The sequence below is a fragment of the Vanessa atalanta genome, chromosome W, assembly GCF_905147765.1.
Source record: "Vanessa atalanta chromosome W, ilVanAtal1.2, whole genome shotgun sequence".
NCBI lineage: Eukaryota > Metazoa > Arthropoda > Insecta > Lepidoptera > Nymphalidae > Vanessa > Vanessa atalanta.
This window is the reverse complement of record NC_061901.1, coordinates 6,913,823-6,985,911: the sequence shown is the minus strand read 5'-3', so window position 1 is coordinate 6,985,911 and position 72,089 is coordinate 6,913,823. Positions and strand designations below refer to the sequence as shown.

Below are 72,089 nucleotides of genomic sequence, written 5' to 3'. Positions count from 1 at the left end.
GTCGGCCCAACGTCTAAGACTATACAAGGCGCAAATTCGGCCTCACATGGAATACTGCTCTCACCTCTGGGCGGGTGCTCCCCTGTACCAGTTCCTTCCATTTGACCGTATCCAACGTAGAGCGGCTCGAATTATCGACGATCAAGCCCTTTCCGATCTGCTTGATCCTTTGGCTTTGCGTAGAGATGTTGGATCGCTCTGCGTCTTCTACAGAATTCATCACGGGGAATGTTCCGAGGAATTGTTTGGATTAATCCCGGCTGCTGAATTTCACCTTCGGACATCTCGTCAAAATTCCAAATATCACCCGCATCACCTAGATGTCCGAAAATCCACAACAGCGCGATTTTGAAGACATTTTCTGCCTCGCACAACCACTCTGTGGAACCGGCTTTCGCCGGCGGGTTTTCCGAACCGATACGACTTGGGAACCTTTAAGAAAAGAGCGTATATATAGCGGCCGTGAGCGCCGAGCGTAACATATGTATACGGATTGTCTCCTAGTTTTTTTATTTAAAATAACTAGTTAAGTAATATATTACATTAAAAATTATGTTTAACTATTAGTTTGAGAAAAATAAAGCAAGAATTAAACCATAGTGAATAAAAACAGTGCAATTGGAAGTAATATAAACTATTAACAAAATTTAAAATCTAACGTGTGGTTAATGAGTGCAATCAGTTCAGGACGCGTGAGTGTGTCATCGCCGGCAAAGGTCATTGACCGCGCGCTGTGCTAAAGCGCAACGATTGAATGTTTGCTAAGACATTGTAATTATACCTACTGAGTCAATAATAACAAAAAAGATGCCTAAATGTGTTACGTGTGGAAAATTTATGGCTGTAGGAGATGGCGCTTCTTGCTGCAAATGCAGGGCTTTAAACCATCTTACCTGTATTGGGTTATCAGAGAAATCAAAAGTACCTATTAATTGGACATGTTTGGATTGTAAGTCAAAAACTTCAAGGAAAAATAGCGACGATACTCCCGCAAAATGTAATACATTACGAGACGTTAGGCAGCCAGCTTCGAACATGGACGTTTTTATGTCTCCCAGTAATACAATGTCAGAGCAATCAACTATTATAAGCGAATTGAAAAGTATTAGAGAAGAGTTGTATGCTACTCGTAATGAGCTGAAAGAATTTAGGAATGAAATGGCATGTATATCGTCTTCATAATAGTATGTAATGAAAGAATAGATGGGATCGAGAACAGATTAGAATGCTTAGAAAAACAACTCGAAACTCATAGTATAAACAACGATGAATCCCTGAAAGCAACAGTAGACCAGCTCAAAGCAGACCTTAATGAGAGGGAACAAGATTTATTACTTAATGACATCGATATCACCGGCATTCCGGAAAGCAAAGGTGAAAATCCTTATCATATTGTGATGCTCATAGCCGCAAAACTCAGCGTTAAAATCGATGAACAAGATATCACGCGGGCAGAGCGTATAGGACACGGTTCAAAAGAAGGAGAAAACGCAACGCGCCCAATTGTAGTGAGATTATCGAGGAAGACTCTACGAGATGACTTACTACGAGCGGCCCGTATTCGGCGTGGTGCAGACACAGCCGATATGGATATTCCAGGCAATCCTAGAAAATTTTACGCCAATGAACGCCTGTCAAAAACTAACAGGCAATTATTCAAAAAGACGCGAATTGCGGCTAAAACGTCTAAGTGGAAATTTACCTTGGACACGAGAAGGAAGAATATATACAAGACAAAACGAAGGTAAACCGAGTATCAGAATCAAATCCGAATCAGATATACTTCGTATTTTTAGGATTGATCAAGTTTGATCCGATGTTGCGTTTAAATTACATATTAACTTCGTTTTTATCGATAACTCTTTTCATACTTTTACTTTTCATATTTTTATTTGTCTTATGTTTACTTTTATTAATAAATGCACGTTCACTCTATGTATGTTTAAAACTGCACTATACTCGTATAATCATACTAACTATAACAATAGAAAAGACGACAAATATGCTTATTTATATTATTATATCCACAATCTAGACACGCGGTAGCGTGTCAGCCAAGTTCTAGTAATAGAACTGGCGAGCAGCACCGTGTGTAATCTAGACACGCGGTAGCGTGTCAGCCAAGTTCCAGTAATAGAACTGGCGAGCAGCACCGTGTGTAATATTACACGAACCATTTGGAGCCACTTTTGACCTCCTCATAACTCAAAAACTATTTGACATAAATGTGTCTCAAGTCAGACTTAGGCAACAATATATTATCCCAAGTTATAAGAAGAAATGATATTTTATGTAGTTATAAATAAATTTCAGAAAGGACTATTTAACTTGGCACAAATTTCGATCTCACTTCTTTTGTCGTTGAAGACAACAACCAAGGTATATATCATAATATTTGACTTGGCTCTCATTTTTACATTTATGTTTTTGATGGGATATATATATGACAGCGGAGGGCCATCACCACAGTTATAGTTCATGGTTTTCTTATGTGGGCGTCTATCGGTGGGTGACGTAGGATCAAGAAAACACACTTGTACAATCAACCACAGTATAATGACTCAGTAACACAGTTTAAGTAGGTGACTGGAATGCGCGATGGTTCTGTGACTGCACGCGCCGAACGCTCGGAGAGTAGTGATGTCCGACGTTCCCCTCTGGCGCATGCTTACACAAACTCCATCGAGTGCCGCTACGTGGCGCTGGCGTTCCGGAAACGATTCCATAACGTAGTCTCGAACGTATACCACTAGATGGCGTTGTCAGAAATAATTCACCCGGTTGCGACACGGCCATCCTGCTTGCACACGCCCACGTGTGATTGTTAACCTGCCGGCAAAACATACCACAAGAAAACCTTGTTCTGCTCGGCCACTTCTGACATTACATACACATCGGATAAATAAAGGAACTCTTAGATCACTACAGTTTAATTTCTATTAACAACTCAACTTCAACTCTACTTTAAAACAATATCGAACAATAGGAATTCAAAATAATCAAAATTACAATTACAGTCAAGATCACCGCGCCAGGCCAGATACCACAGTCATTTTATTCCACATTAACACTATACTGCAACATTATCTTTAAAGTTTACAAAACTCTACGAGTAAAAACCTCTAGCGCCACGGCTCTCTAGCCGACTGGCAATCACATTGCCCTGCCGCATCCACCGCGTGGATCGAAACCTTGCATGTGCCCATGTGTATCACCCCGTGACTACACACCATAGTGGTCTCTCTTAGACCCCGACCTCCGCCTGAGTTAAACGCGCACCGCGCACCCACGGTCTACTTGAGTTGCCTCAAGAGATACCGACTTCTACCGGGCTACGACTACGTAATAACTACAGGTACGGTCGAACGCAATACGGCCGCTAGCACCCCTTACTCGTCTACATACATTAAGCTTACTCGTCAATACCGTTACAGCTATCATCAACATCAACATCGACTGGTAAATGACCTGCTGGCATCTTTCTTAACCTATCGTGTGCATATTTGTACGTACGCTTTGAATTTAAAGCCTTTAACATGTAACGATCACCATCCAAAACCTCAATCACCTTAAACGGACCTTTATACTTCGAATCTAACTTTGTTTGGTTCCGTTCTTCGTTTTCTAACAATACAAAGTCACCTACTGCAAAATTCTTAATTTTAGCCTTTGTTTTATCAAATCGAGCCTTATCATATTCCGCACCTTTTGTTATATTCTCAGCCGCGCGATCGCGAATTTCGTTCAAATCAACATCGGTCTCTATTTCGCTACACATCAATGACAACTGTCTTGCAACTTTCCCGATTAAAAGTTCAAGTGGAGAAGCTTTTGTAACTCTATTCATCGTACAATTTATTGCTAGTTGAACCTCGCCTATAGTATCCTGCCACGATTTATCACCGCTTATTTCTACCGCAGTGAACATTGATTTAAGAACACTCATAACTCTCTCTACTTGCCCGTTGGCACGAGATGAACCGGTCGCTATCAGATGTAAGTCAATATTTTTACTAACACAAAAATCACGAAATTCCTTACTCGCAAAACAACGTCCTTGGTCGGCTATTATGCGACTTGGAGCACCAAATAGAGCTGTACTTTTAGTTACGGCGTGAATGCTACTTTTAGAGTCAATGTTTGTCGAATGAAAGAGCAATACGCATCTATTAACACGAAAATGTATTCTTTTTTATCGTTTTTGCCGCTAAGTTTACCCGTCGCGTCTATATGAACCGTATGCCATGGCGTCGTTACTTTAGGTATTGAATGCAATTCGGCTTGAATTTTACCAGAATGCGATTTCGCTACTTTACATGTAACGCAATTATCAATGAATTTTCCAACATACTGAGACATTCCCGGAAACCAATAATAATGAAATAGTTTTTCAGTAGTCTTTTCGGCACCAAGATGAACAATAGCGTCGTGAAAGTTATTAACTACGGACCATCTGAGAGCACGAGGTAAATATGGTAAGCTCTTAGTTCTACCGTTGCGCTGTATTTTTCGGTGTAAGATACCTGACCGTAACACATAAGTTTTCGCTAATTGTTCATCTAAGCGATTTTCTTCTAAGTCAGTAATTATTTTTGAAATCTCAGCGTCGCACTGTTGTTCCGCTTGGAGCCAGTTAGGGGAAAGCTCAGTTACGTCAACGCGTTTTGGACTAACACTATCTACTGCTTTTGAATCAAGTGACAAAGGATTTCGCGAGAAGAAGTCTACATGCGACATACGTTTTCCCTCTCTGTATACGACATCAAAATCGAATGACTGTAGAAAGGACCACCATCTATGCGCCCGAGGAGTGAGTTCCTTTTTCGTTTGAGAAGATTTTAACGAATTACAATCAGTAAAGACGGTAAACTTTTTGCCTAAAATGCTTGATCGAATTTACAACAGCGAGAGTTTCAAGATCGTACGAGTGATACTGGCTTTCTGCTGGAGATGTTCTTTTACTGTAATAAGCTACTACACTACGTTTATTATCTTTGACTTGAAATAAGATTGCTCCATAGCCTAAACTACTCGCGTCTGTATGCAACTCTACTGGAAGCTCGGGGTCATAGATCGATAATATAGGGTCACTCGTTAGAACAGAAATTACTTTTTGACGAATGACTTCATGTTCAGGTTTCCAATTTAATTCGCCTTTCAATGAAGTTAATCGGTGCAAGGGAGCCATTATTTTAGAGAAATCTTTAATAAACTGTCGAAAATAAGACGCTAGACCTATAAACTGTCGTAGTTGAGTCACCGTTTCAGGGGGCGGTAAAGCAGTTAAGGCCTCTACCTTTCTACGATTGGGTTTAATCTGACTGGACTCTACTTCGAATCCCAAGAACTCTACCTTCGTCTTGAGGAAGGAGCACTTCTTGAGGTTCAAAGAGAAACCAGCTTTAGTCAAAACTTCCAATACAGTGTAAAGTCTCTGTAAACCTAACTCTACGTCGGGAGAAACTATCAAAATGTCATCGACATAAACGATCACGTAATCATGAGCTAGATCACCTAGAGCATTCATAATAGCCCGTTGAAATACTGAGATAGCGTTCTTTAAGCCAAAAGGCATAGTTAAAAACTCGTATTGTCCGTCATTTGTTATAAAAGCAGTCATTTCTATGGAATCTTCACTAACCGGAATTAAATGAAAACCACTAGCGCAATCTAATTTAGAAAAATAATTGGCACCGTGAAGTCGCGCAATTTGGTCAGAAATAAGAGGGAGCGGGTAACGATCGGAGACGGTGTTACTATTAAGCTCGCGGTAATCTATACACATACGATCGGAGCCGTCATGTTTCTTTACTAGCAGTGCCGGACTCGCGAATGGAGAACAACTAAGCCTTATGATATTAGCTTCTGATAACTCTTTTACACGTTCGCGTACAATACTACGTTCTTCTGTTGACATTCTATACGGCCGCCGCTGCACCGTTCGATTCGAATCAATTAATTTAATCTTAAGCTCGCCTGTGTTTACACGCGTTGTAGGTAAACCGGTAATAAAATACTCAGAAAACTGATTAAGCACGTCCAATAGTTTAGATTTGTTTTCACCAGACACACCCGTCGTAATTAAATCTAATCGTAATGTATTATCACTATTTTGACTGATCGAATTTACACAACAAACCTTAGTGAACGAAAGCTCGGTAGCTGTCATATTTATCGCGAAACCACGATTTAAAATCTCACGGCCTAACATGACGTTACTTTGCAAATAGCTATCAGGCAAAACATGTAATAAGATTTCTAGAGGGTGACCGTTAATCGTTACACAACATAAAATCTGTTCTGTACTGAATGCTTGTGTTTTACCAATACCAGTCATAGCAACAACATTATAGTGGCGCTTGCCACTGAACTTTGATGAAAAACTTTCTTTTACTAACGAGCATTCAGCACCAGAATCATATGTAAACTGAATTAATTCACCTTTGTGTATTAATGTCCCGGACGGTGGCTGCATCGTGCAGACGTCAACGCGTCGCTCGCCGCCGTGTGCGCCGCCGTGGCTGCTGCTGTTGCACCGCGCGGCGATGTGACCCGGCTTGCCACATTTAAAGCAAACCAAGGTCTTGGCTGCCGGCTGCTGCGATGCTTGACTCGACGATGTTGTAGGTGTAGGCCGTCCTCTCGTTTCAATCGTTTTACTTCTACATTCAACTCGCTTATGACCCCTTTTGCCACAATTATAACACTGAACTTGGGTCATCCTCGCTCGCTTCACGTCAGTTGTATTTGACAGCTCACTGGTGGTGTTTATTTTGCGCTTGAGATGTGAAAAAGCACTCAGTTCTTGTTGTAATTTCTCTCTCGATGTAATGTTCGTAGTAAATGCCATGCGCTGAAGTCGCGGCTCGAACTGTGACAAGTGAGCGAGTACTGTTGCTACGGCGATTTCTTCTTTGTTTACGTCTTTCCATCGGTTGGTCAGCGACGAAATCAATCGACTTGCAAATGCGGGTAGTGTTTCTTTTTCACTTGGTTTCTCAGCACTCATCTTGATGAGGGTACCCGCCAATGTTTCGGTCGAAATAAATCGTGTTGCGAAGAGAGCTTTGAATTCAACCCACGTGATACCCTCATAGGCTATTTGAGATAACCAAGTTGATGCTTCACCTTTTAGCGCCTTGCTGACCGCCAAAACTAGTCGACCGCCGCTTGGAGGATTTTCGGCGAAACACAAGTCAGCCGTCGCGCACCAGGATCTTGCATCAGCATCCTTTTTCTCAGGATCGAATGCTGGTAGTTCTTCATGGTGGGCCGGCTTAGATGATTGCAGGGCCTCAATCAATGCTCGCATGTTCTGGTTTTGTTGCTCGAACATTGCATGCCAGATGTTCGTCTCATTGTTTTGATCCAACGCTGATCCCACTTCTGATGACGGCGGAGGGCCATCACCACAGTTATAGTTCATGGTTTTCTTATGTGGGCGTCTATCGGTGGGTGACGTAGGATCAAGAAAACACACTTGTACAATCAACCACAGTATAATGACTCAGTAACACAGTTTAAGTAGGTGACCGGAATGCGCGATGGTTCTGTGACTGCACGCGCCGAACGCTCGGAGAGTAGTGATATCCGACGTTCCCCTCTGGCGCATGCTTACACAAACTCCATTGAGTGCCGCTACGTGGCGCTGGCGTTCCGGAAACGACTCCATAACGTAGTCTCGAACGTATACCACTAGATGGCGTTGACAGAAATAATTCACCCGGTTGCGACATATATATTCGGATAAAAATAAATAAATAAAAATTAAATAAACATACAATAAAACGGCACTATTTACACTTTAAATCTAGACACGCGGTAGCGTGTCAGCCAAGTTCTAGTAACAGAACTGGCGAGCAGCACCGTGTGTAATATTACACGAACCATTTGGAGCCACTTTTGACCTCCTCATAACTCAAAAACTATTTGACATAAATGTGTCAAATTTGGCTCATATATTGAGACTTGCGAGATACATATGTGTTCTAAATTTCATAAACGCATCTCAAATGGTTATTTAGATATTAACGTCTAAAAATCGTCATTTTTATCACTGACTGACCTATAGATCAAAACTATAACCTACTTCCAGGTTACCTAGAAAGTTCAAATTTGGCATGCAGATAGATAATTAGGCCAATATAAAGGAAAAAAACTGAAACTGGTAATTTTTTATCATTTTATTATAATTTTTCATTTTATTGGGTCTATAGGAACACTTATATACTTAGTTCCTGTAATAAAAAAATGATGTATGAACCAGCAATCAAAACTTATGACAGCCGTTCTTAATGTGGATTTTAAGGTCTTCACGTGAATATATAACAAATTTTCATACCACAATTTGAATACCACCCTTAAGTTTTTTAAATCCAAATATTTCCGTTTTAGTACTTATGAGTATAGCCGACTTTCGTATTGATTACGTTATTCACTAGCATCTAGCGCACATCAATGGTGCAAAATAATTATACTTAAAAAAATAATAATAATAGGCATTTCGGCACACGGCGCGCGACGCGACGCCGTAGCAGCGGGATAGGAGCGTTGCGATTAAACCTTAACGCGGACGTGTCTGAGCGAGTAGCAACCGCGCTCATAAGAATTATTTCAATGCCTTCCGATGGAAGCTGCCTAGTCTATTCGACTGCATATTTTTTGTTTGAGTATACTAGTATACAACAATAAAATAGGTTTCGTGAGACTGTAGTAGAGTATGTATATCGTTACTGGAATGATTTAAGTTTGTACTCTAGCGCTACAAACGGGGATCCTTATTGCTTGGAAGAACAGTATCGAGCAAGCATGCTGATGTCAGCAAAGGACTGGTGAATGGGTCCAATGGAAAGATAGAGAAGATACATTGGGACGTCGACAACAGCAATAGCGCACGTAAAATAACAATTCAGTTTAAACATAATTTAATTTGCGAACTATAAGGCAAAACCAAGTTACAGATATTAAGTAATGTACATATATGTTCAAAGGAAACAATTCTCTATTTGCTTAGCATATTCTACTACTATACACAAATCACAAGGCCTTCGCCTTGACGGTGTTCTTTTCGACAAAGGTTCCTCTATATTAAGTAAAGAGCAGGCTTACGTTGGCCTCTCTAGAGTTAAAAACTTAGATGTAGTACATCTTATCAATTTAGGTCCAAGTCAAATCAGGAAACAAGAAAGCTCTATTGTAGAGTACAACCGTCTGCGCCGTTATACCACCCCTACTTGAGCAAATTAAGTATGAACAGAAAACGCGTCAAAAAAATCCGGACACTGAATGGGCAATTCACTATAACATTTCAGAGGTACCTACAAGAAAAATAAGAACGTATCAAAAAAAGACAATTATACCCCGTAAACATAAGAAAATAGAATAGTTTAACAAAAACCATATGGTATTAATTTTGTTATTAATAAGTACCTCCTAATAATTTATATACAAAAAGTAGTGATATCCCATCATTAGAACTTACGAAGGCTATCATATAATTCGTATATGAGAACTAGCCAAGTCAGACCTTAAGCAACAATATATTACCCCAAGTTATAAGAAAAATGATATTTTATGTAGTTATAAATAAATTTCAGAAAGGACTGTTTAACTTGGCACAAATTTAGATCTCACTTCTTTTGTCGTTGAAGACAACAACCAAGGTATATATCATAATATTTAGCTTGGCTCTCATTTTTACATTTATGTTTTTGATGGGATAATTAAGTACATACATATATCATGGCAACATATTTAGTTTTAAAATATTAACGCCCGAATGCTCACGGCTAATAGCTCGCTTCAATGAAACATTCTCGACCGTCCCCCCTACTCCCGCTACCCTCTCGGTGGCGGCTGCGCTCGCGCCGCCGCGCCGGCCGTCAGACACGATCAGCTTCGAAGGAAGGAGCACGTTTACGCTGTCCTGCCTCCCGCGACAACGTATCTTCGTACGAGCCCTTCCGCATACTCGAAGTATTGCACGCAACGTTTTTTTGTTGTAAAGAATATACGTTTGAACCCCGTTTTGGGTAAGTGTTGAACATATATTTTATACGTTTTCGTTGTAGGAAAATGTAAGGGTGTGTGTTGAAGCGGTTACTTTTTAAATATATCTTTGTTCTGCCAAATCCTATTGTACTTATGTTATTTTATTTCTTGTAGCTTGGCTTAATGCTAAATTGATTATTATTTTATTGCCTTCCTCTTTTCAAATTCATAACCGTTATTTTTTTTAATTCTTTTGACTTTTTTTTTTGATTGCGTATGAACAAAAAAATAATAATTAATCAGATTTAAATATAGCTTTCTTTTTTTATTGTGTAATATATAGCTCCGATCTGATTGTGACAATCACTCACAAAGATTAACGTATTGCACCGTGCTTGCTTGCCTTGCTTTCGCGGCTTGTTTGTAAGGGGTCACATTCAGAGGAGCGTATGGTGTGCAGTGATAAAAGTTCTGGGACGTAAATTCCAGGGTTCTACGTCATACTTGGGTTCTACGTCAAACTTGGGTTCAACGTCATACTTGAAATTTCGGCGTGACGCCAGTTCTCCACCATCCCCTCTGGAGGTCACGTCTGAAGCCCGTCATCTTGGGACCATCACAGAGTACCAGCGGGCTATAGCGGACATTGTCGCCACGCCCTGACGACGTGTCTCACCTGCGCGACTCCTGGATTCCTCCCGAACGACCAGCTGCGGGACAAGCAGGGCAGTACCAGCACGGCTGCCTTCACGGATTTTAAAATTGACAGGCCCTTCCGAACCACGCCCAATAAATTTTATGTTGACTGAGGGTGCTGTATTTTTTTTTAACGCCCCCCGGCACAAGGTTAATTTCACTTATTAAATAAAAATAGTAATTTAGGTTTTACTAAGATAATATACAGGTTAACTGGTGAATTACTATCAATATTTAAGGAAAATACTCGGTACATGATTCTCATTCGAATTATGGAAAAAAATAGGTACTTAATTTTTGACCAAATTTCCAAAAAAAATCCATTTAAATAAATGAAGTCGCACGTTTAATCCAATACCGTCCCTATCATAAAAAAGCAAATTTTACAGGACAGCTATTTAAAGATTTTAAGAAAACTGTATTTGATATAAAAATTTTAATATTTAATTTAGTTGAAAAAAAATATTTTTAATTTGTAACGACTTTTATTCTTAATGAAGGGGGGTACAAATATTTTTTGTATTTTTATTTAATCGTTAGTTATTCATTTTTTTAATTATAGTAACACTTAACTTTTATAAAATAAAAGCTATATTAATTAAAGTGTCATTTTATTCCCATAATTGTTTGGAAATACAAAAATAATAATAATTCATATTTTTCACCTAGCCGATCAATATTTTTTGCTTTGGTTGAATTGCGAAAATAAAGTAGCGAAAACGAAAATTAAACGAAAAAACAATACTTCTAGTGGAAAGTGGTCACCGATAATATCTGCTTGGTTTACTGCTTACCTACTTATAAAATACGTATAAATTATTCAGAATTCAAACATTACATTTATAAAAAAAATATATAAATTTTCTAAATTATAATAACATTGTTTTAGTGCACTTAAAAATCAATAAACATAATAATAACAAAACATATCATTTTGCTAGCAGATGAGTTCTATGGCATAAGTCTATAATATAAGCAATTAATTGCTATTTATCTTAACGTACCACTATTTAGTATTAATCTCGTTATACTAAAACTATGTTTTGTAATTATGAGATCTTTTGACTATCTTAATAATAAATCAGTCGTAATGATATTTTATTGAAATTAAGAAAACAATCAACATGATTGCTATTGTATGACATGAATGCTACTCATTCAAACAGTGCTGTTACAAAACTCGTTTCCATAAAACAATGAGATTAAATTAGATCGGCGAGGTCTTCAAGAATTTTTAAACTTATTTTATGACCGAGTTGTCATTATAGCTTTAATTTTGAGGATGCTCATTTATTAAAAACTAATGAGTTATACTCTCAATATGAATGCTACTGACTGCATGCATATACTCGTACATCAAAAACATGTTTTGATTTTTCTGCTGACCAAAACAGTTTTTAGAATAAACTACTATTTCTGGGTTTTGTATAGATTCCGATTTATTTTCCAAAAACAATTTAATATATGAGCCTATATCATTCGCTCCTCGAAGCCCGTCAATTTCACTCCAAACGAAACATTAACAATGATCTCTTACGCGATCACAAGCTGTAAAGTAGTACACATTCAACTTGAACTTGTAACAGAATATAACATCAGTTTTGCACATAGGAAGAGGCAAAACCAAAGTTAAAAGAAATCAAAGTTAATTTAATATTTCATAATTTGGGAAAAGTCATAACGTTATTAAACATAATGAAAAATTCATTGCAGATAATTTTATAACACAAAATTTTTTTTTTACATTTGCAGCCCGTAAATGTCCCACTGCCGGGATAAAGGCCTCCTCTCCCTTTGAGGAGAAGGTTTGGAGCATATTCCACCACGCTGCTCCAATGCGGGTTGGCGGAATACACGTATATGTGGCAGAATTTCGTTGAAATTAGACACATGCAGGTTTCCTCACGATGTTTTCCTTCACCGCCGAGCACGAGATGAATTATAAACACAAATTAAGCACATGAAATTTCAGTGGTGCCTGCCTGGGTTTGAACCCGAAATCATCGGTTAAGATGCACGCGTTCTAACCACTGGGCCATCTCGGCTCACTAACACAAAATGTTTGTAATAATTTGAAAAGCGTCATAAAAACACAAAATGTTTGTAATAATTTGAAAAGCGTCATAAAACAAACAGTGACACTTTTGGAATCGCAGTATACAAATTGTATATTTAATTGCATTAAAACAGCGAGGATGTAAAAGTCTTCAAAAGATTTTTCAGACCATTGCAACCTTGAGGTAACAATTTTATGTATCAAAATAGATTTACGTCTCCATAATTTCAAAGAAATAACAACTTTCGTCCGCAAAACCAAGGTTTTCAGAAACCTAATTACAATTTAAATCGATTTCAATAACCGCAGTCTTGGACTAGATTAAATTTAAAAACATTAATTTAAATAATAGTCCTCTTCCGAAACCTTAGCCTATGAGCGGATTATCTTATAATTCTGCAAATGTTCTATTAAGGCCTTTGCTTAGTAAAATTATCACAGTACGCAATCGCAATGCCTAGATTATCAGTACGGAGAAGCCCAGGCGCATAATTGTTGTTATGACTCCGTCGTAGGGATTGCAATCCGGCGTCATTTTCATTCCGGCCGGATCTAACCGGATTCGATCGGATCCGGCCGGATCGATGGGAATTTCGTGGGCCGGATTCATCAAGTCAGGATGATTTTTTTTTCTTTTTTATGTCAGAGGTGGCAAACGTGCAGGACGCTCACCTGATGGAAAGTGACTACCGTCGCCCATGGACATCTGCAACACCGGGGGGCTTGCAGGTGCGTTGCCGGCCTTTCAGGAAAGAGTAATAATAATAATAATAAAAATTTTATTGCTTCAGATAGGTCGTACATTACAAAGTAACTCTTAAGAGAAACATACATATTTTTATGAGATACAAATTATTCATACTGGACACATTTTTTCTAATTTACCACTCTTTTTCATTGACGACCGTATCGCAATTGGTTGCAAGCTCAGCTATGAGCTGTGCTATGCCCAGCGGTGATTTTCAGCTTGCTCCTTCTATATTATGTTGATTTAGTTAAAAGCGCCGCACCGTTCCGTAACATATTAAAGTATAATGAAAATGATAAAACAAAAAATAAAAAAAAAAACAAAAACTGATATAAAAGCAAGTAAAAGAGAAACCGGTGACATAATTATAGAACACAAAAAGAAGGAAATAAGTAATTTCTCCAGATCAATAACTACATTTTAAAGCTGAACATTAATAGAACGACAAAAATTTAATACACGCATGTACATCTTCGCATCATAACAACCATAACTCTATGTGTACGTCATGGCTAGGACAATTGAAACTATTATTAAATAAAAATAAAGAGAAGTCTAAGTTTTTAGGATTCTATTCTTTCATATTTTGCTTCATTCGCATTAATTTGTAAAGTTTTTGTTACGTAGCCACTTCTACTTGTAGACGAAGGTAATATTCTTTAAGGTATTTTTTTAAAGTTATAATTGAAAAATGACATTCACGTAAGGGAGGTGGTAGGTTATTCCAAATTTTTGCTGCAGCATATTTGAAAGAACCTTTAAATCCTACTGCCTTATGTTTAGGAATTAATAGTTTAAGCTTCTCAGTTTCTCGGACACTCCTATCTTTTCTATTCTCTAGCCAGTCAAGCTTTTGATATAAGTAATTTGGCTTTTTGCTCCGTACAATTTTATGTAAAGACACTGTTAGATGAAGCTTCCTACGTGATTTTATGTTTAAAATATTGTGTCAATTAATGAAAGGAGTTACATGTGATCTCTTAGGAACGTCAAAACAAAACCTAGTGCAAGCATTTTGAACACTTTTTTTATAGCTTTTTCGGTCTTTTTCAATAATCTGGGACCATACACTGTGTCACAGTAATTAAAAATCGATAAAATAAGTGACTCAACCAGGGTAACTCTCACTTTCTCAGACATGAAAGGTCTCAAGCTATATAGAACTTTTAATTTATAAAAAGCACTTTTTATTTTCAGATTTAGATGTTCTATAAATCTGAGATTTTCGTCAACGCATAGACCAAGATTTTTTGCAACTTTTACTTGTTCTAAAGATTCATTGCCTATTTTGATCTGTAAGTTATGTCCCTTAATACATTCACGTTGATGTTTGCTGCCCAGTACCATATATTTTGATTTATTCGCATTAAGAACTAAATTATTTTTTTCCGACCACTGAGATATATGTTCTAAATCATTATTTATAAAATTTACTGAAATGTTTGTATTTTTTGGATCAAAGTGTAGATAGACCTGAGTATCATCTGCGTACTGATGTATCTTACAGCTATTTAACGCGCGACTTAAATCCACTGTATATATGATAAAAAGGATTGGGCTTAGACTTGATCCTTGTGGGGTTCCACGTGTGTTAGATTTAATGTGCGAAATCAGCGGTTCCTTCTGTTCAGACCTTTCTATAGAAACATACTGTTTTCTTCCCTTTAAAAAAGACATGAACCATTTACAAGCATTGTGTGATATTCCATAGTAATATAATTTTGCCAACATAAGTTCAATATTTATACAATCAAAAGCTCTTGAAAAATCTAATAAAACGAGTATACTTCCGTTACCATTATCTGATGCCGAAAGAATATCATCTGTTACTTCTGATAACGCAGCGGCCGTTCGATGAGCTAAAGCCAGATTGATGTTCTGGAAGTATGTTATGTGTTTCTAAACAGCTTGTTAGTTGCATACATACGATTTTTTCTATAATTTTTGACATAACCGGAAGAATGCTAATGGGTCTTAGATCTTTATAGTTTTCTACTGATGTGACTTTTGGTAAAGGTATTACTTTTGCTATTTTCCATGAGTCTGGAAACGTGTGTATTTTGATAGATTGATTAATGATATAGGTAATAATATAAAGCGTAACAGGCAAAGTTAATTTTATCATAGTTATTGAAATGTTATCATGCCCAATTGCATTTGAAGAGATGTTGTTTATTATATTAAGTACTTGCTCTTTCGAGCATTCTTTTATGAAAAATTCGGTGTTCGAGTCTCGATTCGTTGTGAATTGGGCTAGTGTCTTTAAATTTGTGATTTCATTGCCTGGCAATATCATAAAAAAATCGTTAAGTCTGGTTCTTGCAAATGAGGTGGTATACAACCTGAATTGCCCTTGCCTAAGGGAAAAATTTTCTTAAAATGTGGCCACATTAGAATTGGTCTATTGGCATTTTTATTCACATAGAAATTTATATAAGCTCCTTTTTCTCTTTTTTTTCTTGCATTGGTAAAATTTTTGAACATTTTGTAATATGACCAACTTGCATCATTTTTACTATTATGGGCTTTTTTTAGCGCCTCATCCCTTTTTTCCATTATTATTTTAATAACCTCGGTAATCCATGGATAAGAATTGTTTTTTATTTTTATGACTTTGACCGGTGCGTGTTTATCAATTAAATTTAATATTTCACAATTGAACTTTGTTACCATATCATTAATGCTTTCAGATTCTTTGATTTTATTCCATGAAATATTTTTCAAATCTTCCCCAAATTCTTCCTCATCTATATCATTAAAACATCTTTTGGTAATTGATTTTCCCCCATCTTTTTGTTTTTTTTTTATGTCAAAGTTTGCTAGTATTAAGGCATGGTCACTTAAGCAAGGATTGTGAATTACTTCAATTTTTGTACACAGCTTTGGGGTGTCTGTTATTATTAAATCTAAAAGTGTTGCTGATGTCATAGTTATTCTCGTAGGCTCCTGAACTAACTGTGTGTAATTTTGTTGATCTAAGGACCTTAAAAATTCTTTTGTGTCGTTTGCACTACTATTTAAAAGGTCAATATTAAAATCAGTTAAGAGACATTGAAAACTGTACGCTGACAGGGAGCTCAAAGTTTCACTTAATTCTTCTATAGAGTTTCCAATATTTTGTGTTTCCGGCCTATGGACAGTCCCGATGGCTAAGCGAAGCCCTCTGTGTCGTAACTCAATCCACATTTGTTCTAGAGACGTTTTCGGATGTTGTTTGATGTGAGTCCTGAATTTTTTTTTAATATAAAAACCAACACCACCTCCTCTTTTCCCTGTAGAGGTCCCTGGGTATATGTTTAAAAATATACCCTGGTATTTGCAGCAGAGATATGTCATCTCCTTCTCTAATCCAGGTTTCGTTTATGGCCAATACATCAGGCGAATGCTTTTCTATAGAAACTAATTTAACTAGTTCATCTCGTCCCTTGTTAAGTGATCTAACATTGAGCAAACTAAGTCTTAAATATTCCGTCATGTGATTGCTGCTTTGCTACCTGTTCCCCAAACATAAACATATAAGAATTTAAATTTGTTTATAATTTGAGTACTCAACATGCCCTTGTTCATAAAATAATTCAATAACTTAGATCTTCTTGATATAATAATCCCATCAAAAACATAAATGTAAAAATGAGAGCCAAGTTAAATATTATGATATATACCTTAGTTGTTGACTTCAACGACAAAAGAAGTGAGATCTAAATTTGTGCCAAGTTTAATAGTCCCTTCTGAAATTTATTTATAACTACATAAAATATCATTTCTTCTTATAACTTGGGATAATATATTGTTGCCTAAGGTCTGACTTGGCTAGTTCTCATATCCAACAACCAAGGTATGTATCATAATATTTAACTTGGCTCTCATTTTTACATTTATGTTTTTGATGGGATATCACTACTTTTTGTATATAAATTATTAGTAGATAGTTATGCAACCAGTACCACGAAGAATATTCACGGTAAAAACCTAAAAATTGCATTGTTGCATTCTAGCGTTGGGTGGTCGTTGTACTGGGAAACATAACAATGTAAATGAATTCCTGGAATGTAAGATTTTAGTTAAGACAGTGGGAAACATGTATTTCAATAATTAATTAAACTGAGCATCCAAATCTGTTCAGACGTGTTTAATTCAATCCTCAATTATTTGAAATATATATTTTTTATTTAAAAAAAAAAACAATTTGCCTCTTCGTAAACTTGACTGGCGCTGCGGACAGGATCGTCGTAATTATAGCGCATTCGCGTAAATATTCCGGCGCGGACGGCGATCCGTCGAACAAATAAATTCGTCAAGTGGTTGGAGCGATGCTGATGGCGTTGGCTGGTTGGTGAGTAAGCCTTTTCACCTTCTTTACCTATTTCATGCCTATTCAAATTGTAGAGTTTTGTTATCTAGAGATTGGAACTCTCTCTTTTTAACTGTTATCTGGTTTTCATATAAAATTTGTGAAATCGAAATTTAGTTATACGTATCATATTTGTATTTTATCTCTCACATGAATTTTTGTGAATAATATTAAGTAAAATTCAAAAATAATATTAAGGAAATAAATAATTATTAATAATATTAATAATTATACATTTAGATATAATATAACATTGTATTAGTGTAAAAGGTAATTATAGTGATTTTTATTTTATTAGATAGACCGCGATATTCATTACTAAAATGTCTACTAACGAACATCTGGAGCAAATAGTTCTCATCCCAACTGAAATTCTTAAATTAATCCCACTTTTTGGCGGAGATAAACGTCAATTAAATCTTTTTATTAGACTGTGCGAATACGTTATTAATAAATATGTAGGGGGTCCGACACAAAATATGTATGTTATGCATTCCATAATGAGCCGACTTAAAGACAATGCGGCGGCCCTTATCAGTGAACGCGAGGATATAACGACATGGGACGAATTCAAGGAATTATTAACGTTACACTTTGGGGATCCGCGTAGTGAGGAATGCATTGCTATCGAACTTGAATCCATGAAAATTAGGCAAGGTGAATCGTATTTAGAATTTTGCAATAGAGTACAGTCTGTTCGTTCAGTTTTAATTTCGAAAGTGAATTTAATTACGGATTCTAATCTTAAGCAGAGTAAAATTATTATCTATAATAACACTTCGCTAAATGTTTTCCTGTACAATTTACCGGAAAATATGGTTAGAGTAGTTCGGTTAAAATCACCGCGTGTCTAGAAGAAGCCTTAAGCGTTGTTACGGAAGAGGTAAATTTTCACGACCAATATACCGCACGTAACAGAATTAATAATAAATCGAATATCGTAGCTCCATCCCCCGGTATTCCGTCGACATTTAAATTTGGAAATAACGTGCTTTCCCCTCGACTAAATAGTTTTAATTCGACAAACCAATTGTTAGCCCCCAAGTTCAAATTTGGTGTACCACAAATTCAAAGTCAGGCTCAAGCGCCTTCAAACCATCCTCAACAATTCTCAGGTTATTTTCCACCACAACCCACAGGTTATCGACCTCAGTTAGGCTATAGATTATCGTTTGGCTATCAGCCCCAGTGGAGCATACGTCCCCAACAATTCGGAATGCGTCCACAACAGCTTGGTATGCGTGCACAAAATCCAGGTTATTCTCAATTCGGCTATAAACCTAATAATCAGGCTAATATTTCAACAGATGTGTCAATGCGTACTATACCATCTCTAAGACCGCAACAAGGTTTTAAAGTTAACGAGTTAGAGTTTTACGATAACCAACCAAATGATTTATGTTACTACGATCACAACGATTATAGTGAAAATGATTACTGTAATAATAATTTTGTTGGATCGGACACGGAACAATTCGAACCTCAAGTTTCATTTCCCGATAGTCAGGATGTTGAAGTAAACGACAAAATTCAGACAGTACTTGACTATCCTCTACCCAAGACCACGACTAAAATAAAAAATTGATAGGGTACTACAGACGCTTTATCAAAGACTTTGCCAAAATAACGCAACCTTTGACTAACTGTCTAAAGAAACGCAATAAGATAGTCATTGCCCAAAAATACATTGACGCATTTGAAAAATGCAAAGAGCTACTCACGACTGTTCCCCTATTACAGTACCCAGACTTTGAAAAACCCTTCGTTTTAACGACCGATGCTTCGACTGTCGCCCTAGGTGCAGTTTTATCACAAGGTCCGATTGGCAGCGATAAACCGGTAGCATATGCAAGTAGGACATTGAGTGATACTGAAAGTAGATATAGTACTATCGAACGCGAGCTATTGGCAATTATTTGGGCAGTCAAACATTTTCGGCCTTATCTTTATGGTCGTAAATTTGTTATCTATACCGACCACAGACCGTTGGCCTGGCTCTATTCCCTAGAAGAACCAAATAGCAAGTTGACGCGTTGGCGATTAAGACTACAGGAATACGATTTTGACGTTATATATAAAAATGGAAAGCAAAACACCAATGCGGACGCGCTCTCTCGCATAAAAGTTAACGTACTAGACTCTGACGAAGAGAAACAATCTTTAGCTGTTAATGTTAGCGACGATGAGACAGAATATTGTAAAGATCCTAATAATGTGACTAAAAAGACAGATAGACTAGCGACTGAGAAACGGAACCGTGAATCGTCTGAGACTGTTACTATTTCGGATTCGGAAAAGACAATATCAATAGACTCCATAGAAGAATATCCCGTTAGGTCAGATACTAGCAGTACAATCACAGTTCATTCGGAAGACGATTTAGAATCACATGGTATCCCAATACTTCAAGAGGCTATTGATACAAAGCCCAACCGAATTATAGTATTAGAATGGTTTAAAAATCAAATCCAAGTTAGAAATTTATCGCGAGAAAAACAAAAAATTTTAGAAGTGTTCTTACCTGTAGGTAATGCAGATTTGATTAAACAATTTCTTAAAGAACATACATAAAACCTAAAACCAGATACTTTATATACTTTGAAAAAGAGGAACATAGGCGCGAATTTTCAAATATCATTATTAGCCTTTTTAAACAAAGAATGGTAGATTTTTATGAATGTACGAAGCGTGTAAGTTACATAGAAGATGAAAACGAACAAAAAGCTATAATCTTAAAATATCATGACGGAAAAACTTGCCATAGAGGAATAAAAGAAACAATGTTAAGGATAAAGAGAAATTTCTATTGGGATAAGATGCAGGAGACGATTTCAGCAGATTTGAATGGATGTGAAGCATGCAATAAAATTAAATACGATAGGAAACCCATTAAACCTACACTTCAATTAACGCAAACACAGAGTGCCCCCTTTCAGGAAGTTTTCATAGATTTATTCAATATAGAAAATAGGTATTATTTGACGATAGTTGATGCATTTGCCATAGAAGTTAGCAATAGATCGACACCCGAAGTTGTTAGAGCCTTAATAAAGTATTTTTCTATGTATGGAGTACCCACGAAAATAAGCTGTGACCCTGGTTCGGAATTCAATAAAGAAATGATAAAAGAAATGACCACTATGTATAAAATTCAGTTACACATCACTACTGCTAATAATCCGAATTCGACGGGTATAGTTCCCTTCCCTCCGGACCTCTGAGGTGTTCAGACGTGTTTAAGTTACCTCTTACAAAATTTTTTTTTCTAATTAAAATTCCGTAATTTCACATTTAAATATTGTTAAAATAATAGGAGTACATAAAACAAGTGTAGTATCAGGAGCGCAACACATTCAGCGCCGGACTGTCATCATACTGGTGAGTGTTCAGTGTAATACGTTTATTCGGTTACATTAACATAGCAATTTATCAATAACACAAAGCGAGGGGTCTAAGTATATTGGACGGACAGCGATATTGTATGAAGCGCTCGATCACTGACCACTTTACAAGACCTCCGATGGACGCTTAGTGCTTATGGCATCCTGGTACTTAGCGTCGAATTACTTATCAAGTTGAAGCATATTTTATTTATTTTTAATATTTATTTACGTGATCTCTCATCACTTATGAGATCCTAGTATTGTCATATTAATAGAGTGAGCATCCTGCATGAAAAATGACAGACGATACAACTTCGGCCCCTGCAAATTTACAACACTATGCTTCAGAACCGGATCTTTGTTTATCGAAATCGCAACGAGACATAAAAATTACAAATATTACCACAAGGAATAAAAAACGACGCGCAGAAGATGAGGTTACTGGAACGGAAAACATTATGGAGGCGATGAACCGCTTATTTGAAACTTTTTCACGAGATCAAGAGAAACGTTTTCATGAGCTCAAGTCCGCCGTGTCAAATATTGAAAAATAGAATACTGATATTTTTAATTCTTTGGATTTTTTGTCAGCCAAATATGATGAAGCGTTAAAGTAGATTCAGCTTTTAGAAAAAGAAAAAAAGGAGGACTTACATCGCATTCTTCTGTTGGAAGACAGAATTGAATCACTCGAGCGAAAGTCCAGATCATCGGGTATTGAAATACGTAATATACCTGTTCTCCAAGAAAGCAAAAAGAAAGATACAAAAGAAGAATTGTGCGACGTTATTGTTAATCTAGGAAAGACGGTAAACATAGAAGTTCAAGAGGAGGATATAACAGATGTTCAGAGTTTTAAATCTACCAAAAACTCGTCTAAAACGATATCTATTGAATTTACTTCAGCGATAACAAAAGATAAAGTGATGCTTGCTATCAAAAAGTTCAACCACGGAAAGAAATTCGAAGGTAAACTTAATACGACCCACTTAGGATTTAAAGAAGGAAAAAAACCTATTTTTGTTTCGGAAATGCTAACAAAAAAAACGCATAAGCTTTTCTATGCTAGTCGCCTTTACGCAAAAAATAACAATTTTACTAATTGTTGGACCTCCCGTGGCAATGTCTACCTACGCAAAGCAGAAAATAGCCCACAGATAAAAATAAATAGTGAATCCGATTTAGAAAAGTTAACTTGTTCAATATGACTATATAATATGTTTTCTATAGATACCTTATTTTTTTTGTTAATTATTTAGCATTTTTTAGCATTAGCAGCCCGTAAATGTCCCACTGCTGGGATAAAGGCCTCCTCTCCCTTTGAGGAGAAGGTTTGGAGCATATTCCACCACGCTGCTCCAATGCGGGTTGGCGGAATACACATGTGGCTGAATTTCGTTGAAATTAGACACATGCAGGTTTCCTCACGATGTTTTCCTTCACCGCCGAGCACGAGATGAATTATAAACACAAATTAAGCACATGAAATTTCAGTGGTGCCTGCTTATTTATTAATTATATTTATTTTGTATTATATTATTAAAATACACAAATACTCTAAATTATACTCAACACAGATACACTATTACATTATTAATAACATTACACATATGGAATATACAAACATGGAAAATTGCTCAGTTTCATTACAACTACAATATCTAATATTTATAGTAGACAATAGTAATACAAGGAATAATCTTGTCTCTTTTTGCATTTAGGTATGGTTACTGTTAATATGTACAGGCTGCAAATATGTATGAAATTATCTATGATGTCATTTTTATGGTATTTACCCCATAAAAATGAAGACAATCGTTATTTGCCAAAATCTATATATTTCAGAATTCAATACGATTAACCATGTAATTATTACAGAGGACATAGATATATCCAATGAAATCACTTGTAAAGAATTAGACGACCCCACACATCAGCCCGCATTCATCCACTGCTGGACATAGGCCTCCCCAAATGCACGCCACTGTGGTCTTTCTTCGGCAACTCGCATCCAGCTCCTGCCAGCCGTCTTGCGCAAATCGTCACTCCACCGTGCCTGAGGACGTCCTACACTACGTTTGCCGAGACGCGGTCTCCACTCTAGAACACGTTTTCCCCAACGGTTATCGGTTCTACGACAAATATGGCCAGCCCACTGCCACTTCAGCTTACTAATCCGGTGGGCTATGTCGATGACCTTGGTTCTCTGACGGATCACCTCATTTCTGATGCGATCCCTCAGAGATACTCCGAGCATAGCCCTTTCCATAGCACGCTGAGCGACTTTAACCCGGTGGACCAGCTTTGTCGTGAGTGTCCACGTTTCGGCTCCGTATGTCATGACGGGTAGGACGCACTGGTTGAAGACTTTCGTCTTAAGGCACTGTGGGATCGACGATGTGAAGATTCGTCGTAACTTCCCAAATGCTGCCCAACCTAGCTGAATTCTTCTATTCAACTCATCCTCAAAGTTGTTTCTACCTAATCGCAATGTCTGCCCGAGGTAGACATATTTTTGAACAACTTCGAGGATGGTACCGTGTATCGCAATCGGTTCCGCTAGAACATGTTCATTGAACATGACCTTGGTTTTATCCAAGTTCATCCGTAGGCCGATGCGCATAGAAGAATCAGCCAGCTCATTCAGCATCTGTTGTAGGTCCTGCAGCGTTTCTGCCATGATGACGATGTCGTCTGCGAATCTCAAGTGAGAGATGTACTCGCCATTGATGTTGATGCCACGCCCTTTCCAGTTCAGCGTCTTGAACATGTCCTCCATTGCATTAGTGAACAATTTGGCGGAAATAACGTCCCCTTGTCTCACTCCTCGATGCAATGGTATGAGATTCGTTTGCCGACTCTGTACTTGGACGGACATGGTGGCGGCCATGGCGGCCTTGTAGAGACATCTCATCACTTGGATGTATCGCCAATCAACTTGGCAACGCTGCAGGGACTCCAGAACAGCCCAGATTTCAACCGAGTCAAAGGCCTTCTCATAGTCCACGAATGCAAGACACAGGGGCCGATTATACTCATGGGACTTCTGTATAATCTGCCGCACTGTGTGGATGTGGTCTATGGTGCCGTATCCGCTCCGAAATCCGGCCTGTTCCGGGGGTTGGAATTCGTCGAATCTTCGCGCAAGACGGTTCGTGATCACTCTTGAAAACAGCTTATAGATGTGGCTCATTAGGGATATGGGTCGATAGTTCTTCAGCAGGGTCTTGTCTCCCTTTTTGAAGAACAGGACGACCACACTCCTACTCCACGTCTCCGGAGTTCTCCCTTCGAAGAGGACAGAGTTATACAGCTTCTGGAGCTCCTTCAGTACGGGTTTACCTCCTGCTTTCAATAGCTCTGTTGTAACGCCGTCCTCTCCAGGGGCTTTTCCATTTTTAAGCTGTTTAAGAGCAATCTCGATTTCGCCAATACTGACTTCAGGCAGGTCTTCGGTGAAATGGCGTGTTAATGTAGCTCTAGGATCCTCATTTTCGGGATCAGGTCGAGATGCATGCGATGCGTATAACCGGCCGTAGAAGTCCTCTACTTCCGAAAGAACTACCGGCTTGGAAGAAACGACTTCTCCACTTGCTGTGGTCAACTTCGTCAGGTGGCTTCTTCCAAGAGATTGTACGAACACCTTAGACCCCCGATTCTGCTCGATGGCTCTTTCAATCGTAAGAGTATTGGAGCACCGGAGGTCGTGTCGTACGCGCTTGCTGATCTCTTGGTTTAGTTGCCGTTTCTCGGACGAAGTGACAGGTGGGTTTTCACGTCGTTTCTTCATTAGCCCTAAAGTCTCTTCCGAAAGTTTGGACTTTCTGCCCTTACGCTGCATGCTACAAAATCTCGTGCCTTCTTCCCTGAGAATTCTCACTACATTTTTGAGGTTCTGGTTTACGTCTGTTGTGGTTTTCACGGCAGCGAATCGGTTCTCCAGGTTTGACTGGAACGCTTCAGATCCCGTAATGGTTTGGAGCAGGGATGGTCGGAGTGTAGACTTCATCAGACGGACGCGCTCGGCCTTAAAATTGATATTCAAAGAGCCTCGGACAAGTCGGTGATCACTACCGGTATTGAACCTGTTGATCACTGAGACGTCTCTGAATATGTGCCTTTTGTCCGTCATGATGAAATCGATCTCATTTTTGGTCATAATGTCGGGGTTTTGCCACGTCCACTTCCTTTGGGGCTGCTTCTTGAAGAAGGAGTTCATCAAGAAGAGCCCCTCTCGTTCGAGGAAGTTGACAAGCATTTGCCCCCTATGATTTCTGCTTCCAAATCCATAGGGTCCTACTACCGATTCGCTACAATTCTGTACTCCCACTTTAGCGTTGAAATCCCCCATGACAACGTTGTAGTGGGTTTTCGTGGTGGAGTGGAGGGCCCTCGATATATCATCGAACATTTCCTCCACTTCATCGTCCGAGTGTGTCGAGGTCGGTGCGTACGCTTGCACCACCTTGAGGCTGTACCTCTCGGTGAGCTTTACAATTAGGTACGCTACCCTGTTCGACACACTTGAGATTTCCACAACGTTGTCAACTAGGGACTTATTAACCAGAAACCCAACGCCTCCTTGGGATTGTTGGTCTCCCTCTCGGAAGTACATAAGGTGGCCTGATTCGAGGGTTACGGTGTCCTCTCCCTCTCTACGGACTTCACATAGCCCTAATATGTGCCACCTAATTTTCCCAAGTTCCACCTCGAGTTGCGCTAGATGCGAGTCAAGCCGTAGCGTGCGTCCGTTGTACGTCGCCAGGGTCAGTCGGTTGTGGTGGCCTCCCGTAGCCCGGTGATTCTTAGCACCCCCCATCCCGCCGTTACCACCGTCGCCACCATGACGAGGAATAGTGGGACCGCCGGGAACTGGGGGCCGTGGCTTACCTGTTTACCTGTGTACCTATAATACTAGACTAGAAGACAATAAAGGAAACATGAAAGAAACGTGGAATATAATTAAGGAAATGTGTAATATAAGTAAGAATATAGTATCACCAATCGAGTTACTGAGTCTTAAAAATACTAAGATAGAATCTCTTGATGAAGTTAATTCATTTTTCACATCGATTGGATACAATTTGGCAAAAAATATACTTGAAAAACTACATACTACTGAAGCGGGTTTAGCCATAAAAGCAAAAAGAAGTAATGCACCGGCAAAATCTATGTCATTATACTTGACAGATGCCAGTGAAGTCAGGTCTATAATTCGTAGCCCACGTTCCAACAGCGCTTCTGGTATCGACAAGATTCCAACTGCAGTGCTAAAATCTTTTCAAGATATCATCTCACAACCGCTGGCTTATGTTTGTAACCTAAGTTTCGAATATGGGGTCTTTCCTAACATATTTAAACAAGCAGTTATCTGCCCAACTTATAAAGGAGGAAACAGAGAATTAGCTACAAATTATAGGCCTATTTCTTTATTGAGTACCCTCTCAAAGGTTCTAGAAAAAGTTACAAATAAACGGCTTACGAATTATTTAAATAAAAATAATATTGTACATGAAAACCAATACGGCTTTAGATCCAATAGATCAACAGAAGACGCTGTTTTGCGGTTAACAACCACAATAACAAGTTATATTGACAAAGGTGATAAGTGTATTGGTATATTCCTGGACCTTCAAAAAGCGTTCGATACTGTGTCTGTACCTATTTTACTCACAAGACTAGAAAACATTGGTATTAGAGGGAATTGTCTTTCATGGCTTCGGGATTACTTGATCAATAGAAAGCAGTGTGTCCGTGTCGGAGAATATGTCAGCAACCAAAGTTCGGCATTATATGGTGTACCGCAGGGCAGCACGCTTGGTCCTACATTGTTTTTGATATACATAAACGAGTTATGTGGGGTAGAGTTGCAAGGAGCTAATATACAGATGTTTGCTGACGATACCGTTATTTTGGTCCACGGTAAAACATGGGATGATGCTAGATTTCGAGCTGAGAAGGCTATGAGTATCGTTTCAGCATGGTTAGAAGACAGTCTACTCTCACTTAACACAACCAAAAGAAAATTTATAAGCTTTAGTAAGACGAAAGTAAATATTCCCCATATTCTTCCAATTCGTATTCATACCTATCCGTGTAACCGACATCAAGACCTACCATTGTTATTGCGAAGAACTTGAACGAGTCAGTAATATTAAATATTTGGGAGTCACTATCGATGAAAATCTTAATTGGGCAGAACATATATTGCTATTGGCTAAACGAATAAGAAAGATGACCTACATATTTAAAAATCTTAAAATGATATCAAATACCAAACTTATTATACAAATATATAAGGCACTTGCTGAGTCTATCCTAACTTATTGCATAAGTGTGTGGGGTGGTGCCGTTCAAAGTAATATAAATAAACTAGAATGTGCTCAACGAGCACTCCTAAAAGTCTCCATGTCACTTCCTAATCGACACCCTACTCGTGAAGTACTGCAGAAAGCCAATGTCTTATCAGTTAGACAACTATTTATATTTAAATGTATCCAAAGATATCATAAAACAATTGCAACCATACCTAAAGTTGTTAAAAGATTGAACTATTTACCACTCCCTAAAACAAAAAGCGTTTTTGCGCAAAGACAATACGAATCAATTGCACCCAGATTATACAACAAATTTAATGTTTTACATAATGCGAGCATTCTATCACACTTTAAATTAAAACAAACATTATACAATTGGCTTAGTAACTTAACCTACGAAGATAGATAGATACAGAAAATCTATTATATATAAAGAAATAGATTGTGAATTGGGCAATTATACATTAATACAAAACACACACACACACACACATACACACACACACACACACACACACACACACACACACACACAACACACACGCTACATTACTTTATATACATTAAGATGTAAAGTAAGTTAATTGTGTGACCAAAATGTGTTTAATTTAATTTCTTTTTCTTCTTTTTCATACTGTATTGTTTATTTTATTATTATATGTATATATATATATATATATATATAAATTTTTTGTTATTAGTATGATACACTGCTGTCATGTAAGATGCAATTTGTAAAACATCTAACATTGTAGACAACTGAATGTATATTATTTTGGGAAGGAACTGACTCCTGAAACACAGTTTCACTAGTTCGGGAGCCAGAGCCACATTGTTTCTTTTGTAAATTTTGGTTGATTAATAAAGTTATTATTATTATTATACTAGAGCGATTTCATTCCACAATTATAGAAATATATCGTTTGGCTAGGTATGAGCAAAAGTGCACAGATGCAGCATCTGTTATGACGTACTCTATTATGGCATATACAATTCTATTCATACAGCCACAGGTCTAACACCTTTTGAGGTCGTATTCGGCCACACGGATTCAAATCAAATATTTAGTGCGGATTTTGATAAAGCATACACACAGCAGATATTAAAGGATCACGCGAAACGAACAAAATATCTATATCAACATTTGACTTGTAAAATGTTAGAACAAAAGGAAAAGGTAAGGGATAAAAAGGGCGGAGAGAGTAACGTTAATTTCAAAGAAGGGCAGGTTATTTTTACAAAAGACGTTAACACTAGAAAAAGTAAAGAATAAAGTCAGACCTTAGGCAACAATATATTATCCCAAGTTATAAGAAGAAATGATTTTTTTTTTTTTTTTTATTGCCCGGGAGGGAAAATGACTCTGCTCCACCTGATGGTAAGTGGTAGTAGAGTCCAAACGCGACGACGGCTAGTGCAGTTGGGAAAGGTGATCTGCTCTAGCCGCCCCCGCCTTGCCGGCCCGCAAGATGCCTCTTCACGCCTCGCTTGAAGGAACCCAGGTCATAAGAGGAGGGGAATACGTGCGCTGGTAAAGAATTCCATGTTTTGGAAGTGCGACAAAGAAAAGAGTTGCCAAATTTCTTTGTACGCGATGGAATTGATGTCACAGTTAGGCGGTGACATCGAGAACCAGCACGCGTGGACTTGTGAAGGAAAGGGGAAGCAGGAATAAGGGAGAATAGTTCCTCTGAGCATTCGCCGTGACACATTCGATAGAAAGCGCTGAGTGCCGCTATCTCTCGACGCAATTGTAAAGGCTCGAGGGTGTTGGTGACCTTTACATCGCCAATAATGCGAACCGCACGTCGCTGCAACCGATCCAAGGCCTCCAGTAGGTACTTAGCGGAGCCATCCCAGAGGTGCGAGCAATATTCAACGCAGGACCGTACCTGTGTTTTATACAGCAGGAGCAGTTGAGCAGGCGTGAAAAAACGCCGCACCTTGTTCAGGACTCCGAGTTTACGTGAGGCTGTTTTTATAACAGCCTCGATGTGATCCTTTGGATTGAGGTCGCACCGAACGTCGATTCCCAGTATGGCGACTTTGCTATGTATCTCCAGCGTGGTGCCACAGAGGGAAGGAGGAGGGGAAAATGGTGACTTTTTCGCTGTGAGAGCGCACACCTGTGTTTTCTTGGCGTTAAACTCAACAAGATTGTCAGAGCCCCATTTGGCGATGAGTCCTAACGTCCTATCGAGCTCAACAACAAGATCCCTCCGTCTCTCCTCAGTTTCCGCCCGTCCAGCCGCTGCGCGTCCGTGGTATCCCCCGTGCACCGTACTGTCATCTGCATAGCAATGTATGTTCCCGAGAGAGAGCATATCATTGATATGCAGAAGAAAGAGCGTGGGGGATATCACAGACCCCTGGGGGACTCCAGCATTCACTACATGGGATTTTGAAGCGCAACCATCAACTAGAACGCGAAGGCTGCGCTTGTGTAGGAAGCTAGCAATCCAGGTGCAGAACTGAACCGGCAGACCGTATGCCGGCAGCTTGGAGAGAAGACTTCTGTGCCAGACTCTGTCGAAAGCCTTGGAGATATCGAGGCTGACGGCCAACGACTCTCCACGCTTATCGATAGCTTCACCCCAGAGGTGTGTTACGTACGCTAGAAGATCACCTGTGGACCGTTTTGGTCGAAACCCGTACTGACGATCATTAATTAGACAGTGATCTTCTAGGTAATGGATCAGTTGGTTGTTTAAGATCCGTTCCATCACCTTACAAAGAACTGAGGTGATAGCTATTGGCCGATAATTTGCCGGGTCAGATCGATCCCCTTTTTTGGGAACCGCTTGCACATTAGCTTCTCTCCAAGAATCCGGCACACATCCTGTAGAAAGAGACAGCTGGAACAGGCGCGTTAACACAGGAGACAGCTCCGCTGCACACTTCATCAGCACTATGGCTGGTATTCCATCGGGACCGCTAGCTTTCCGCACATCAAGTGATTGTAGCTCTACACGTACATCACGTTGCCTGATTTTGATGTCAGGCATCGTGTAGCCACATGAAGGAATTGTTGGTGGCAGCGCACTACAATCATTGATTACGGAATTATCCGCAAAGAGTTTTGCCAGAAGATCAGCTTTCTCCTGCGGACTGTGAGCTAGCGATCCGTCCGGATACCTGAGCGGTGGCAGCGAAGGTTGGCAGAAATTGCTTTGCACAGATTTGGTCAGACGCCAGAAGCTACGGGAGCCTCTAGAATGTGAAATAAGGTCATGGCCAAACCGCGCAATGCGCTGTGCATCCGCTCTTGTGTATGCCTTCCTACAAGACTTGGAAGTTTTATTGTAGGTTGCTTTCAGTGAGTCAATGTTAGATGCCCCACTAACGCAGCCATTGATCCACGCGCGATATGCCACCTGCTTAGAAGACACAGCATCGGCACATTCGCGAGTGAACCAACGGTTACGCGTACCCTTACTGGCGAGGTCTGAGTTAGGAATGTAGTATTCCATCCCCAACAGGATCTCACCAGCAATAGCAGCGGCGCTAGCTGTCGGGTCATTCTCACTGAAGCAACGCTCCTTCCAAGGGACTGACGCATAGTAATCGCGCAAACCGTCCCAATCTGCCGACTTATAGTGCCAAATGCGACGTTTGCTTACCGTTGGTGGCGGCAGCTTGGCCTGTGGCACTTTGGTAGATATCAGGCAGTGATCCGAAAAACCAAGTGGAGCCCAAACCTCAACCTGATATTCCACAGGGTGGCTAGTCAGCAGAAGGTCCAGTAGGGAAGGCGCTTGCCCGTCAATGTCTGGGATCCTGGTGGGCTGATCAACCAAATGGGTCAAGTTATGCGTGAGAGCGAAAGCATGGGCAGTCCTTCCCGCATGGTCAGTTTTGGAGGACTTCAACCATGATTCATGGTGAGCGTTAAAGTCCCCCAAAAACACCAGTTCCGCGTTAGGAAACTGCTCTTGCGCAGCATCTGCCACCCGACTAAGATGGTCAAATAGTCGGCTTGTCTCCAAGTCACCATTGTGGGATCTGTAGAGGCACACGTAGACCCGACTCTGACGAACCAAGTCCACACGTACCACTAACAGGGAGAAGGAAGGGTCCTCCAAGCAGCGCAGACGGTGACAACAAACATCCGTCCTGACGAACAAGCATACTCCGGCTTTCGCTTTGAAGGATTCTTCAAGCATGTAGCCGGGATAATTAAGGTAGCTGGTATCGACAGGACGGAGTATTTGAGTCTCCGTCAGAAACAACATTGCTGGCCGTGCTGTCTCGAGATGGTGGTGGACAGCATTGAGGTTAGCGTGGAGTCCACGGATGTTAACGAACTCAACCTCAAACAGCGTGGGAATGGTGGGGGTGTGCACCGCTGTACGACCGTCATTTCTTTTATGCACTGTCATGGATAGGGGGAAAAAAGAGGAAGAGACGTGAAGCGAGCGATGCGTTGCCACGATAAGGACGGTCAAAGTGTGGAGCTGTGTTTCCCCAATAAGTTGCCAGAAGAGAAAATAAACTGACCCGCCGGGCGGAAGGGCCCCCGAACCCTCCCGGTAGTGGCCGCCGGGACCCCACCGTCCGGTCACCAACCGGCACGACGGTCCACACCGGGATTATGCGTGGCCTGGTGGGGCAGCCTCGCGAGCTGGTTAGGAACGCTTGGGCCCCTGTACTCTGCCACGGGCGGCCAGCGGAACAACCGTTTCTACGGATCTCCCTGACCGGCGGGTCAATATACTTTCCTCCAGCATTGGTTCAACAGCAACATCCACCGGACCAACACTTATCGCGACAATGCGCGCTCGGGCACTGGCTGTACGCCGGCTGATCTCGAAACGCGGCTGCAAGCAGCCACTTCACGAGTGTTTCACCATGCGTACGGTGGTAACAAGCCAGGCGGATGATTGACATCCTACCACCAGATGAGCAGATGGTCGCTCAGATGTCCCTTAGTCGCCTCTTACGACACGCATGGGAGAGAGAGGGGCAGTGAATTGTATTCTTACTCCGTCACTGCACGGAAAATATTTTATGTAGTTATAAATAAATTTCAGAAAGGACTATTTAACTTGGCACAAATTTAGATCTCATTTCTTTTGTCGTTGAAGACAACAACCAAGGTATATATCATAATATTTAACTTGGCTCTCATTTTTAAATTTATGTTTTTGATGGGATATCACTATTTTTTGTATATAAATTATTAGTAGGTACTTATTAATAACAAAATTAATACCATATGGTTTTTGTTAAGCTATTCTATTTTTTTATGTTTACGGGGTATAATTGTCTTTTTTTGATACGTTCTTATTTTTCTTGTAGGTACCTCTGAAATTTTCTAGTGAATTGCCCATTCAGTGTCCGGATTTTTTTTACGCGTTTTCTGTTCATACTTAATTTGCCCAAGTAGGGGTGGTATAACGGCGCAGACGGTTGTACTCTACAATAGAGCTCTCTTGTTTTCTGATTTGACTTGGACCTAAATTGATAAGATGTACTACATCTAAGTTTTTAACTCTAGAGAGTCCAACGTAAGCCTGCTCTTTACTTGATATAGAGGAACCTATGTCGAAAAGAACACCGTCAAGGCGAAGGCCTTGTGATTTGTGTATAGTAGTAGAATATGCTAAGCAAATAGAGAATTGTTTCCTTTGAACATATATGTACATTACTTAATATCTGTAACTTGGTTTTGCCTTATAGTTCGCAAATTAAATTATGTTTAAACTGAATTGTTATTTTACGTGCGCTATTGCTGTTGTCGACGTCCCAATGTATCTTCTCTATCTTTCCATTGGACCCATTCACCAGTCCTTTGCTGACATCAGCATGCTTGCTCGATACTGTTCTTCCAAGCAATAAGGATCCCCGTTTGTAGCGCTAGAGTACAAACTTAAATCATTCCAGTAACGATATACATACTCTACTACAGTCTCACGAAACCTATTTTATTGTTGTATACTAGTATACTCAAACAAAAAATATGCAGTCGAATAGACTAGGCAGCTTCCATCGGAAGGCATTGAAATAATTCTTATGAGCGCGGTTGCTACTCGCTCAGACACGTCCGCGTTAAGGTTTAATCGCAACGCTCCTATCCCGCTGCTACGGCGTCGCGTCGCGCGCCGTGTGCCGAAATGCCTATTATTATTATTTTTTTAAGTATAATTATTTTGCACCATTGATGTGCGCTAGATGCTAGTGAATAACGTAATCAATACGAAAGTCGGCTATACTCATAAGTACTAAAACGGAAATATTTGGATTTAAAAAACTTAAGGGTGGTATTCAAATTGTGGTATGAAAATTTGTTATATATTCACGTGAAGACCTTAAAATCCACATTAAGAACGGCTGTCATAAGTTTTGATTGCTGGTTCATACATCATTTTTTTATTACAGGAACTAAGTATATAAGTGTTCCTATAGACCCAATAAAATGAAAAATTATAATAAAATGATAAAAAATTACCAGTTTCAGTTTTTTTCCTTTATATTGGCCTAATTATCTATCTGCATGCCAAATTTGAACTTTCTAGGTAACCTGGAAGTAGGTTATAGTTTTGATCTATAGGTCAGTCAGTGATAAAAATGACGATTTTTAGACGTTAATATCTAAATAACCATTTGAGATGCGTTTATGAAATTTAGAACACATATGTATCTCGCAAGTCTCAATATATGAGCCAAATTTGACACATTTATGTCAAATAGTTTTTGAGTTATGAGGAGGTCAAAAGTGGCTCCAAATGGTTCGTGTAATATTACACACGGTGCTGCTCGCCAGTTCTGTTACTAGAACTTGGCTGACACGCTACCGCGTGTCTAGATTTAAAGTGTAAATAGTGCCGTTTTATTGTATGTTTATTTAATTTTTATTTATTTATTTTTATCCGAATATATATGTCGCAACCGGGTGAATTATTTCTGTCAACGCCATCTAGTGGTATACGTTCGAGACTACGTTATGGAGTCGTTTCCGGAACGCCAGCGCCACGTAGCGGCACTCAATGGAGTTTGTGTAAGCATGCGCCAGAGGGGAACGTCGGATATCACTACTCTCCGAGCGTTCGGCGCGTGCAGTCACAGAACCATCGCGCATTCCGGTCACCTACTTAAACTGTGTTACTGAGTCATTATACTGTGGTTGATTGTACAAGTGTGTTTTCTTGATCCTACGTCACCCACCGATAGACGCCCACATAAGAAAACCATGAACTATAACTGTGGTGATGGCCCTCCGCCGTCATCAGAAGTGGGATCAGCGTTGGATCAAAACAATGAGACGAACATCTGGCATGCAATGTTCGAGCACCAAAACCAGAACATGCGAGCATTGATTGAGGCCCTGCAATCATCTAAGCCGGCCCACCATGAAGAACTACCAGCATTCGATCCTGAGAAAAAGGATGCTGATGCAAGATCCTGGTGCGCGACGGCTGACTTGTGTTTCGCCGAAAATCCTCCAAGCGGCGGTCGACTAGTTTTGGCGGTCAGCAAGGCGCTAAAAGGTGAAGCATCAACTTGGTTATCTCAAATAGCCTATGAGGGTATCACGTGGGTTGAATTCAAAGCTCTCTTCGCAACACGATTTATTTCGACCGAAACATTGGCGGGTACCCTCATCAAGATGAGTGCTGAGAAACCAAGTGAAAAAGAAACACTACCCGCATTTGCAAGTCGATTGATTTCGTCGCTGACCAACCGATGGAAAGACGTAAACAAAGAAGAAATCGCCGTAGCAACAGTACTCGCTCACTTGTCACAGTTCGAGCCGCGACTTCAGCGCATGGCATTTACTACGAACATTACATCGAGAGAGAAATTACAACAAGAACTGAGTGCTTTTTCACATCTCAAGCGCAAAATAAACACCACCAGTGAGCTGTCAAATACAACTGACGTGAAGCGAGCGAGGATGACCCAAGTTCAGTGTTATAATTGTGGCAAAAGGGGTCATAAGCGAGTTGAATGTAGAAGTAAAACGATTGAAACGAGAGGACGGCCTACACCTACAACATCGTCGAGTCAAGCATCGCAGCAGCCGGCAGCCAAGACCTTGGTTTGCTTTAAATGTGGCAAGCCGGGTCACATCGCCGCGCGGTGCAACAGCAGCAGCCACGGCGGCGCACACGGCGGCGAGCGACGCGTTGACGTCTGCACGATGCAGCCACCGTCCGGGACATTAATACACAAAGGTGAATTAATTCAGTTTACATATGATTCTGGTGCTGAATGCTCGTTAGTAAAAGAAAGTTTTTCATCAAAGTTCAGTGGCAAGCGCCACTATAATGTTGTTGCTATGACTGGTATTGGTAAAACACAAGCATTCAGTACAGAACAGATTTTATGTTGTGTAACGATTAACGGTCACCCTCTAGAAATCTTATTACATGTTTTGCCTGATAGCTATTTGCAAAGTAACGTCATGTTAGGCCGTGAGATTTTAAATCGTGGTTTCGCGATAAATATGACAGCTACCGAGCTTTCGTTCACTAAGGTTTGTTGTGTAAATTCGATCAGTCAAAATAGTGATAATACATTACGATTAGATTTAATTACGACGGGTGTGTCTGGTGAAAACAAATCTAAACTATTGGACGTGCTTAATCAGTTTTCTGAGTATTTTATTACCGGTTTACCTACAACGCGTGTAAACACAGGCGAGCTTAAGATTAAATTAATTGATTCGAATCGAACGGTGCAGCGGCGGCCGTATAGAATGTCAACAGAAGAACGTAGTATTGTACGCGAACGTGTAAAAGAGTTATCAGAAGCTAATATCATAAGGCTTAGTTGTTCTCCATTCGCGAGTCCGGCACTGCTAGTAAAGAAACATGACGGCTCCGATCGTATGTGTATAGATTACCGCGAGCTTAATAGTAACACCGTCTCCGATCGTTACCCGCTCCCTCTTATTTCTGACCAAATTGCGCGACTTCACGGTGCCAATTATTTTTCTAAATTAGATTGCGCTAGTGGTTTTCATTTAATTCCGGTTAGTGAAGATTCCATAGAAATGACTGCTTTTATAACAAATGACGGACAATACGAGTTTTTAACTATGCCTTTTGGCTTAAAGAACGCTATCTCAGTATTTCAACGGGCTATTATGAATGCTCTAGGTGATCTAGCTCATGATTACGTGATCGTTTATGTCGATGACATTTTGATAGTTTCTCCCGACGTAGAGTTAGGTTTACAGAGACTTTACACTGTATTGGAAGTTTTGACTAAAGCTGGTTTCTCTTTGAACCTCAAGAAGTGCTCCTTCCTCAAGACGAAGGTAGAGTTCTTGGGATTCGAAGTAGAGTCCAGTCAGATTAAACCCAATCGTAGAAAGGTAGAGGCCTTAACTGCTTTACCGCCCCCTGAAACGGTGACTCAACTACGACAGTTTATAGGTCTAGCGTCTTATTTTCGACAGTTTATTAAAGATTTCTCTAAAATAATGGCTCCCTTGCACCGATTAACTTCATTGAAAGGCGAATTAAATTGGAAACCTGAACATGAAGTCATTCGTCAAAAAGTAATTTCTGTTCTAACGAGTGACCCTATATTATCGATCTATGACCCCGAGCTTCCAGTAGAGTTGCATACAGACGCGAGTAGTTTAGGCTATGGAGCAATCTTATTTCAAGTCAAAGATAATAAACGTAGTGTAGTAGCTTATTACAGTAAAAGAACATCTCCAGCAGAAAGCCAGTATCACTCGTACGATCTTGAAACTCTCGCTGTTGTAAATTCGATCAAGCATTTTAGGCAAAAAGTTTACCGTCTTTACTGATTGTAATTCGTTAAAATCTTCTCAAACGAAAAAGGAACTCACTCCTCGGGCGCATAGATGGTGGTCCTTTCTACAGTCATTCGATTTTGATGTCGTATACAGAGAGGGAAAACGTATGTCGCATGTAGACTTCTTCTCGCGAAATCCTTTGTCACTTGATTCAAAAGCAGTAGATAGTGTTAGTCCAAAACGCGTTGACGTAACTGAGCTTTCCCCTAACTGGCTCCAAGCGGAACAACAGTGCGACGCTGAGATTTCAAAAATAATTACTGACTTAGAAGAAAATCGCTTAGATGAACAATTAGCGAAAACTTATGTGTTACGGTCAGGTATCTTACACCGAAAAATACAGCGCAACGGTAGAACTAAGAGCTTACCATATTTACCTCGTGCTCTCAGATGGTCCGTAGTTAATAACTTTCACGACGCTATTGTTCATCTTGGTGCCGAAAAGACTACTGAAAAACTATTTCATTATTATTGGTTTCCGGGAATGTCTCAGTATGTTGGAAAATTCATTGATAATTGCGTTACATGTAAAGTAGCGAAATCGCATTCTGGTAAAATTCAAGCCGAATTGCATTCAATACCTAAAGTAACGACGCCATGGCATACGGTTCATATAGACGCGACGGGTAAACTTAGCGGCAAAAACGATAAAAAAGAATACATTTTCGTGTTAATAGATGCGTATTGCTCTTTCATTCGACAAACATTGACTCTAAAAGTAGCATTCACGCCGTAACTAAAAGTACAGCTCTATTTGGTGCTCCAAGTCGCATAATAGCCGACCAAGGACGTTGTTTTGCGAGTAAGGAATTTCGTGATTTTTGTGTTAGTAAAAATATTGACTTACATCTGATAGCGACCGGTTCATCTCGTGCCAACGGGCAAGTAGAGAGAGTTATGAGTGTTCTTAAATCAATGTTCACTGCGGTAGAAATAAGCGGTGATAAATCGTGGCAGGATACTATAGGCGAGGTTCAACTAGCAATAAATTGTACGATGAATAGAGTTACAAAAGCTTCTCCACTTGAACTTTTAATCGGGAAAGTTGCAAGACAGTTGTCATTGATGTGTAGCGAAATAGAGACCGATGTTGATTTGAACGAAATTCGCGATCGCGCGGCTGAGAATATAACAAAAGGTGCGGAATATGATAAGGCTCGATTTGATAAAACAAAGGCTAAAATTAAGAATTTTGCAGTAGGTGACTTTGTATTGTTAGAAAACGAAGAACGGAACCAAACAAAGTTAGATTCGAAGTATAAAGGTCCGTTTAAGGTGATTGAGGTTTTGGATGGTGATCGTTACATGTTAAAGGCTTTAAATTCAAAGCGTACGTACAAATATGCACACGATAGGTTAAGAAAGATGCCAGCAGGTCATTTACCAGTCGATGTTGATGTTGATGATAGCTGTAACGGTATTGACGAGTAAGCTTAATGTATGTAGACGAGTAAGGGGTGCTAGCGGCCGTATTGCGTTCGACCGTACCTGTAGTTATTACGTAGTCGTAGCCCGGTAGAAGTCGGTATCTCTTGAGGCAACTCAAGTAGACCGTGGGTGCGCGGTGCGCGTTTAACTCAGGCGGAGGTCGGGGTCTAAGAGAGACCACTATGGTGTGTAGTCACGGGGTGATACACATGGGCACATGCAAGGTTTCGATCCACGCGGTGGATGCGGCAGGGCAATGTGATTGCCAGTCGGCTAGAGAGCCGTGGCGCTAGAGGTTTTTACTCGTAGAGTTTTGTAAACTTTAAAGATAATGTTGCAGTATAGTGTTAATGTGGAATAAAATGACTGTGGTATCTGGCCTGGCGCGGTGATCTTGACTGTAATTGTAATTTTGATTATTTTGAATTCCTATTGTTCGATATTGTTTTAAAGTAGAGTTGAAGTTGAGTTGTTAATAGAAATTAAACTGTAGTGATCTAAGAGTTCCTTTATTTATCCGATGTGTATGTAATGTCAGAAGTGGCCGAGCAGAACAAGGTTTTCTTGTGGTATGTTTTGCCGGCAGGTTAACAATCACACGTGGGCGTGTGCAAGCAGGATGGCCGTGTCGCAACCGGGTGAATTATTTCTGACAACGCCATCTAGTGGTATACGTTCGAGACTACGTTATGGAATCGTTTCCGGAACGCCAGCGCCACGTAGCGGCACTCGATGGAGTTTGTGTAAGCATGCGCCAGAGGGGAACGTCGGACATCACTACTCTCCGAGCGTTCGGCGCGTGCAGTCACAGAACCATCGCGCATTCCAGTCACCTACTTAAACTGTGTTACTGAGTCATTATACTGTGGTTGATTGTACAAGTGTGTTTTCTTGATCCTACGTCACCCACCGATAGACGCCCACATAAGAAAACCATGAACTATAACTGTGGTGATGGCCCTCCGCTGTCATATATATATCCCATCAAAAACATAAATGTAAAAATGAGAGCCAAGTCAAATATTATGATATATACCTTGGTTGTTGTCTTCAACGACAAAAGAAGTGAGATCGAAATTTGTGCCAAGTTAAATAGTCCTTTCTGAAATTTATTTATAACTACATAAAATATCATTTCTTCTTATAACTTGGGATAATATATTGTTGCCTAAGTCTGACTTGAGACACATTTATGTCAAATAGTTTTTGAGTTATGAGGAGGTCAAAAGTGGCTCCAAATGGTTCGTGTAATATTACACACGGTGCTGCTCGCCAGTTCTATTACTGGAACTTGGCTGACACGCTACCGCGTGTCTAGATTACACACGGTGCTGCTCGCCAGTTCTATTACTAGAACTTGGCTGACACGCTACCGCGTGTCTAGATTGTGGATATAATAATATAAATAAGCATATTTGTCGTCTTTTCTATTGTTATAGTTAGTATGATTATACGAGTATAGTGCAGTTTTAAACATACATAGAGTGAACGTGCATTTATTAATAAAAGTAAACATAAGACAAATAAAAATATGAAAAGTAAAAGTATGAAAAGAGTTATCGATAAAAACGAAGTTAATATGTAATTTAAACGCAACATCGGATCAAACTTGATCAATCCTAAAAATACGAAGTATATCTGATTCGGATTTGATTCTGATACTCGGTTTACCTTCGTTTTGTCTTGTATATATTCTTCCTTCTCGTGTCCAAGGTAAATTTCCACTTAGACGTTTTAGCCGCAATTCGCGTCTTTTTGAATAATTGCCTGTTAGTTTTTGACAGGCGTTCATTGGCGTAAAATTTTCTAGGATTGCCTGGAATATCCATATCGGCTGTGTCTGCACCACGCCGAATACGGGCCGCTCGTAGTAAGTCATCTCGTAGAGTCTTCCTCGATAATCTCACTACAATTGGGCGCGTTGCGTTTTCTCCTTCTTTTGAACCGTGTCCTATACGCTCTGCCCGCGTGATATCTTGTTCATCGATTTTAACGCTGAGTTTTGCGGCTATGAGCATCACAATATGATAAGGATTTTCACCTTTGCTTTCCGGAATGCCGGTGATATCGATGTCATTAAGTAATAAATCTTGTTCCCTCTCATTAAGGTCTGCTTTGAGCTGGTCTACTGTTGCTTTCAGGGATTCATCGTTGTTTATACTATGAGTTTCGAGTTGTTTTTCTAAGCATTCTAATCTGTTCTCGATCCCATCTATTCTTTCATTACATACTATTATGAAGACGATATACATGCCATTTCATTCCTAAATTCTTTCAGCTCATTACGAGTAGCATACAACTCTTCTCTAATACTTTTCAATTCGCTTATAATAGTTGATTGCTCTGACATTGTATTACTGGGAGACATAAAAACGTCCATGTTCGAAGCTGGCTGCCTAACGTCTCGTAATGTATTACATTTTGCGGGAGTATCGTCGCTATTTTTCCTTGAAGTTTTTGACTTACAATCCAAACATGTCCAATTAATAGGTACTTTTGATTTCTCTGATAACCCAATACAGGTAAGATGGTTTAAAGCCCTGCATTTGCAGCAAGAAGCGCCATCTCCTACAGCCATAAATTTTCCACACGTAACACATTTAGGCATCTTTTTTGTTATTATTGACTCAGTAGGTATAATTACAATGTCTTAGCAAACATTCAATCGTTGCGCTTTAGCACAGCGCGCGGTCAATGACCTTTGCCGGCGATGACACACTCACGCGTCCTGAACTGATTGCACTCATTAACCACACGTTAGATTTTAAATTTTGTTAATAGTTTATATTACTTCCAATTGCACTGTTTTTATTCACTATGGTTTAATTCTTGCTTTATTTTTCTCAAACTAATAGTTAAACATAATTTTTAATGTAATATATTACTTAACTAGTTATTTTAAATAAAAAAACTAGGAGACAATCCGTATACATATGTTACGCTCGGCGCTCACGGCCGCTATATATACGCTCTTTTCTTAAAGGTTCCCAAGTCGTATCGGTTCGGAAAACCCGCCGGCGAAAGCCGGTTCCACAGAGTGGTTGTGCGAGGCAGAAAATGTCTTCAAAATCGCGCTGTTGTGGATTTTCGGACATCTAGGTGATGCGGGTGATATTTGGAATTTTGACGAGATGTCCGAAGGTGAAATTCAGCAGCCGGGATTAATCCAAACAATTCCTCGGAACATTCCCCGTGATGAATTCTGTAGAAGACGCAGAGCGATCCAACATCTCTACGCAAAGCCAAAGGATCAAGCAGATCGGAAAGGGCTTGATCGTCGATAATTCGAGCCGCTCTACGTTGGATACGGTCAAATGGAAGGAACTGGTACAGGGGAGCACCCGCCCAGAGGTGAGAGCAGTATTCCATGTGAGGCCGAATTTGCGCCTTGTATAGTCTTAGACGTTGGGCCGACGTGAAATACTGTCTTGCTTTGCTGAGCACACCGAGCTTTTTTGATGCCTATTTGGCTTTACCTTCCAATTGACCGCGGAACTGAACGAGGCTCGAAATATCGACGCCAAGTATTCCGATACTAGCTGTGGCGGCTAACGGAATGTTCTCGAATCGTGGAGATACGACGAATGGTGTTTTTTCAGCAGTTAACGCGCAAACTTGCGTCTTTTTGGGGTTGAAATAGACTAGGTTTAGCCGACCCCAGTTCGAGACTTTTTTAACGAAGACTCGATTTCAGACACAAGTTTGTTCCGGTTTTCTTCGACTATTTCCAGAGAAATATTAGCACGGCCGGTGTATGTATAGGTATCTACGGTGCTGTCGTCTGCATAGCAGTGAATGTTACAGATTTTCAACAAGTAATTGATATGCAAAAGAAACAGAGTGGGTGAAAGAACGCAGCTTTGTGGGACACCAGCTGTTTCTGCTTGGGCCAAATGATGAACAACAATGGACTGTATAACTGTTTATTGGCACAACTGTGAGTTTACAAAAATGATGTACATATGTATACTACACACGGTGACTCCGGTAATGCTAATGAGCTAGCTCGTCTGTCGACCGCGGTGGGGCGCTCATCTCCCCCGTCCCGCGCTGATCCTTAACATGCCCCCCGACGTTGAAATCTTGGGTTTCAACAGCCTCATTGATTGGTAGTGGACAAATTTTATTGAATGCTCGTCTTGTCAGGCCTTTAGTGGTTTCTATGTCTGCAACACGATTAACTCCGTCAGGACCTGGGAACACTCGACGAACTCGTCCAAGGCTCCACTTCAACGGAGGCAGTGCATCATCCTTGATCACGACCATTGTCCCTTCCTTCAGATCGCCCTTAGAAGTCTTCCACTTGGTCCTTTGTTGAAGTTCAGACACGTACTCCTTCTGCCAGCGTATCCAAAAATTCTGACGTAGCTGTTCTACTAGTTCCCAACGTTGTAGTCTATTGGGATTTACGTTGATTAGGCTAGATGTAGGCAGCGCTGTTAAAGGACGTCCAACTAGAAAATGACCAGGAGTGAGAGGAGTAAGGTCGTTAGGATCTGAGGAAATTGGTGATAGAGGACGAGAATTCAATATTGATTCTATTTGAACTAAAACTGTATATAATTCTTCAAATGTTAAACGAGCGTTTCCTAATACTCTCAATAGATGGTATTTAACAGATTTAACGCCCGCCTCCCATATGCCTCCAAAATGAGGAGTATAGGCGGGTATGAACTTAAAGTCTATGCCTTCGTTTGCCATATACTGAGCTAAATTTAGAGATTCTTGTTTTAAGAAATTCTGAATTTAATTTTTAGCCCCAACAAATTGTGTACCATTATCAGAAAATATAATGGAGGGCTTGGATCGCCGAGCAATGAACCTACGTAACGCAGCAATATACGTTTCCTTTGTTAAATCGGTAACCAATTCTAAATGTAATGCCTTTGTAGTGAAACAGACAAAGACAGCAATATACACCTTGATAGTTTTAGATCCACGTCCTTTCCTATCGGCAGCTTGTAAAGGACCGCAGTAATCTACGCCTGTTGTTTGAAACGGGTAACCTGGGTCGAGTCGCTGCTCCGGCAACTGACCCATGATAGGGTTAATCGTTTGAGCTTTCATTCTGAAACACTTGTAGCATTTGTGTGCGATCTGTTTAGCCATATTGCGACCACCTATAGGCCAAAATTGTTGCCTTAAAGATGATAAAAGAAGTTGTGGTGCTGCGTGAAACAATCTTAAATGTTCAAAAGTAAAAATTAGTTTAGTCAAAGGATGTTTGCATGAAATTAATACTGGATGTCTTTTATTATAGTCAAATTTTGAATTTTTTAATCTGCCACCTACCCTTAGTAGACCTGTTTCATCAAGAAACGGTGACAGGGAAATAAGATTATTTTTATTAGGTAAAGCTTGTTTATTGTACAAAAGTTTGTATTCGGGAAACGATTCAATTTGTGATTGTTTTAATAGTAAATTAAATGCGTTATCTAATTCTTGTGTATTCAATGGTCCAGATAATTTCTGGTTGCAATCATGAATTTTACAATTGTAAACAAATCTTAATGCAAAAGCCATTGTACGTTTAATTTTAGTTAATGTTGAAAATCTGTGAAAATCAATAAGCTGATTATTCTTGATTGCAATTGTTGATGCAACATGAGCTACAATTTCAGGTAAGTCATCTTTGTAATTTATGTTATTTTTAGGCCATTTACATTCCAACTCGTGCAAAAATGTTGGACCTGACCACCACAAATCCAAGGTATTTATTGATGCCAAGTTTATACCCCTTGTTAGCAGGTCAGCAGGGTTGTCATAAGTTGGAACATAACGCCATTCAAAAGTGTAAGTAAGTTCTTGTATTTCAGCAACACGATTCTTAACAAATAACTTTAATTTAGATGGAGGTGTTTTCAGCCAACCTAGAACGACAGATGAATCACTCCAAAGAATGCATCTTTGCACAGGTAACCTAAATGCTTCTAATACTTTTTGTGTTAAACGTGCTGCTACAATCGCGCCACATAATTCCAGGCGAGGAATTGTAGTTGGTTTTAACGGTGCGACTTTACTTTTTGCGCATAGTAACCGTGTCATGATCTTGCCATCGACTGAAATACTTCTTACGAATGTACATGCTCCGTAAGCTTCCTGCGATGCATCACAAAATGTATGTAATTCAATAAGCGCCAAATCAGGACAAACAACGCAACGAGGTAAATGTAAGTCGTTTAAGAAATGGAGATCTGATTTAAATTTATTCCATTTTTGTGCAACATCTAACGGCAAAGGCTCATCCCAAGATATCTTCAAAAGCCAAAGATTTTGGAGAAGCATTTTAGCCTTGATGACAAAAACTGTAAGAAGTCCGAGAGGATCAAATATTTGTCCAATTGTGGACAAAACTGATCGCTTCGTGACCTGACTTCCTGATAAAATATTATGAGAAAAACACAATTTATCTGAGGATGATATCCAACCTAGCCCTAGCGTATTATTAGAATTTTGTCGGCCTAAATTAACATGCGTATTTGAATTTGAGCTTATATCGCGTAGATCTGGTATATTTGATTTAATTTTGCGTAAATTGAAACAACCTTTTGATAAAACTTCACATATGCTATCCCTGATCTTAATTAAATTATCTATTGACTGGGTACCTGTAACTAGGTCATCTACATAAAAGTCATTATTAATTATCTCGGAAATAAGATTATCCTCACATTCAAGTGCAAGTTGTTTTAAGCATCTAACGGCAAGAAATGGCGCAGATGCAGTCCCATAAGTAACGGTATTGAGTTGAAATATGCTAAGTTCTTTACTAGGGTCATCTCTCCAAATTATATTTTGTAAATGTCTCTGATTTTGATGAATTAGTACTTGACGGTACATTTTTTCAATGTCCGCAGTCATGACGTAAGAGTAATGCCGAAACCTAATAAGAATAGAGAATAAATCGTTTTGTATAGTGGGACCAACCATCTGAAGATCATTCAACGATACACCTGTTGTTGATGGCGCACTTGCATTGAATACAGCTCTCAATTTTGTTGTCGCGCTGTTTTCGCGTAACACTCCGTGGTGTGGTAGAAAATATAAATTATTTGTATCTAAAACAGGGTAATTTGGAACAACTGACATATGACCTAATTGCTCGTACTCAGTCATGAAATCTATATATAATTCTTTTAATTTTGGTTGTTTCTGTAATCTACGTTCTAATGATAAAAAACAATGTAAGGCTCGAGTATATGAATCTCCTAATAGAGTTTCTGGTTTTTTAAGTGGAATAGCTACCGAAAATCTACCATCAGGCATTCTTGTGAAGTTGTCTACGAAATGTTTTTCACATAACTTCTCTTCCATTGAATATGCAGGCTTAAAAGCATAGGGTGTTTCCTCAAGTGACCAAAATTTTGCTAATTGTTCTTGAATATCTGTACAATCATTTTTTATAAAGTTACATGTAATTAGACCAGTATTTTCTTTGTAAATATTATGTTTAAGTCCACTAGTGGGACCAGAAATGATGTAACCTAATTGGGTTTCTTGCAATACGGGACAGTTCTTACCTAAACGAATTTGATTTGACAATATTAAATTCCAGAATATGTCTGCTCCCAATAATAGATCTATGTCAATAGGATTATAATAATGTGGATCAGCCAATGTGTATTGTGATGAAATGCGTAAATCCTTAATGATTACTCTGTTGTTACATAAATTGGTAATATTTAGTAAAACAAATAATGATATGTTACTTTGAAATGACGAAACCTTTGAAAATATGATTGTGTCGCATCGCTTATTTACTTGCGTAATGGTACTATTTATTCCTGTTACTGATATTTGTGTTTTTTGACAATGTAGGTTCAACTTATGTAGTAATCTTTGAGTCATGAAGGATGCTTGGCTCCCTGAGTCGAGAACAGCTCTTGCTTCGTGACGTTGATTATCGCTACCTAGAATGTAAACCACTGCAGTCGAAAGCAATACTGGCTCTGTCATTTGGACTGAGAGCGCGGTGGCTTTGTCGACTGGCGGCTCAACATGTTGTGAGGAACCTATTTCTTTGTGTAATAGTGTATTGTGTTTTAGTGAGCATTTAGTACAAGAGCCCGATTTGCATTTATGAACACGATGACCTGGCCGTAAACAATTATTACATAACTTAAGCTTACGGGCAGATTCGATCCTATCACTGATAGATTGATTTAAAAAAGTTTCACAGTTGTATATCTTATGTGTGTTTTTACATAGAGGACATTTTGGTATGTATATATTTGTGTTTAATAATCCCTTAATTTGATCATTCCTATTTTTGTATTTGTTTATGTTGTTGTTTATATGTATTGTTTCAAGAAGGTCAGCTTTATTTTTTAAAAAACTCATAAAATCATTTAATGTTATTTTATTTAAAGTAGATTTACGCTCTTCCCAATCTCGAGACGTTTTAGGATCTAATTTGGAATTCATTAAATAAATAATTAATGTATCCCAATGCATTGTACTTTCACCTAATGTATGTAAGGATCTTAGATTTTTTGAAAATATATCAATAATTGAGCGTATACCTAACGCTGATTCACGCTTCAAGGGTTCAATAACAAACATAGATTGTACGTGGTTCTGAATTAGTAACCTTTCATTATTATAACGATCGCACAACAAATCCCACGCTATTTTGTAATTACAGGATGAAAACCCAATCGATCTTATTACCTGCGCAGCGCCTCCCTCCAGGGAAGCCCTCAAATAGTGAAACTTTTGTATGTCAACTATTCCTTGGTTCTCGTGTATTAGGGAAACGAATGTATCCCGAAACTCAAGCCAGTCCTCGTACCGACCGCCGAATTTAGGAAGCTGGATCGTTGGCAATTTAACATTATTTGTCTTCGTCAGTTTCACCATTTCTGAAGATCGCGAACTGCCTGAAATACACGAACGAATATCATCGTTATCATCATCCCCGGCATTTAGATTACGTGCGCTGCGATTACGTATTTGCTTTGCTTTGGCTAATATCATGTAAAACTGATCTTCAATTTCCTGCCTCTCACTGAACTGTTGAACATCATCATCGGTGTCAATTAAATATTCAATATTACTCTGGATTAAATCAAATTGATTTAAAAGCTGTTCCGTTTTTTTATTCTAAGTTCTAGCTCAGTAACTTGCACGGCTGATAATAATTCTGGCAAAGAATTTACCTAATTAATAAACATTGTTAGCCGGCCTTTAACTGAGCCGCGTTTCTTTATAAGATCTTTAATATTTTCGGACATTATGAAGGCTATTATGGCAGGCGGTTGTTAAATTTATTTTAACTATAAGTTTTGAATTAATCAGTTACAACAATTACGATCTTGTACTTCTACAAAGAATAAATAAGTAATGTAAGTTATGAAGAGAAAATGACTATCTAAAATGGACTTTAAATGTATGATAATAAACACTAGTTGTTTACAATATTACTCTAATGAACTTCATATAGAAAAACAACGCCGCTCGGTGGCGATAGAACAAAAGATCCTTATCGCTTGGATCGTCTCAACTGCACTTAATACGCACTGAATATTAATAAATGAAATGACTTAATTTTAACTATTGAAATTACTAATGTTTGATTTATAATGCAAACTTGGATAATGGATAAAATCTAGGAATGTTAGGGATTAAAGGAATACAAAAGTTGGAACGTCCTCACAGATTCTCGCTCCTGCTGGGCTGCTCGCCGTACTGGTCAATGCTTGCTTCCATCCAGAACGCACCCAGTGTCCAGAACTCAAAGTTGGCTCGTTCCAGATCCCATCCGGCTCGTTTTGGACCAAAAATATGTTTCTGCTTGGGCCAAATGATGAACAACAATGGACTGTATAACTGTTTATTGGCACAACTGTGAGTTTACAAAAATGATGTACATATGTATACTACACACGGTGACTCCGGTAATGCTAATGAGCTAGCTCGTCTGTCGACCGCGGTGGGGCGCTCATCTCCCCCGTCCCGCGCTGATCCTTAACACCAGCATTGACGAATTTTAAGTCAGAGCATGCACCGTCGACAACGACCTTGATGCTCCGATCTGCCAAAAAACTGGTAATCCAATTGCATAATTTTCCGGGAAGCCCATAGGAAGGAAGCTTCGAAAGAAGCGCTTTGTGCCACACGCGATCGAAGGCCTTTGCTATGTCCAGCCTGGCTACTAATGCCTCCCCCTTGCTCTCAACTGCTTCCGCCCATCTATGAGTAAGGTAAACTAGAAGATCACCGGCTGAGCGACCCCGACGGAAACCGTACTGGCGGTCGCTAATCAACTTGTACTCCTCTAGGTACCGCAGGAGCTGGCAGTTTATAATGGACTCCATTATCTTGGGGAACAAGGAGGTGATGGCTATAGGCCTATAATTGGACGGGTCTGAGCGGTTGCCCTTTTTAGGGATCGGATGCACCAAAGTAGTCTTCCAGGAGTTCGGGACGACGCCGAATGCATAGGATTGCCGGAAAAGACGCGTTAAGACCGGCGCCAACTTGGGAGCACATGTCCGTAGCATGATTGGAGGAATGCCATCGGGTCCACTCGACTCATGAATATCCAAGGAAAGAAGTGCTTTACGAACTGCACTTTGGCGGAATTTAATCTCCGGCATCGTGGTATCACACCGCGGGATTGTTGGTGGTAACTTTCCTCGGTCATCCAGAGTCGAGTTCACCGCGAAGAGAGAGCCTAAAAGTCACCTCACTGTCCTTGTGCAGAGATGGTAAGGAAGGCCATCTCGAGACAGCACGGCCAGCAATGTTGTTTCTGACGGAGACTCAAATACTCCGTCCTGTCGATACCAGCTACCTTAATTATCCCGGCTACATGCTTGAAGAATCCTTCAAAGCGAAAGCCGGAGTATGCTTGTTCGTCAGGACGGATGTTTGTTGTCACCGTCTGCGCTGCTTGGAGGACCCTTCCTTCTCCCTGTTAGTGGTACGTGTGGACTTGGTTCGTCAGAGTCGGGTCTACGTGTGCCTCTACAGATCCCACAATGGTGACTTGGAGACAAGCCGACTATTTGACCATCTTAGTCGGGTGGCAGATGCTGCGCAAGAGCAGTTTCCTAACGCGGAACTGGTGTTTTTGGGGGACTTTAACGCTCACCATGAATCATGGTTGAAGTCCTCCAAAACTGACCATGCGGGAAGGACTGCCCATGCTTTCGCTCTCACGCATAACTTGACCCATTTGGTTGATCAGCCCACCAGGATCCCAGACATTGACGGGCAAGCGCCTTCCCTACTGGACCTTCTGCTGACTAGCCACCCTGTGGAATATCAGGTTGAGGTTTGGGCTCCACTTGGTTTTTCGGATCACTGCCTGATATCTACCAAAGTGCCACAGGCCAAGCTGCCGCCACCAACGGTAAGCAAACGTCGCATTTGGCACTATAAGTCGGCAGATTGGGACGGTTTGCGCGATTACTATGCGTCAGTCCCTTGGAAGGAGCGTTGCTTCAGTGAGAATGACCCGACAGCTAGCGCCGCTGCTATTGCTGGTGAGATCCTGTTGGGGATGGAATACTACATTCCTAACTCAGACCTCGCCAGTAAGGGTACGCGTAACCGTTGGTTCACTCGCGAATGTGCCGATGCTGTGTCTTCTAAGCAGGCGGCATATCGCGCGTGGATCAATGGCTGCGTTAGTGGGGCATCTAACATTGACTCACTGAAAGCAACCTACAATAAAACTTCCAAGTCTTGTAGGAAGGCATACACAAGAGCGGATGCACAGCGCATTGCGCGGTTTGGCCATGACCTTATTTCACATTCTAGAGGCTCCCGTAGCTTCTGGCGTCTGACCAAATCTGTGCAAAGCAATTTCTGCCAACCTTCGCTGCCACCGCTCAGGTATCCGGACGGATCGCTAGCTCACAGTCCGCAGGAGAAAGCTGATCTTCTGGCAAAACTCTTTGCGGATAATTCCGTAATCAATGATTGTAGTGCGCTGCCACCAACAATTCCTTCATGTGGCTACACGATGCCTGACATCAAAATCAGGCAACGTGATGTACGTGTAGAGCTACAATCACTTGATGTGCGGAAAGCTAGCGGTCCCGATGGAATACCAGCCATAGTGCTGATGAAGTGTGCAGCGGAGCTGTCTCCTGTGTTAACGCGCCTGTTCCAGCTGTCTCTTTCTACAGGATGTGTGCCGGATTCTTGGAGAGAAGCTAATGTGCAAGCGGTTCCCAAAAAAGGGGATCGATCTGACCCGGCAAATTATCGGCCAATAGCTATCACCTCAGTTCTTTGTAAGGTGATGGAACGGATCTTAAACAACCAACTGATCCATTACCTAGAAGATCACTGTCTAATTAATGATCGTCAGTACGGGTTTCGACCAAAACGGTCCACAGGTGATCTTCTAGCGTACGTAACACACCTCTGGGGTGAAGCTATCGATAAGCGTGGAGAGTCGTTGGCCGTCAGCCTCGATATCTCCAAGGTTTTCGACAGAGTCTGGCACAGAAGTCTTCTCTCCAAGCTGCCGGCATACGGTCTGCCGGTTCAGCTCTGCACCTGGATTGCTAGCTTCCTACACAAGCGCAGCCTTCGCGTTCTAGTTGATGGTTGCGCTTCAAAATCCCATGTAGTGAATGCTGGAGTCCCCCAGGGGTCTGTGATATCCCCCACGCTCTTTCTTCTGCATATCAATGATATGCTCTCTCTCGGGAACATACATTGCTATGCAGATGACAGTACGGTGCACGGGGGATACCACGGACGCGCAGCGGCTGGACGGGCGGAAACTGAGGAGAGACGGAGGGATCTTATTGTTGAACTCGATAGGACGTTAGGACTCATCGCCAAATGGGGCTCTGACAATCTTGTTGAGTTTAACGCCAATAAAACACAGGTATGCGCTCTCACAGCGAAAAAGTCACCATTTTCCCCTCCTCCTTCCCTCTGTGGCACTACGCTGGAGATACATAGCAAAGTCGCCATACTGGGAATCGACGTTCGGTGCGACCTCAATCCAAAGGATCACATCGAAGCTGTTATAAAAACAGCCTCACGTAAACTCGGAGTCCTGAACAAGGTGCGGCGTTTTTTCACGCCTGCTCAACTGCTCCTGCTGTATAAAACACAGGTACGGTCCTGCGTTGAATATTGCTCGCACCTCTGGGATGGCTCCGCTAAGTACCTACTGGAGGCCTTGGATCGGTTGCAGCGACGTGCGGTTCGCATTATTGGCGATGTAAAGGTCACCAACACCCTCGAGCCTTTACAATTGCGTCGAGAGATAGCGGCACTCAGCGCTTTCTATCGAATGTGTCACGGCGAGTGCTCAGAGGAACTATTCTCCCTTATTCCTGCTTCCCCTTTCCTTCACAAGTCCACGCGTGCTGGTTCTCGATGTCACCGCCTAACTGTGACATCAATTCCATCGCGTACAAAGAAATTTGGCAACTCTTTTCTTTGTCGCACTTCCAAAACATGGAATTCTTTACCAGCGCACGTATTCCCCTCCTCTTATGACCTGGGTTCCTTCAAACGAGGCGTGAAGAGGCATCTTGCGGGCCGGCAAGGCGGGGGCGGCTAGAGCAGATCACCTTTCCCAACTGCACTAGCCGTCGTCGCGTTTGGACTCTACTACCACTTACCATCAGGTGGAGCAGAGTCATTTGCCCTCCCGGGCTATAAAAAAAAAAAAAAAAAGGCTGACAGAAATTCCCTAAGACAGCCTTGGCGAGAGACCAGAACGCACGTGTTCCTGAAGGGAGGCGCACCAGTCTCCCATTTTCGTTCCCATTTTCGGCGTGAAGCCGTTTTGCAGAAACGACCAAACCAGGGCTGGGACTTGCCACCGATGGGGACCACAGAATACGGAATGAATAGTTCCATACCCTGAAGTACCACATCGGTGACAGAGTCAGCAACAACGCTCGGCTCATCCGGCGAGAAACAAACCTGTCCCCATGGGTAGGATGCAAAGAAGGACCGCATCCCATCCCAATCTGCTGACCCGTAGTGCCACACTCGGCGGCAGCCCACGAAACGAGGTCGTGAGTACCGCGCAACCGGGACTGTACTTCGGACGAGACAGTGGTCCAACGAGCCCAGAGGGGGATCGACGATAACCTGGTAGCCATCCGGATGGGAAGTCAGCAGAAGGTCCAACAGGGAATGTGTATGATCTTCCACGTCTGGTATTCGCGTTGGCGAGGGGACTAATTGTGTCAAATCATATGCTAAAGCGAATTCAAGAACAGATCTACCCGCATGATCGGTAGTGCGCGATCCAAGCCATTCGGCATGGTGGGCATTAAAATCGCCAAGAATTACGATCTCTGCGGATGGGATCTGCTGCAGCACGGAATCTGTAGCCATTTGGACGTGCTCAACCAGTCGGTCGGTTTCAGCATTACCGCTATGGGACCTATAAAGGCACGCGTAGATTCGCGGATGGTCGTCGCAGTCTACACGCAGCGAGATAATCGATAGGTCCTGCCCTTTAAGGCTGCCGAGGCGTCGAGAGCAGATATCATCTCTGACGTAAATGCACACCCCAGCTCGTGGTACAAAGGAATGTTCCAATTTGTACCCGGGGTAAGAGAGAAAAGTCGTATCGGCAGGAGAGGATATCTGGGTCTCGGTAAGAAAGAGCAAGGCCGGCTTCGCCGTCTCAAGGTGAAAGTGAACGGCGTTCAAGTTGGAGTTGAGTCCCCTTATGTTGCAGAAGTCCACGGTGAGGGTGGTAGGGGTTGCCTTATGATGCCTGCTCCGCTTGCCCCAAACAGTGGCGAGCGCAAAATTGCCCCCCCCCCAGAATTCGGAGAGCAGCCTGGGCATCCCTGCTCAGGTTGCGTACGTTCTGAGCATGGATGCCCAGAGAGGGATTCTCCACCGCAGTCGCCGATGGTACCCTCCTGGGGTAATAAAACCAAATTCTGCACAACCATTATGCTTTAGGGGGGAGGGGGATCGGGCCTCCGGGACTCTCATACCGGACGAAACGCAGTAGCTTAGCTACCATTTCACACCGATTTTAAGTGAGAGAGTGGTACTTCCCCGGGCGTGCCGGCCCATTCGACTGCAACCCGAAAGTATGCAGTGTGGCACTACCAATAGCAAAATCAATTGTTAGTGAGTAAATCTTGTATCATTGTACTCAAAACAGGTAGTTTATAAAAAAAAATAAACAAATATATCAAATCAACTTTATTTCCAACCCTATCATAAGATTAAATAACAATTATAATCTAATACTGTAGGTGACTAGTAAAATTTTAACGATATAATATAACGAGTCAGTCTTCTTAGATTTCACTTTCACATATAGATTAATTATTTTAATAAGTAACTTTATAAAATCTAATATAATCTAGACACGCGTCAGCGTGTCAGCCAAGTACAAGTAACAGAATTAGTAAACATTTGGAGCCACTTTTGACCTCCTCATAACTCAAAAACTATTTGACCATATAAACGTGTCAAAATTGGTGACATAAACGTGTCAAAATTGGTTATTTAGATATAACGTCTAAAAATCGTCATTTTTATCACTGACTGACCTATAGATCAAAACTATAACCTACTTCCAGGTGACCTAGAAAGTCGAAATTTGGCATGCAGGTAGATAATTAGGCCAAAGGAAAAAATCTGAAACTGGATTTTTTTTAGTATTTTATTATAATTTTTCATTTTTTTGGGTCTATTAGGAACACTTATATATATCCCCAAAGTCCCAATTATAACACATCTTTGTAACACCTGTTTTGATAAGGGCATCTTCCCAGATATTTTTAAGTTAGCTGTGATACATCCTATTCACAAGAGTGGGAGCAGAGACGTGATTGGAAATTTTAGACCAATATCAATATTGCCAACACTATCTAAAATTCTTGAAAAGTTAATTAATAAAAGGCTAATCAAATACTTAGAACATCACAATATACTTTCCGATTCGCGATATGGCTTCCGGACTAAAATTTGTACCGAAGATGCGGCCATAGATCTTTCGAACGAAGTAGTGAGAATACTTGACAACGGCCAGAAATGTTTTGGCATATTTCTGGACTTGGCCAAGGCGTTTGATACCGTCTCTGTTCCTATTCTCCTGAATAAGCTTGAAAAAATTGGAATACGAGGTGCACCACTTTCACTTTTTGAAAGTTACTTAAAATATAGAAAACAGCGTGTTAAAATTGAAAATAACTATAGTCAAGATGCACTAATTACATATGGTGTACCACAGGGCAGTGTCCTTGGGCCGACCCTATTTTTAATATATATTAACGATTTATCAATGCTAAAAATTAATAATTGTAAAATCTACTCTTATGCAGATGACACAGTCTTGATCTTTAATGGTAACTCCTGGGAAGAAACAAAATTATTTGCTGAGAAAGGTCTAAACATAATAACCCATTGGTTAAATCAACATCTATTAACTTTAAATGTGACTAAAACTAAGTACCTAACTTTAACGATTAGAAAACCATCCCAACCCCCACAAAACTTTCAAGTAAAATGCCATACATGCTCCTATCCATATATTAATAACTGTAGTTGTCTAGATATCGAAAGAGTAACAGAATATAAATATTTAGGTGTTATAATTGATCAACATCTCAATTGGTATAAACAAATAGATAATTTAATAAAAAGGACAGAAATCTAATTTGGGTTTTTAAAAAACTCCGTCACGTTCTACAACCCGATCTGTTAAAATCAGTATACTTGGCTCTCGGACAGTCAATTCTTACGTATTGTATCCCGGTCTGGGGAGGTACCTGCAAAACCCAACTTATTCACTTAGAAAGAGCCCACAGATCATTATTAAAAGTAATGTTTTTTAAAACGTATGGATGCGCAACATATAATCTATATTCAACAACCAAAATATTAACAATCAGACAACTTTACGTTCTACAAACGGTGTTAAGAGTTCATAAGTCAATAACCAGACAAGAATAGAAAACGAAATCATGCAGTAATTAATTTACAACATTGCAACACACAATTTGCAAACAGACAATACAACAAACAGTCTTCCTTCCTTTATAATAAAATAAATTGGATTATTAACATTTATGACCTTCAATATCATCAGTGTAAACAAACATTATACAAGTATAAAACAAAAAATAGGTTTCATGAGACTGTAGTAGAGGATGTTTATCGTAACTGGATTTAAGTATTTTTTTTATGTCATTGGTTGGCAGACGAGCATATGGGCCACCTGATGGTAAGTGGTCACCACCGCACATAGAAAAAGGCGCTGGAAGAAATATTAACCATTCCTTACATCACCTATGCACCACCAACCTCGGAAACTAAGATGTTATATCCCTTGTGCCTGTGATTACACTGACTCACTCACCCTTCTAACCGGAACACAACAATACAGTGTACTGTTATTTGGCGGTAGAATATCTGATGAGTGGGTGGTACCTACCCAGACGGGCTTGCACAAACCCCTACAACCAAGCGCTCTAGCGCTACAAACGGGGATCCTTATTGCTTGGAAGAATAGTATCGAGCAAGCATGCTGATGTCAGCAATTGACTGGTGAATGGTTCCAATGGAAAAATAGAGAAGGTACACTGGGACGTCGACATCAGCAATAGCGCGTGTAAAATAACAATTCAATTTAAACATCATTTAATTTGCGAACTAGAAGTCAAAACCAAGTTTCAGATATTAAGTAATGAATATGCTCAAAGGAAACAATTCTCTATTTGCCTAGCATATTCTACTACTATCCACAAATCACAAGGCCTTCGCCTTGACAGTGCTCTTTTCGACATAGGCTCCTCTATATTTAGTAAAGAGCTGGCTTACGTTGGCCTCTCCTGAGTTAAAGCCTTAGATGGAGTACATCTTATCATTTTAGATCCAAGTCAAATCAATGCACAAGAGAGCTCTATTGTAGAGTACAACCGTCTGCGCATTTTATACCGCCCCGACTTGGCCAAATTAAGTATAAACAGAAAACGCGTAAAAAAAACCCGGACACTGAATGGGCAATTCACTCGAACATTTCAGAAGTACAAGAAAATATAGAACGTATTACAAAAAAGACAATTATACCCCGTAAACGTAGGAAAATAGAATAGCTTAACAAAAACCATATGGTATTAATTTTGTTATTAATAAGTACCTCCTAATAATTTATATACAAAAAGTAGTGATATCCCATCATTAGAACTTACGAAGGCTATCATATAATTCGTATATGAGAACTAGCCAAGTCAGACCTTAGGCAACAATATATTATCCTAAGTTATAAAAAGAAATGATATTTTATGTAGTTTTAAATAAATTTCAGGAAGGACCATTGTACTTGGCACCCATTTAGATCTCACTTCTTTTGTCGTTGAAGTCGACAACCAAGGTATATATCATAATATTGGACTTGGATCTCATTTTTATATTTATGTTTTTGATGGGATTAACCTTACGTAATTTACTAATATGAGATCACAATAATTATTAAAGTATTTGAAAAAGCTAAGAAACAAGTCTTATATTTATGACAGATATCATTACGATTCACGATTTGATGAATCTGTGTAATCAATGGCAATTGGCACAATTATCACAATAATTAGTTTGTGTTATAATTACAACTCTTTGGTTCAATCAACTTACGTTCAATAATTATTTTAAGTAGAATTTTGTGTAATCATTGTTATATTGTTTATTTATTATAAGAAAATCAATTTTGATTTTGAAAAAAGGAGCGTAGAAAACAAATGGTTAATTGTGTCATCTGCTAGTCGACTAGAGCTGCAAATATAACCTGACGCCGAAAAGGCCCTTTCAGCTTCTACACTTGTCGGCTTTATTGTTAGCAAATAATCATGAATAGCAGACAAGTACTCTCCTCGAACTCCGTCACTTTCAAATATAGTCATTTCTTTTTTTAGTATTTTATCAAAATCTTTCTCTTTTTATTATGTATGCTATAACACAAGGTTTCTTGCTGGATTTGTAATTGTAATTCTTCCTGTAATGTCGAATCTTTTTTTAACGATGCTGAATCTATTTTCTCTTCTCCTATTTCATCCATGTTTTCTTTAGAGCTATCATCTTGAATAACTCTTTCTAAGATTTTTTTTCATTTCTAATCGTATGACTTTTTTCTTTGGCATAGTAAATATGTCATCAGATCGGTTTACATTTTCATGATATTTCTTTGGATTCTGTAAGTATATTAATATTCCTGTTACTACTGTGCGGCGTTCTTTAATTATTGTACGTACTTTTTCATATAATTCAGTACTTAACACCGTATCATGAGTGAGCATCTTCTCTAAAACAAATTTTAGTATTGTTTCAGCAGTTAAAAGGGTCGAATCTCTTCTAATTTAAACCAGCCAATTTAAACGGCTGCAAACTGTCAATCAAGTCTTTTATGTTTGACCATTCAAGGTCGCTAAATTTAATGTCCGATTCGATATCAATCAAAGCTTTATCGATACACACTTTCACCTTATAAAACCTTTCCATCATAGATAGAAAGAAAGAAAAACTTAACACTTATTTTTTTAACAAACAACTTAACACTTAACACTTATTATTTTATTTATTATTCAACACTTTATGTAACTGTTTTTTATATTTTAAAAGGTGATTTTTACTTACAAGTGTTATTTCAACTGATTGTATGAATTTAGCACTAGTTTAATCACATAAACTGCATAGTCCTGCTGGCCAACTGTATGTCAAATACATTACACTAAGCTCTAACAATATTCTGACAATATGGCAAATTATTACACAGTGATTGAGTCTCAAAAAGCACTAGAAGCATCTTTATTTAAGAAGATGTCAGAATTTGAGACGCAGCTCAAGTCAACGGCAGTGAGTAGTGTTTCGAAAGGCAGTCTTCATGAAGAATTCTGTTGCTTCAAGGAACAAGTTTGGGCAATTCTAAACATCTTACGGCAACAAAATGCTGACATACACCGAGTGATAATGTTGAAATAAGGTACAGAAGAAAATATCTTCTATTCAATTGAGTACCCGAAGAAGGTAAGGAAGATCTTCCAAACACTATTTCAAACATCTGTATTAATAAGCTTGGCATAAATGCTGCTACGACTAATAAAATTATTGCCTGTCACCGCCTAGGCAAAAGCACTGAGGGTAGATCTCGTCCCATTCTTGTGAGATTTAGCGACTTGAATCTTAAGGGAGCTGTGTGGAAGAAGAAGGCAGGCCTGAAGGGGACCTTATGTTATATCTGAGTTTTTAACTCATCAGCGCCAATCACTGTTTCTCCTCGCACGTAGAACTCTTGAAATAAGAAACTGTTGGACATTAGAAGGCAATATTTATAGTTAAGCTTCCCGATGGCTCAATACATCGTGTAGATTCTGAAGAGAATCTCTCTAATCTAACTGCCTCTATTGATATGGCCAGAGAAGTAACTCTTCCAAGTAGTAAGGAAATACCATCTTTTACAGAAGCAAGCAAGACCAAGAGAGCAGCCAGAGTTAAAAAATAATACTTGATTTCTTATTATGTACTTAGTTGTAATTATTCCATGTGTCTTTCTTTCGTATTTTTGTTTGTTTGTGTAATTGCCTTCATTAATTTATTGTTAACACACAATTCCTGTATATGTATGGTCTCTTCCTAAGATTCTAGTAATATATTCAATTAATTATGAATATTTAATCTCTTTAGTTTTTGTATTATATAGTTGTACTATTCATCTATTTGTATTATTATGAAACATTACTTTCTTAGTTTAGATATAGTTAACTCCAATTCCTGTATACACATGATCTGTTTCGAAATCAATTATGTAATATTATAGTTTGTATTACTCATCTTTTAGTAACACTCAATTTCATACATAATTAATTTTCAATTTTTCTATAATTTGTATGATCTGGTTAATATCAACCTTAAAGCTTTTGTATTATAACTTACCTAAAAGTCACTTTTTTTTTTTAATTTTTGACTTTTATTTGTGCCAAGAGGGCACAGATTATTTCGCCAATGTCACGTGCGATGGAGAAGACACGATGGAGATTGATCGGTGCGGTCGAGATTACAGGCTTAATTTAATTTGAAGGCATAACAGAAGTGGACTCTCTGTTAACCCATAACCTAAAACAACACAATAATAAATAATTAGATAAACATAAATTATTATTAAGATAACATATATGAACAAACACAAAAATATTTACAACTTAATGTTATTACGTTCAATATATTTACATAAAAATTTACAAAATGGACTGAACACAAACATTAACAAACATTGACAAAAACAACAGTAAACATACAGTATATGGGATAAGGAACCTTCGTCTAGGCTACATTCACACAAAGAGTGATCTCTGAATCAATTTTACAAAGATGTATGGGAGTACATGCATGTCCAAGGCGTAGTCGGCAGATAGTTGTGGTGACCCAACGATTAACTTGCCTGTGAAGAGAAAACCAAGATCGCCCTGGAATATCTGGTTGTAGAGATGCGTAAAATCTACCTTTAGATTTTGATGAAACTTTCCAAATAGAGTTCCAGGATTTATCCAGATAAGTTTGCGCTGGAGCACACAAGTCCTGAGATGAATTTTTAAAATGTTCAAGAGAGCCAGTTGTTATAGCAGCTCTAGCGAACGAGTCTGCTGCATCATTATCAGATATACCAGAGTGGCTTGGTATCCAGACAAGCGATATTTCCAGTCCTTTTTGATGACAGGAAAACAATGCCTCCCTCCTTAATTGCCAACAGACAACTCAAAGAATCTGTCAGAATTACCGTATGTCTAAGGTCATGGGAGTGGGCAAAAAGGATGGCTTCCAAAATCGTAATCGCTTCATAGGAAAAGATGGACGTTTCAGGAGGGGATTTAAATTGAAGGACAATTTTGAATTTGGGGATCCAACAGACTGAGCTGACACAGCTTTCGGGAGATGGTTTAGAGGCATTAGTAAATATAAGTAAATGATTTGACCAATTTTGATGAAAATATCTTTGAAATTTGGAGTTTGCATCAGGGGCCCCTTTAATAAGACCAAGATCTGTAATAATTGATGTATTAAAGACTAGAGCTCTAAATGAAGTGAAAAAAAAAGAGGATTTGAGTGGAACCTTAAGGTAGGATGTGGGAGTTTCGTAAATTTTGAAAAACTGTCTAATAATAAGGATAGACTTTTCGAGCGAACGCAGATTTGGGACAATTCACTTAAATGGGACCAGAGGGCATAAGAGGATAACTGTAAAGATTTTACCACAAAACGGTCGCATAAAAACTGTCTTCTCAGTTGAAATGGAGGATCAACACATTCAACTTGCAGAGCGTTAGTGGGAGAAGTTTTCATAGCTTCAATAATTATTTTGAGGCATTTGTATTGGATTTTATTAAGTTTTATTTCAATAAAATAAAAAAATATATAAAACAATTCTTAAACCGAAACCGTTTCCATTTATAAATTAATCATAAGTAATTACAAAAAAAAGACATTTTTTATATTTAATAGGTGCATGAAATTATATAATTCATGTATATAGTTTAATTTAATATAAATTTAATTTTTAAATCAAGAAAACATAATTTAATAATAAGTAATCAAATTATAATTAATTAATCAAAAATGCATGAGTAAATTAAGGCTCTTCAGAGTATAATGTGGTTAAAGACATTTATTTCTCAAAAGAAATTACATTTCACTTAATGAGAAAACAAAACAAAATATTACGTACTAATTGAGTTGTGAGCGTTTTAGACAGATACATATTTTGTACATAATCTTTCACAATATCTTTCACAATATGACTTACATAATTATACATGATATAGTTTTTTTTTTAAAATAATAATAGGTATATAACAAAATGTATTTTAATAACTAAGAAAATAATAATGTTTTAAAGTGGGTAATACAAAATATTGATCTATATTGGTTTTAACGTAATGATTTTTAATAAGACATACCCACATTTTACTTTGTTGTGAATGTAGGGCCGGATTCAAGACATTAATTAATATAATTATTTGTTACATATTTTTTTAATTTGTTTTTTATAAATGTTAAAGTTTTTAAGTTCTTTTATTTCTTTTGGTAGTTTGATATAATATTGTGCTCCTTCAAATAGTGTTATTTAAGACGTTATTAATATGAAATTCACTCATATTAATAACTTTATTGCAAACCCAAGCTGAATGCCACAATACATAGCAAAAGGTATTACTTACATGCTCCCCAAGGACCCTAATGATACCGCAAATCCCTCTAAATATAGACCAATTACCTGTCTTCAAACAATTTACAAAATCGTTACCGCATGTCTTACACACTCTATTTACAATCATTTAGAAAAAAACGCAATTTTAGAAGAACAAAAAAAAGGATGTAAAAAAAATAGCCAGGGATGTAAAGAACAATTAACTATCGATACCGTTATCTTAAAACAAGTGCAAAAAATGAAAAAAGATCTATATACGGTTTATATAGATTACAAAAAGGCATTCGACTCCGTGCCACATAGCTGGTTAATAAAGATTTTACATATCTACAAAATACACCCACAAATCATACATTTTTTACAGCACGCTATATCTTTATGGACTACTAAACTTACAATTAGCTTACAAAATAAAACTATTGAAACCGATGAAATCAAAATACAACGGGGTATTTTCCAAGGCGATACTTTAAGTCCTTTATGGTTCTGCCTTGCTTTGAACCCCCTTTCTACTATTTTAAACTCTACATGCAATGGATACACACTACAATACACAAACAGTCTGACAAATAACATTGAGCTTATAAATATTAATCACTTACTTTATATGGATGACATAAAAATATTCTCATCTACAGAAAAGGGTCTTGAAAACTTAATTAAATTAACTGAAAATTTCTCACAGGATATTAAAATGGAGTTAGGCATTGACAAATGTAAAATCAATTCAATTAAAGCAGGTCATAATCATCTAATGCATTATCAACTACAAACCGGAGAAACAATAGATCCCTTAGAAGAAAACGATACATATAAATATTTAGGTTACAATCAGGCAAAACAGATATTAGAAAAAGAAACCAAAATAAAAATTAAACAACAATTTAATTATAGACTGAATAGGATATTGAAAACACAACTTAATTCCAAAAACATAATTAAAGCCATCAACACCTTTGCTATCCCCATTTTAATATATTCTTTCGGTATACTCAAATGGTCAAAAAACGACTTAAAACAACTGCAGCGAAATATTAATACCACCATGACAAAAAACAGAAAACACCATCCGAGAGCTTGCGTACAAAGACAGACTCTGCCAAGAAGTGAGGGGGGAGAGGTATCATAGACATAATAAACATGCACAATAACCAAATTACAAATCTACGGAAATACTTTTACACTAAATCTAACACATCAAAACTACATACTGCAATAGTTGAAACCGATAAAAAACTCACACCGCTAAACTTACAGGATAAAAATACGCAAAGCAATGAAGAACAAATAGATCGCAATGTTAAAATAATCGAATGGACCCGTAAGTCACTACACGGAAGACATCGTCAAGACCTATGCCGTAGTAACGTCGACATAAATGCGTCGAACGCGTGGCTGAGTCGAGGCGAGCTCTTTCCTGAGACTGAGGGGTTTATGATTGCAATACAGGACCAAGTTATTGAGACCCGTAATTACCAGAAATACATAATGAGAATACCTAACTTAAGCACTGATTTATGTAGACGCTGCAATAGTGTTTCGGAGTCCATACAGCATATAACTGGCGCATGCAGAGCAATAGCACAAACAGATTACAAATACAGACACGATCAGGTAGCAAATATAGTCCACCAAAAGCTGGCTCTAAAGTACAAATTAATATCTAACAAAATAGCATACTATAAATACACACCCGAAACGGTACTAGAAAACACCACTCACAAATTATACTACGACAGAGCAATACTTACAGATCGCACAGTTCACTACAACAGACCTGACATAACAATAGTCGACAAAGTACAAAAATCTGCCTTTTTAATTGACATTGCCATCCCTAACACACACAATCTGCAAAGCACCATAAATGAAAAACTTACAAAATACACGGAACTAAAAGAAGAAATAGCACGTATGTGGCACTTGCAGAAAGTTACAATAGTCCCAATAGTTCTGTCTACTACTGGTATCATACCCAAACAAATGCACATATCTGTAAAAACTTTAAATCTTCCAAATTTTCTATATGTAAATATGCAGAAGGCCGTGATACTAAACACTTGCAGAATTGTACGCAAATTTCTTGCAACAGAAGGGGAACGGGAATTGCTTTAGAGTTTTCAATTTTTAAGACGTGTCTGACCACTTGGCTTGGGCCCGTGAGAATGACGTAAATACCGGCTCTAAGCCGAGTTGTTAAGAATAACAAAATAATATAATAATAATAAACATTTATTGAGCATATAGGAACTTGGCCCATATCAGAATTATTTCTTTGCTCCATAGTGGCGTGGATTAACGGGCGAGGAGAAAATAATTAACACTTAATGTAATAATCGACGTTATAATTCAAATAGTTGATTTAACACACTTCACAATTTAATTAACTCACTACAATTAACTAAGCACTGATATCCAAGTTCAATTATACAGTTCAAACTTGATATTAACTGAAATCACTAGACGTTCCGCGGACAACGTGGCGCATGCGCCGAATATGACCGGACTCTTTCACCGACCCGAGCACAATGCCGCCAGTCACCCGAGTTCCGTCAAGCGAGATGTCCTCTAACCGAGCTGTCAGTAACATTCGCTTTGCTAAGGCGCTAAAACTACCCTCAATTTATTACAAAATAATCAACTTGGCTTCCGGGATTACGAATGCGCCGTCACGGCCATACTGACGAACGCACGTCTCTGTGCGTCCTATGGGCGTTCATCTGAAATGAAGTAATAAGCACAGAGTAAAGCTCGTCCATCTCTGACTAAAATCAACTGCGCTGAGTCAATATTGTCACTGCCTTTAATATCTCTCTTTTTTGACAAATTTATAATCAGATTGACACACGTATGAGTGAACGATGGTCCGGACATAGACTCCAATGAGCTAGCCCCTTCACCTTCGCTAGTTATCCACATGTGAGTGAACGATGGTCCGAACATAGACTCCTATGAGCTAGCCCCTTCATCTACACTAGTTATACGCAAGCAATTCAACAATGGTCCGGGACCTAGACTCCTATGAGCTAGTCCCTTCACTAGTTATCAAAGCATCGACCGGACGTGGACTCCTTCGAGCCAGCCCCTTCATGCTTTGCTCTCAGCTACACTAGAAACATCGGCTGCTAAGCCAGTCATTTTCATCGATAGCATATAGTAACCCGCAGAAGCACACACACACATACACACACACACACACACTCATCAAATTAAGGACAATGCAAATATATTCAAACTCACATTAGCCATTTATGCTTCATCAATATCTGAGGCCGTCAGAGTTGCTGAGCTAGCAGTCATGGTGCGGGCGCTCGAAACCGAAAGGGTGTCACTTTCATCATCTGATGATACTTCGTTTCTATCTTCCCGACCATGCTCCGCCGTCTCGGCCTCATTATTACTTAGTACAGTATCGACTAACCCTTGGAAGCCTCTGGGTACAGCACGCAAATTTTCGTGGGGGTATTTTAAAACGCGATTTGAACCATCAATATGTTTCAGTTCGTACCTATCGTTATCCAGAATTTTAGTTATAATGAAAGGTCCTTTAAACTTTCTTTGCAGTTTAGTCTGGTTACGTTCGCTACATTTAACAAAAACGTAGTCTCCTTGAGAGAAAGGTTTTACTTGAGCTTTGCCCTTGTTAAATCTAATTACTTCTTTTTGCGCTGCCTTTTCGATATTAACGGAGGCTTCATTGCGGATAGTGTCTAGGTCTAATCTTGGTTCGTCAGGATTTTGAGTTATTGACGATATCCCTAAAGATTGAGCACGTATGCCAAACATTAATTCAGTGGGAGTATATCCCGTAACCCTACAGCGAGTGGTATTAAGCGCTAATTGTACCTCAGGGAGTTCATCACGCCAAGTTTTATGTGGGTCGTTTTCTATAATAGTAAGCAGACATTTTAAAGTCCGCATGACTCTTTCTACCTGACCGTTGGCCCTACTAGCCCCTGTCGCGATAAGGTGAAGTTCTATGCCATGTGTTTTACAGAATTCTTTAAAGTCAGAGCTTACGTAGCACCTTCCCTGATCTGATACAATTCGCTTGGGAGCGCCAAAAAGGGAGACGGCTTTTCTTAATGCTTTAATAGCACAACTGGCATCGAGAGATGGAGTATGCTCCAGAAGGACATACTTGGTGAAAGAATCAATTATCACTGAAGCGTATTCTTTTCTGTCACTCTTGCCACTTAATTTCCCAGTTACATCTATGTGAATAGTATGCCAGGGACAGGGTACTTTAGGTATCGGGTGGAGACGAATTTGTTGAGCCCCAGAAGGACCTTTTGACGCTTTGCATACGATGCAAGAATCAACGAAAAGACGTACTTGCTTAGCCATTTGGGGAAACCAGTACTGCTCGTACAACTTATCAAGCGTCTTATCAACACCCAGGTGTTTGATTTCAGTATGGATATGGTTGATTAATGTCCAAACAAGCGACTGAGGTATAATAGGTAACCAACGACTAATTTTGTTCCGTTCAATTTTGCGGTATAGGACTTCGTTTCTGACATCGTAAGTATGACTGATTGAATCGGGAAATTCATTATTTAAGTGCTTGGCAACTAGATCTTGGATATATGCATCACGTTTTTGTTCTACCGCTAACCACCCTTGGTGTAACTCTACAAACTTTACAGGCTTACTAGACACTTGAGTCGTGCTGATCTCACTTTTGGAAGTACCCTGCTCAGGGTTCGGAAGGGGATTGCGAGAAAGGTAGTCAGCATGTTCCATGCTGCTGCCTTGCTTATGGACAATGTCGAAGTCATATGCTTGTAGGAAAGCCCACCATCTATGTACTCTTGGGGTTAAGTCTGTTTTTGACTTAGAGGCTTTTAAAGAATTGCAGTCCGTGAAAACAGTAAAATGTTGGCCATACAGATAATGCCTGAAATATTCCACCGCTCGAACGACTGCCAGGGTCTCGAGTTCATAGGAATGATACCTCGATTCCGTGTCAGTCGTCCGGCGACTGAAATATGAAATGACATGAGGAAAGTTGTTCTTTCTTTGAATTAAAATGGCACCGTAACCATCAGCGCTGGCATCCGTGTGCAATTCTATAGGAAGTTCGCGATCAAATATAGTTAGAACGGGTTCTGTGGTGAGGATTTTAACTATTCGTTTGTGAATGCTATTGTGGACGTCTGACCATTTAATTGGACCCTTTAACTTAGTGAGCGGGTACAACGGTCCGACTAAGCGGGTGTAGTTGGGTATAAACTTTCTAAAATAGGAGGCTAACCCTAAGAATTGGCGTACTTGGGAAGCAGTTTTGGGCGCTGGTGCATTAGCAAGTGCTTGCACTTTCCTAGGATTAGGAGTAATTTTACCAGATCTTATAACATAGCCTAAGTAGTCAATTTCCTTTTTCATAAATTTACATTTGCGTATATTAAAAGAGAAGCCAGCTTCTGATAGGGCTTTCAGTGTTAAATCAAGACGTTTTAAGCCATCAGGAATGTTTTGGGCAAAACACAGAACATCATCCATGTACGCAAGCGCTACTTCATCTTTGAGGGAACCAAGAGCTTTATTTATACAACGTTGATACACCGAAGGGGCGTTTCTCAAGCCAAAGGGCATGGTCAAATATTCATATTGACCCTCGGGAGTGACAAAAGCCGTGCGTGCAATACTATCACCTTCGGGGTCTATTGGAATTTGGTGGTAACCTGATGCCATATCTAATGAAGAAAAAGTGTAGGCACCATTCAATCTGTCAATTTGTTCATCAATTATTGGTAACGGGTAATGTTCCGGTTTGGTATTCGCATTTATCTCTCTATAGTCTACGCACATTCTGTCAGTGTTGTCCTTCTTTTTAACAAGCAGAATGGGACTTGAAAAAGGGGAATTGCTCTCTCTGATAACGCCTGCTTCAAGGAGAGCATTTACCTTTTCGCGGACAATGTCTTTTTCGACCGGGGATAATCTATAGGGTCTTCTCTGTACTATTTTATTAGGGTCTACAGGATCAATGCGCAAAGAACCTGTTTTTACTCTACGTTTAGGGATGCCGTCAATAAAAAAAGAGCTATACGTCTTTAAAATATCGATAAGCGCTTTTTTATCATCGCCTTCTAAATCAGTGTCGATAGAAGAAAAGTCAAAATTGTCTAAGGTTGGACACAAATCCGCTTGAGACGTTTCAGGCTTTGAGAAAATAATGCAGTCACTGTTAATCTCTACTTTTACCCCCTTCTCTATAAGGTCCCGCCCAATAATTACAGGTTCGGAGACAATATTGTCAGGGATAATATGAAACAAAAGAGATACTGAAACATTTTGAATTCTAACTTGACTCAAAATTTGTTTGTTGCAATAAATTACCGATGAACCGATGCCTTTCAAAGAAACTACTTCGTTATGTACTGTACCCGGAAACTTATCCGAAAAATTTTCAGATACAAGCGAGCAGGCAGACCCACTGTCAAAAAGAAAAGAAACAGCCTCACCAGATGATGTCGTCAACTCGCCTTGAATCGGTCTCTGGTCGCAGAGGTACACCTCCTTAACCATTGAGCTTGAACCGCCGGGATTTTGTCGGTTGGTACACGATGAGGCCAAATGTCCCGGCTGACCGCAGACGTAACATTTGACAGACTGGTTCCTCTCATTCGTCGGTACTCGTAGTTTGTCGTTTGGCTTCGGCGTAACAGTAATTTCTTGTTTTCTTCTGCGGCAATCTACCGCCCTGTGGCCCAATATACCGCAATGATGACAGGCACCCGTGAACTTGTACTCGGAGTAGCGTGGTCTTTTTGCTTCAACGTCATGGCTTTCAACGCTTTCTGATCGCCTTTTCAGAGACACTCCATTTAAAATTCGAAGAAGTTGAGATCGTGTCGATATAACATGGGAGTTCAACTCGCGACGTAAACAGTTGTCTTTTTGACACAGCACCGAAGTAACAAGACCTACTTTCATATCTTCAGCCATTTCTACTCGAGGAATCCGCTCAATTAAGCCCCATAGACGCATGGCGGCTTCGCATGCACTTTCTTTGTTACCGATTTGAAATCTTATGACATTATCAAAATAATCTTGGAGTAACATTTGCCTTGCAAACTTAGCCAGCAACATTTCTTTTATTTGGGGCCATTGTAACTGCGTTACATCTAATTTAGTTAAGCACGTTGCTGCTCTGCCCTTTAATGCATGTGTCAAAACTAATAACAATTCGGGCCCTTGTAACTTTATACTGTTCACGATAATTTCAGTTACTTTGCACCAACCTTCTATATCCGCATCTGTACTATCAGGATCGAACTGGATCAACTGTGTAATCGAAGTAGGTTGAGAGGCTGACATTATTTTCGTCAACAAGGCTTCCATTGTTTGCAGAAAGTTTGACGATGACGGACGATCACTATTCTCCTCATTTGAATGCCCTTCGTATCCCACTTCTGATATAGGAACTTGGCCCATATCAGAATTATTTCTTTGCTCCATAGTGGCGTGGATTAACGGGCGAGGAGAAAATAATTAACACTTAATGTAATAATCGACGTTATAATTCAAATAGTTGATTTAACACACTTCACAATTTAATTAACTCACTACAATTAACTAAGCACTGATATCCAAGTTCAATTATACAGTTCAAACTTGATATTAACTGAAATCACTAGACGTTCCGCGGACAACGTGGCGCATGCGCCGAATATGACCGGACTCTTTCACCGACCCGAGCACAATGCCGCCAGTCACCCGAGTTCCGTCAAGCGAGATGTCCTCTAACCGAGCTGTCAGTAACATTCGCTTTGCTAAGGCGCTAAAACTACCCTCAATTTATTACAAAATAATCAACTTGGCTTCCGGGATTACGAATGCGCCGTCAAGCAAATTACACTACTTTCACACAACATAAACAACGAAACATAACAAAATATCACTTATCCTAAAATACATCAAACAAAAAAAAAATAATAATAATAACTAAAAATACAACTACAACAGAACAAGTTTTGAGAGTAAAAAATTAATAATTAAAATAATATAAAACAATAAATAGTGTGCAGCAGTGTAATTTAGCCAAAAGGAGATCCACTCAGTGAAAAATAGAAACATAGTTGCTTCTACACTGATTTTCAGTGGTCTCCTAATGCTATTGCAGAACTGACAGCGGTAACAATAAAAGAGCGATATAAAATCGATGCAATAAATAATAAAAGAGGAAAATATATATATATATATACATATATATATATAATTAACATAATAATAAAGGCAGCATTAAACATAATTATTACATAGGTACGAGTACATCTGTCGCACTTGCTACGAAGAGAGCGCCGGAACGCGCGGGAGCAGGGCGCAACCTCTTTCTTAATTATACGTAAAATTGTACATAATATTTTAAGTGTTTTTAATGCTCACGCGCCCAGTCGGCCCGCGCAGCCCGCAGCGTCTGACGCTTAACCGTAAGCATGTTGTTCGCTTAATTAAAAATATCCAAACGAACACAGAAAAATACATACAGCGATTTGACAATAAATTATAGTACTACGTTTTTAAGTATTTGGAAAAGACAATATAAGGTAAGAAGTATTTTTATGACACCAAATATATATAAAATATATGTGATTATAGTAAAATTCAGTTTTATTCGCATATATATTTAATTACACGCTAACATAAAACCCAATATCTTAATTTATTTCGCTTTATCTTAAAGATATGGATTGAAGAACTAAGGAGTTATGAAATAGGAGCGGTTAAGATGACATCTCATAAAAAACAATGCAGCTGAGCGTGGAAGCCAAGGTCATGGGATCACCAGGCGATAACGTGATTCTTGCCTATAGCAATCGGACCGCAAACCAAACGGGTCGTGTCGTAAAATTATAATTAATTTAATTTTGCAATATACGTATACTTGAATATTAACATAATTTATATTTAAATTTTGTCAACGACATATAAATTAATTTTGTATATAAATTTACATACCCATGTGTATAAATACAAATATAACTAGATAAAATAAATAAATAAAAAAAAAACTGCGATTGAATTAAATGAATAAAATTAAATGTCTAGTTTAAGAATTTTTTTGTTTATCTAATAAATATAATCTATACTTATAGCGGAAATTTCCTAACGATTTCAGGTCACGAATAGGAGGAGGCAGGTCATTCCAGCACCTGGTGGCGCAGTACCTGAAACTTCCTCGGAATGCCGCTGTTTTATGGATTGGCATTTTCAGCTTAAACAATGACGCTCTTGTAACATGCTCACTATTGTTATTTTTTAACCACTGTAGCTTATGATAGAGGTAAGGTGGAATCTGATATTTTATAACACCAAAAAGTAAGGTAGCGAAATGTGCTTGCGTACGGTAATTCATTTTTAAGATATTAGCAGTGTTTAAATATGGTGTGACATGTGTACGCGGCGGAATATTGAAACAGTAACGAGCGCAGGCGTTCTGCACTCGTTGGATGATTTTTTTAGTACGGGAGAGTAAACGTGGCCCAATAACAGCATCAGCATAATTAAATTTTGACAAAACTAGTGCCTTACATAATCTTATACGAACTTTAGTACTAATAGAATCCCTGATGTTATAAAGTATTTTTAATCTATAAAAGTAATTTTTTGCAATATTGTTTACATGTTTTTCAAATCGAAGGTCCTTATCAAATAGAACACCTAGGTTTCGCGCTTCGGACACTCTGAGGATGCGTTCACCGTTTATTTCCATAACAGGATCATAGCTGCTTATTATTTGAGTTTGACGCTCTGTACCAAAAATCATATACTTAGTTTTATTAGAATTAATTGATAGCGTGTTTGAGTGTGACCAGCGTGCTAATTGGTCCAAGTCATGATTAAGTTGTTGTAGGGCCATTTGTGTGTTGCATGGTCTAAAAGAGATATATAACTGCAGATCATCAGCATATAAATGGTAGTTGCAGTATTTTATTTGCTTAATAATATCTGCTATATAGATCGTGTACAAAATCGGTCCCAAGATTGAGCCTTGCGGAACTCCTCTTGTAACCTGACGTACATCCGATTTAGCAACATTGCCATCCTCTAGCGTTATCTCAACAGATTGGCTGCGGTCAATCATGTAACTTTGAAACCATTGTACTGCTTTGTCGTCGAAACCATAATATGACAGCTTGGAAATTAACAGTGGAATATTTATAGTGTCAAACGCACGAGAGTAGTCC

The 72,089-nt window shown here is 39.3% G+C and overlaps 2 pseudogenes; both read right to left on the bottom strand.

The window, feature by feature from the left end:
* Positions 1 to 40,344: 40,344 nt before the first annotated feature.
* On the bottom strand, positions 40,345 to 40,993 carry LOC125075618 (annotated as a pseudogene).
* A 706-nt stretch (positions 40,994 to 41,699) lies between these two features.
* On the bottom strand, positions 41,700 to 53,438 carry LOC125075617 (annotated as a pseudogene).
* Positions 53,439 to 72,089: the final 18,651 nt, after the last annotated feature.